General features: G+C 43.9%; 1 protein-coding gene across 1 annotated transcript; it reads left to right on the forward strand.

The window, feature by feature from the left end:
* Positions 1 to 38289: 38289 nt before the first annotated feature.
* LOC117347686 (peptide YY-like) lies at positions 38290 to 58362 on the forward strand. Its single transcript, XM_033918920.1, has 4 exons — positions 38290 to 38387; positions 45858 to 46046; positions 55582 to 55665; positions 57830 to 58362. Exons 2-4 carry the CDS (start codon positions 45859 to 45861, stop codon positions 57852 to 57854), a joined length of 297 nt encoding a protein of 98 aa, XP_033774811.1. The 5' UTR covers positions 38290 to 38387; position 45858; the 3' UTR covers positions 57855 to 58362.
* Positions 58363 to 72089: the final 13727 nt, after the last annotated feature.

A 72089-nucleotide genomic window follows, 5' to 3' on the forward strand; every position in this document is an offset into this window, starting at 1 on the left:
AGTAGTGTCATTTAGAGTGAGCGACCAAAAAAACCGTGTGAATGAACATATATATATATATATATATATATATATATTAGTGATAGGTGACCATATGGCAAATGTGGTATGTAGCATCTGAAATAGGGTACACCATCAATTGCGCCTCGACAATTCCGCTCCGTCATATGCGCGCACCAACAGGTGTGCGCATGAAGGGAGTGGGGTTTTTGGGGCACAATTGTAAGTGTAGTGGGGGGGGGTTAGCGGCAATCTTCAACGTCAGCATCCCCCTGAACGAGCCCCCATACCCCCTCAGAGTGAAAACGGGAAGGCTTCGGGAGGAGAGCAGCAGTTTTAAGTGTAGTGGGGGAGTTCCACCCCCTCCTCAACAGGAGTGCGAGTATGTTAGGGGGTTCCCCCCAGCCCCCCCCCCTCTCAGAGTGCTAACGGGAAGGCATGGGGGCGGCGAGTGGGCGGTGCGCATTTGTCCTGCGCACTGTGTGCAAATGTTAGGGTGGAAGTGTTGGCGCGCCAATGTCCTTTGTGCATTTGACGGGTCACCTGACATAGTGAACATGCCATTAGGAAGTGTAACAAAGGTGACACTGTGAAGGTAAAGTGTGTCAAATGTGGTGTGGTCTCAAACTCGCGACCCGGGGACCACATACGGCCCACCAGGTACTATTTTGAGGCCCTCGGTATGTTTATGATAATCACAAAAGTAAAATAAAACAGTGTCTCAATCATATGTCTCTTTAGCTATAAATTACAATATTATTATTACGACTTAACCAAAAGGAAAGATTTATAAACTATAAAGAGTTTTACCTCATGCAAAATTGTCATTTCTTTAATAAGACATTAACTATTTTTTTCTGAGGCCCTCCAAGTACTAACAAATCCAAAATGTGGCCCTGCAAAGGGTTTGAGTTTGAGACCACTGCCTTAACTGTATCCATGACATCCTGTTTGTCTTTGGGAAGCAGAGCCAAGATTGTGATGTCATAATGCCTCATTCCACCAATAAGAGCCAACCTCATCAGTGATGTCACAATGGCTTGATTGCCCTGTTCTCCCCTCTGCCCTCCAACCCAGCCAGCAGATTAACCGTTCCCCTTAACTCAGTTATCTCACACTCACAGCCCGCCAGGTACTATTTTGAGGCCCTCGGTATGTTTATCATAACCAAAAAAGTAAAATAAAACAGTTTCTTGATCATATGTCGCTTTAGCTATAAATGACAATATTATTATTAAGACTTAGCCAAATGGAAAGATTTATAAACTATAAAGAGTTTTACCTCATGCAAAACTGTCATTTCTTTAATAAGATTATTTTTTTCTGAGGCCTCCAAGTACCTACAAATCCCAAATATGGCCCTGCAAAGGGTTGGAGTTTGAGACCACTGGCATAGGTGAATGTATGAAAAATGAAAATGCCATTAGGGAAGTGTAACTAGGTGAGGAATGTGAAGGAAAATTGCATAGTACTGAATGACAATGATGATAATGATAATCAAGGTGAACGTACCTATCTGATGAAACCCCAAAACTCAGTATGCTGTGAAGCAATCCGAGTACCGTGTATTAAAACAGAGAAAATATAATAATGATGAAGTGTGATAATGGTGAAGATGCTAAAAATCCAAAAAACAGGGGGAGGGGTCGAGAGGACAAAAAATGTGACGTGCCTGAAAGAAGAAGAAGAAGAAGAAAAAAAATGAAACCAATCACAATACTATATGGTGCAGTCAGTGTCCCAGAGCAGACTAAAAACCAACAAGTAAGTGAGGTGAGTTGTTCCGAGGAAGGTCAGTCAGGAGATCGGGAAGTCCCGAAAGGAACAAATGGGACCAAGAGTATAAGGAGCCACCAGAAAATTCAAGAAACAGTGTGCATAAAGAAAGAACAATAATTTAATTTTAATTTATTTTTTTAATTTATATTACGCATAGTCCACAAAAATAAAATACTAGCAAGATGGGTTTGGCTGTCTGCAAAAAAAAGTGCTGACTTATCATGGGGATACTAGAACGGGGCAAGCCGTGTATGTGACGAGAAAGATGTGAAAAGTGTTGCGAAAATCCGGTGGAGAAACAGTATATTAAGCAAGGAAGAAACACTATCCCCTCTCTTTTACAAAGGTGCGCTAATTGATTTAGCACGCACTAAACGCTAACGCGCCCATTATAGTCTGTGGACACGTTAGCGCAGGGGTCTCCAAAGTCCCTCCTCGAGGGCCTAATCCAGTCGGGATTTCCTCAATGAATATGCATGAGATCTAGGTGCATGTACTGCTTTCAATGCATATTCATTGGGGAAATCCCGAAAACCCAACTGGATTCGGCCCTCGAGGAGAGACTTTAGAAACCCCTGTGTTAGCGTCTAGCATGCGCTAAATCAATTAGTGCGCACTAAATCAGTTAGCGTGTGCCAAATCGGCTACCGCACCGGTTAGAGAATCGCATTTCCGCTGAGCTGATCGCGTCCAGGGAATCTTCCTGGCGTGATCAGTTTAGCGGCCGCAGCAGGGGACCCCCCCTCCCCCGCTAAGACGACCAGCAGGAAGGATGCCCACTCCCACCTGCCGGAACCCCCGGAGGAGTGCCGAATTCCTCTTGCCACCCCACCCCCCCCGAAATATATCCCCTGGTAGGAGGGATGCCCACTCCCACCTGCCGGAACCCCCGGAGGAGTGCCGAATTCCTCTTGCCACCCCCCCCCGAAATATATCCCCTGGTAGGAGGGATGCCCACTCCCTCCTGCCGGAACCCCCAGAGGAGTGCCGAATTCCTCTTGCCACCCCCCCCCCCCCCCGAAATATATCCCTTGGTAGGAGGGATGCCCACTCCCACCTGCCGGAACCCCCGGAGGAGTGCCGAATTCCTCTTGCCACCCCCCCCGAAATATATCCCCTGGTAGGAGGGATGCCCACTCCCACCTGCCGGAACCCCCGGAGGAGTGCCGAATTCCTCTTGCCACCCCACCCCCCCGAAATATATCCCCTGGTAGGAGGGATGCCCACTCCCTCCTGCCGGAACCCCCGGAGGAGTGCCGAATTCCTCTTGCCACCCCCCCCCCGAAATATATCCCCTGGTAGGAGGGATGCCCATTCCCACCTGCCGGAACCCCCGGAGGAGTGCCGAATTCCTCTTGCCACCCCACCCCCCCGAAATATATCCCCTGGTAGGAGGGATGCCCACTCCCACCTGCCGGAACCCCCGGAGGAGTGCCGAATTCCTCTTGCCACCCCACCCCCCCGAAATATATCCCCTGGTAGGAGGGATGCCCACTCCCACCTGCTGGAACCCCCGGAGGAGTGCCAAATTCCTCTTGCCACCCCACCCCCCGAAATATATCCCCTGGTAGGAGGGATGCCCACTCCCACCTGCCGGAACCCCCGGAGGAGTGCCGAATTCCTCTTGCCACCCCACCCCCCCGAAATATATCCCCTGGTAGGAGGGATGCCCACTCCCACCTGCCGGAACCCCCGGAGGAGTGCCAAATTCCTCTTGCCACCCCACCCCCCCCAAAATATATCCCCTGGTAGGAGGGATGCCCACTCCCACCTGCCGGAACCCCCGGAGGAGTGCCGAATTCCTCTTGCCACCCCACCCCCCCCGAAATATATCCCCTGGTAGGAGGGATGCCCACTCCCTCCTGCCGGAACCCCCGGAGGAGTGCCGAATTCCTCTTGCCACCCCACCCACCCCCCCGAAATATATCCCCTGGTAGGAGGGATGCCCACTCCCACCTGCCGGAACCCCCGGAGGAGTGCCGAATTCCTCTTGCCACCCCACCCCCCCGAAATATATCCCCTGGTAGGAGGGATGCCCACTCCCACCTGCCGGAACTTCCCCCCCCTCCCCAAAGACATGCCCTGGCTATCAATTTTGGTGTCTCTCACAGAAGACGTCCAGCCATAAAACCTGTATTAACAGACTCACTAGCGTTATTGGTCATTATTGCACTGGTTTACTATCCCGCTACTATTGGGTCTAGGTCTAAATTTTTAAATTTAAAAAAATATTCTCATTCAATACAGTTCTTTAAACACAGAGTCTGATGATAGATAATCCCAGACACTAACGAAAATGTATTGCTAAACCAGTATAACAAATTTATTGGACTGGAGCTCAGACCCAATGAGTTTGCCAGCTTGGATTGATGGTGTGTCATGTTTATGGCATGAGAAGAAAGACACGGGGGCGTTTATGGCATGGAACTTACTGTGTGAATTATTTTTAAAGCCGGTCTTATGGTATAAGTAGCTTGTGAAGTCAGACTGTGCTGTGACATTGGAATGGATGTTATAATGACGTGAATCAATAACGGCTCTGCCTGGAGTATTCATGGGATCCAGCAGAACAGCATCTGGATAAGGCTGTGATCGAGCAGTTGGGAGACTGCAGGACCCTTTATCCTGACAATTAATTGCATTGCGTTCTGTAATAAATCAGTGTACTGTATTTGTTTCTGGGGATGGTCAATCCATTGCGTGAATTCTCTTGCTGGACCCTGTAGATGCTTTTTCGTTTTATTCTGTCTGGTGCTGTGTCAGACTATTCACCTCAGGGTGTGTTTATGGGAGGAGGGGGTACCTTTTGATATTTTAATTCTTACTTGGGCACCAGAGGCCCAAAATTAGCACTCCGGGCTAGAGAGTTGCGTGGGGACAGAAATCCAACCCATCCCCGCCCGTCCCCGCCAGGATCCTCTCCGTTCCCACCTGTAACCGCCAGGATCCTCTCCATCCCCAACCGTCCTTGCCAGGATCCTCTCCGTCCCCACCCGTCCCCGCCAGGAATTACCTCCATCCCCGCCCGTCCCCATAAAAAGCAGCAATTACTTCTGACAGGATCATCAATTCCACAGTTTCTTTTGCTGTTTTCCTTGTGGAATCTCTTTGGTGGAACCCTTTTTTTGTTTTCTGTTCAGGTAATTAAATTATAAACCCCCTCTTTTACTAAGGCTGACGTGTCCATTATATTCTATGGACGAACCCTGCTTCCAAAGCCTTCCATCCCCGTGGGAGTCCCATTGGCTAGAGGGGGGACCCCGTGGGAGTCCCGTGGGTCAGAGGGGGGTCCCCGTGGGAGTCCCGTGGGTTAGGGGGGATTCCCACGGGACCCCCGCAGGACCCGCGTGATCCCCGTTCCCGTGCAGACGTCTACTCCAGGCTATCACTTTTTCTTTGGTAGGAAGGATAAATTAAGGATCATGGATGAAGAAGTAACTAGGGCAGTGCTTTAGTGGAAAGGCGTCGAGAGCCCTCAGTTCAGTCTATGCAAAAAAAAAACTTGTGCCAGAACCATCCTGCAATCGATTTGGGATGGAAGAGTGTTTGATCAAGATAAGCCCCGCCAAGAGGTGAATTAGCCTGAATCTGCCTCCTGTACACACAGTGTTCTATTCCATTTAATCAGATGTCACTTACAAGCTTCTGCCCAGGTCCATTAGCCCCTGTCACTCTCTGTATGCTTTGCCTATCACAGAATTGTTTGCCTAAGGGTTGGTTTTTCTTTTTTTTTTTGTCAAAAAGCATTTTCTTGGCTTGAGTTGCCATGTCCAAGTTTTGGGAGAGGGTGGTATTTATATCGCCACATAACAGGAAAGAATGGGGGGTGGCAAGGTGGGGGGAAAGCATTTTGATGAAGTGCATAGGGCACTTTTGACAGTCCCTGATTCAGCTCCATATGGTAATATAATTTCAGCTTCACTAAGATAAAGGAATCCAACCCTATTTCCCTAATATTAGAACAAAAATGAAAGGACTTTTAGATAATACTTTTTGTTTGGTTTTCTCTATATATTTTCATATGCTGAAATCATCTCTTGGCTGGGTCAGAACCACGTGAGCTGCATTTTGGGGAGGAAGGCTTCCATTAGTAGCAATTTTTTTTAATTCATTGTAAGTTTATTCTTGCAAAGCGGGGTAAATGCAGCAGAGTGGAGGAGGAACCTACTGGTTACAACAATGGGCTGCAAATCAGAGGAGCGTGGCTCAAATCCCACCACAGCGCTTTGTGATTTGGGGCAAGCCACTTACACCATAATCCTATATTGCGTGTAACTTGGCTCCTAACTTTTGGCACTCAAATAGAAGTTATGCCCCGAGACGGGGATGAAATGGCAGTTAGGTGGCTAAGAGGGGAATTCATCAAGGGGCGCTAACCAATTTAGCATGTGCTAATCGTATTACCACTCACTAACAATTAGAGCGCAGTAGAGAATGACATGGGGACAAATTTTTCTCCGTCCCAGTGACTTTTTCCCCTGTCCCTGCAAGTTCTGTCCTCATCTGCACAAGCCTCAAACCCTTTAAAATCCTAAGTAGCAACATTCTAGAGCAAAGATTGTGATGTCATAATGCCTCATTCCACCAATGCCTAAGCTCCGTCCTCATCTGCACAAGCCTCAAACCCTTTAAAATCCTAAGTAGCAACATTCTAGGGCTCAGATTGTGATGTCATAATGCCTCATTCCACCAATGCCTAAGCTCCGTCCTCATCTGCACAAACCTCAAACATTTAAAATCCTAAGTAGCAACATTCTAGAGCTCAGATTGTGATATCATAATGCCTCATTCCACCAATGCCTAAGCTCCGTCCTCATCTGCACAAGCCTCAAACGCTTTGAAATCGTAAGTGTTCGAGGCTTGTGCGGTTAAGGCAGGGACAGTGACAGAACTCAGGGGGACATTGAGTTCCCACGGGGGTGTCGTTCTCTACTATATATAGAATCAGGCCCTTAACACAGAACACTGTAAGTTACGCACTAAAATGCCACATTTGGGTTTGCACATTTACATGGGCCATTGAGATGGCGTGAGCAGCATTTCTTCTAGTGTTCTATAAAAACACTTCAGTGCGTACATATTTTAATAAAATACGCTCGGTGCACTTAATTGCTAGCAGTCAGTCCATTGATTCCTTTTGACCTCACTGCTTTGAGCTTCCAGAGACCACATGAGCATTGATGCGCAGACAAACTCCCCCCAGACATTAGATTTTTGATTTTTTCTTTTCCTTTCAGTTTGTTGGTGGTGGTTTTAATGAGATATTGGAAGGTGATAAAACACAAGTCAGGCGCAGTCGTTCGAGCAGGCTCCCTTATGAAAGTGACAGTGTGTGCACGGCCCTGTATCTTTTTGCTTATCATTATGATCTTAGGCCACCCTGGACAGAGCAAACTTGGGCTAAATTTTAAGCTTTTCAGCCAAAGCTGGGCCAAATTAGGAGTAGTACAGGTGCATCCTTTGTCCAGGAATTTTAATTCCTATTATCTTGGGGAAGGGAAAAGGTTCACCCCAAAAGAAAGAAAAAAGGGTACAGACAAACCCCCTCTTTTACTAAGATGTGCTAGCCGATTTAACGCAAGCTAAATGCCAACGTGTCCATAGAATACACGCTAAATTGGGTAGTGCGCCTTAGTAAGAGACCCGCAAATTTTTTTTCATGTTTTATTTAAAATTTGATTCCGTCGCCTATCAAAACTTCTAAGCGAGCTACAAGCAAAAAACTATGGGGATAAAATGAACACCCCCCCAAAATACCAGCGATTGCGACAAAATCATTTTCGCACAAAGTAAAACAGGGGAAACAAAACCACAAACTCAAAAGCGCAAAAACCAAAGTGGAATTGTCCCGATCAGAATGGTGAGCACCAAAAAAGTGTCCTTCAACTCATCTGGTAAATGCAAATGCCTTTATTCATCCAACGTCTCGTATATGCATCCAATGGCTCAACGACCCGACCTGCACATGCTTTGGCCTAACCGGCCTGCCTCAGGAGTCTTACGAGTCTTCAACGGGTGTATTAGTAAACTGTAGAGTGTATAGAGGTGTGCACCCTCGAAACGCGGCTACTAAAATTCAAAGACGTAACACAGTGATGATCACAGCAGACGTTTTGCAACTGGGTCTGCCTCTCAGTTAGGCCGAAGCATGTGCAGGTCGGGTCGTTGAGTCATTGGATGCATATATGAGACTTTGGATGAATAAAGGCATTTGCATTTACCAGATGAGTTAAAGGACACTTTTTTGGTGCTCACCATTCTGGTCGGGACAATTCCACTCTTGTTTTTAGTGCAGGGAGCTGCGCTGAATGGACCCCACTGCTCCCGACGCTCATAGAGTTCCTATGAGCGTCGGGAGTAGCGTGGGCCATTCGGCGCGGCTCCCCGCACTAAAAACTGCTAGCATAGTTTAATAAAAGGAGGCCATCATGAGTAAAACTTAACTAACATTAAACTGAAGGTGAATGGGAGGAAATACAATTGATATAGTAAAGGAGAATAATAAATGAAAATACAAAAGGTGTGTGGGGGGGAGGGGAGTGGGGGAGGGGGACACATTGCAGAGCTTTAGACTGATGTTCACAGTTGCATTCTGTTGGGGGACAGGGGGAAAAAGGTCCCTGCACTTTGCACAGGGTTTACCGTGAATATTTTTTTTCCCTTTCCTGTAATCGTTTCTCGGTAGAATGCAGCCACGACTACCCGATGCCAACAATGATATGCTGCTCTACTGGGACTCAGATCTCTCCCTGCAAGATTTATCCCTCTCCGGTGAGCATTTAATTTTATTTTCCCTTTAATGGTCTCTTCAAGCTGTTTTTCATTCTTTTTCTGTCTGCTCAGGCTTCAGGTTAGAGTACTCAGTCCTATAAATCAGGCTGGCTATTTCTATGAGAGCCATTCATGAAAAGTCATGGCCCATGGGATGGTTTGGAACTGCTCTGCTGCCACCTTTTAAGAGGTTATCGGAAGGGTGAAAAGAAGGTAACATAGTAAATGACGGCAGATAAAGACCTGAACGGTCCATCCAGTCTGCCCATTATTTATACCCATGAAAAATATATTTTTTAACTTGTCTCTTCTTTGATATTTCTGAGTCATAGACTGTAAAGTCCTCCAGGTATTGTCTTAGGTTCCAAATGCTGAAGCTGCCTTCCAAGCTCCCTCCAGCCTATCCAACCATCCTGTTTGCAGGATATCTACCATAAAGTCCGGCCAGTAACATCCTCATGTTCCAAGTTACTGAAGGTTCCCATTGATGCCCTCCACAGCCCATCCTATACCAAATCACCACATATGGGACACAGACCGTGCAAGTCTGTCCAGTACCAGCCTTAGTTCTTTAATTCACATCCTTCATTTTCTAATTAGAGATCCTCTATGTTTATTCCACGCTTTTTTGAATTCTAGCACCGTTTTCCTCTTCACCACTTCCCTCGGGAAGGCATTCCAGGCATCTACCACCGAGTCTTCCTCCCTGCAACCTCAAATTATGCCCTCTAGACCAGTGGTTCCCAACCCTGTCCTGGAGGACCACCAGGCCAATCGGGTTTTCAGGATAGCCCTAATGAATATGCATGGAGCAGATTTGCATGCCTGTCACTTCTATTATATGCAAATCTCATAGAAACATAGAAACATAGAAAGTGACGGCAGAAAAAGGCCGAGGCCCATCGAGTCTGCCCACACCGCTGACCCACCCCCCCTCATGCATATTCATTAGGGCTAGCCCAAAAACCCGATTGGCCTGGTGGTCCTCCAGGACAGGGTTGGGAACCACTGGCCTAAACAACAGGCACTAAAATTGTGGTTTTGCTCTTAGCACGTACAGTATATGGAAATGCAAGTTTTGTTTTTTCTTAGAGAACTTATCGTAGGGGGCTAAACCAGGATTGGATCAGTCAATTTAGGACAGTGGAGCTGGATGATTTGGCAACCATAAGAGAGCCTTAATCTGCTATATCCCAGTGATTCCCAACCCTGTCCTGGAGGAACACCAGGCCAATCGGGTTTTCAGGCTAGCCCTAATGAATATGCATGAGATCTATTAGCATACAATGAAAGCAGTGCATGCAAATAGACCTCATGTATATTCATTGGGGAAATCCTGAAAATCCAACTGGACTGCGGCCCTCGAGGACCGACATTGGACACCCCTGGCCTATGCAGTTATAAGCATGTTTTAAAAAGATATCCAAGTGAGCATAGCATAGCAACATATGTTTGTAAAAAGATGTGCGTCAGGGTGTAAAAGGTCTTTTCTGGCATTTATACATTTGTGCAAAAGGTGAAGAGACCAGCTTCTGTAGGAAGAAAGCGGAACCTTAAAGCTGTGCTATGTGCTACAGCCCTGAAGGATTTTATTTTTGCACAGCCCCTTAGCCGTTTCCACCTCTAGCTTCTTCTAAAACAATCTGTGGCCTTTATTCTTTAAGGAGCATCTCCCATTCTCATCTTCTGCTTGATGCATCTAATACAGTGGTTCCCAACCCTGTCCTGGAGGAACACCAGGCCAATTGGGTTTTCAGGCTAACCCTAATGAATATGCATGAAGCAAATTTGCATGCCTATCACTTCCATCATATGCAAATCTCTCTCATGCATATTCATTAGGGCTAGCCTGAAAACCCGATTGGCCTGGTGTTCCTCCAGGACAGGGTTGGGAATCACTGATCTAATAGACGTGGTGATGGACCAAAATATCGACAGTTTTTTGAATTGTAGAGCAGGGGTAGGGAACTCCGGTCCTCGAGAGCCGTATTCCAGTCGGGTTTTCAGGATTTTCCCCAATGAATATGCAGGAGATCTGTGTGCATGCACTGCTTTCAATGCATATTCATTGGGGAAATCCTGAAAACCCGACTGGAATACGGCTCTCGAGGACCAGAGTTCCCTACCCCTGTTGTAGAGCATCAGTCAGATGCCACTTATCGTTAGGGTTACCAGATATCCGGAAAAACCCGGACATGTCCTTGACTAGTCCTTGACCGGTACTGGGTCCTCAGTTCTAAAATATGAAGTACCAGCATGGGGAAGGGGGGGGGGGGTCCTTCCTATTATATAATCCAGTGATTCCCAAACCTGTCCTGGGGGACCCCCAGCCAGACAGGTTTTCAAGATATCCCTAATGAATATGCATGAGAGAGATTTGCATACCTGTCACTTCCATTATATGCAAATCTCTCTCATGCATATTCATTAGGGATATCTTGAAAACCTGACTGGCTGGGGGTCCCCCAGGACAGGTTTGGGAACCACTGATATAATCCATAAGCAATCAGAGTTATGGAGAGTTATTGCCAAGAATGCTGACTTTCGACAAAGTATTCAAAGGCAAGGAGGTAACACTCCAGTCCAAATGGAGATCAGACTTATCCATGCACACGTTTTCTCAGTGGTCAGTTACGGATGCGAAAGCTGAACACTACATAAACAAGATAGAAAGAGATTGACTTATTTGAGCTTTGGCGCTGGAGAAGGATTTTAGGCATGCTGTGGACTGTCAGAAGAACTAACAAATCGATTGTAGAAGAGATCAATCCAGCTACGACACTCAAAGCCCAAATGATGAAGTTACGACTGTCTTATTTTGGGTCACACCATCAGTAGAGAGAGAGATCCCTGGAGAAGGACATCATGTTTGGGAAGATCGAAGGAACCAGGTGAAGAGAGCGACCTGCAGTCAGATGGCTGGACATGTTGAAAACAACCACGGGGATGACGCTGGAGGACCTTTCCGGAATAGCACAAAACTGATTTCTTGTCGCTAGGGCTCGAGCACGAGTCGATGACACCTAACAACAAAATTACCAAGACACTTTCATTTTGTCATGTTGTCACCAGGGCAGGATTAATTCGTCGAGGGCCCCTAGGCACACAAGTACACTGGGCCCCCCTGCCCCGCCCCACCCCGCCATGCGCTCAGGCAGAAACAGGAAGCTGCGTCAGAGGGAAGCTTTGGGCAAGCAGCACCGCTTGCACAATTACAGTTCCCGTTACCTTTCTTACCCGCGTTGCTTGCTTGTCTTACTTTCCATCGATTGGGGGGGGGGCATTGCCGATCGGGGTGGGGCCCACATTGACGATCGATGCTGGGGGGGCCCATCGCCGTTTGGAAAAAACAATGTTGATGCCCTCCTTCATCGGGCCCCCCTGACCATTTCGGGCCCTAGGCACGTGCCTACTTGGCCTATTGGTTAATTCTGCCCTGGTTATCACACTGTCCATTACTTTACAAAAATTCTGTGACAAGAGGTGTTTGTTTACAACGAGCCTTTGTCACTTCACTGGACAAAGCAACCATGCTTTGAAGGGCACAGCATGGAGAAGGCCAGTACATAATGTTACTCCGCGGTTTCAAGCATAGCAAAAGGGTTGCCAGCATGACTGGGTGACCCCAGTGCCACAAAGGAGAGCTAAGTTTGGTTCAGCTTTCCAAAGAAGCTAGAGAGGGACAGATGAATGAAACCAAAGAGGGGATTGTGCATTGAGTGAGTGGCGTGGGTTAGTAGTGATATACCGTAAATGCAGCAAAAACAATCACTGGTAGCTTTAGAGAAGAATCAAAACACTCCGCTTCCAGTTCTCTGCCACTAGGGGGAGCCGTGAATGTTTATTATTCTAACTATGACCCATATTAGAAATCCTACAAAGGAGGACAGTTGTGCTGTTCTCTGTTCCCTTCCCTATCTCACAGCGGGGAAGGGGGAGGTGGTATGTTTCCTCTTCAATCCCTCCTACATACACGGTGTAGTCAAGTGACTCATCATTTTTTCCGTCTTCCAACTAGGAAGGTTAGTAGGATACAGTGTTTACTGAGTATAGTGCACCTCCCCACCCTGCTATCCGGTGTAAGTGTTCTGCACTCCCAGTTCCCTCAGTCTGGGATCTGAATGTGTTTGAGGAGCAGCAAAGGGCGCCCAGATGTAAACAAAGAGCAGGGCAATTAGAGATGGCTGTAAAGGACATACGGATGGTTTCCAGTGAAGGCCTGAACAAGGTGACTCATCCACTGAAGCTCACTTCCTAGAGAGCTTATCTAGCTTAACCTTCATTAAAGTAAAAAAAGGAAAAAGATTTGTCTTGAAAGAACACCCGTAAAAGCTGCCATTGTCATGGAGCAGAATCAACATATCATGTGCAACGCAACAATTGTAGGGCTGTATATTTTAGAGTATTAGGATTTGTTAACTGTTCTACAGGCATTCATGGTTATAGCTATTAAAAAAGGCCTCGTTGATCAAAGGTTGTGTCCTTTGATCAACTCATTTTGGTCTGCCATCCTATTATTTTTGGGTTCTTTATGGGGTAATTCGATAGTGGGTTGTCCTAGGGGAATAATTTTTGGTAAAGCATCAGCTTGTGGGGTTTTTGGCCAACTAAAATGTCTTTTATTTCAGAAAGCCTGTATGATTGGGCCTAAATGTATTATGCAATTTTGGCTGCAGAAAGAATCTCCAAGTTTTTGGCATTGGAGGAATCAATTACATTGCTTATTTTTATTTGAGAGTTGGGAGGTTCGAGGTTCGCCTAAAAAAACTCGTCTTTTTTATGGACGTTTGGGATCGTTATATTCAGAATCTTTCACCAAAAATACGAAGTTTGGTTATCAATGATTTATTATGAAAATTAGGTTTAATAATTACATTCCAGTTATTTATTTTAATTCTTTATTTTTGTCAACTTTCATCCAGGGTGAGGGATTTCATTTAGGGGAAGATAGTGGGTAGGGGATGGAATTAAGGGGGGTGTAGATAAGATTGAATTAATTCATATGGAAATTAAATTTGTATGAAATATTATTGTGATTCTTATTGTATTGAATGTATTTTTGTATTATCCTATTGTACTGATTATTTGATTCTTTCAATAAAAATTGTTATACATAAAAAAGGCCTCGTGGCATAGTTTAGAATACAAAGGGCAAGACTCAAAGACTGAATAAAATTACCCCCTGACACTGCAAACAAATGTTACACGTGTGCCAGGTTCAATGTAGAGTTTATTTATTCAATTTTCTATATCGTTCTCCTCAGAATTGTTTACATGAATTTATTCAGGTATTCAAGCATTTTTCCCTGTCTGTCCTGGGGGGCTCACAATCTATCTGATGTACCTGGGGCAATGGGGGGATTAAGTAACTTGCCCAGGGTTTACTTGGACTTGTTCTCTTTTTAGAGGACATATACGGGCATCCAGACGGCTTTTCAAAACCTGGCACTTTGTCCGCATGCACGGATGCCCTCCTGCTGCAGTCGTGAGGGTGAGAACAGGTTGAGGGGACGGGGCTGGGGTGGAATGGGATGGGGCGGGGCCATGGATCCAAATTTTACAGGAGTAAAATCTGGTAACCCTAGGTTTAAATCCACAACCTCAGGGTGTTGAGGCTGTAGCTTTAACCAAATTGTTGCCAAAGTTTGGCCAGTGCATTTTTTTCTGGCACAAGGCTCAAATACCCGGCCATTCTTCAGGACTGGGGTGATCACTGAGGGACCCACCCCAAAGTAACCAGGCCCTCGGCAACCAACCACAGAATCCATGAAAAGGCAGCACTGAGAGTGCAAAATCTGAGCTCTTTTATTAATACTTGGGGACCAAGGGTTTCAAGTTTAATAATGATTTGATATGCCGCTTTCATACTTCTAAGCAGTTTTACATAATAAAATCATTAAACGGGATGACAAACATGAGAGCAACAGGACATAAGAAGAGGAGACTGCGAGGGGATATGATTGAGACTTTCCAAAATACTGAAAGGAATCGACCAAATAGAGCAGGATCAAAAACTATTTACAATGTCCAATGTGACAAGGACAAGAGGACATGGACTAAAGCTAAGGGGGGGGGGGGACAGGTTCAGGACATATATCAGGAAGTTCTGCTTCATGCAACAAGTGGTGGAAACCTGGAATGCTCTCCCAGAATCCACCGTTCTAGGGTTTAAGGGTAAGTTAGATGTCCTTATGAGAAGCTTAGAGTGATAAGGGGACTAAAACTATGCCAGGGTACACCTGGCGGGGCCTCCGCGTGTGCAGATCGCCGGACTTGATGGACCTAGGGTCTGTTCCGGAGATGGCACTTCTTATATTCTTAGAATAGCCTTACTGGGTCAGACCAATGGTCCATCAGGCCCAGTATTATTATTATCAAGAAATGGAAAAGATGCCAGTACTCACTGCCCCTGAATACTCTCTAAAAAAGCCCCCAGTTTGGCAGTGTTGCATCAGCTAAAAGATGGGCAGTTCAGTGGTAGGAAGGATACCTTGTTTACTGGGTGGCCCAAGGTTGTTGTGATATATAAAACTCTGAATTCCAGACACACTATTTTTATACATTGCTTATAGCCTAAGCCAGTGGTTCCCAACCCTGTCCTGGAGGAACATCAGGCCAATTGGGTTTTCAGGCTAGCCCTAATGAATATGCATGAAGCAAATTTGCATGCCTATCACTTCCATCATATGCAAATCTCTCTCATGCATATTCATTAGGGCAGTGGTTCCCAACCCTGTCCTGGAGGAACACCAGGCCAATTGGGTTTTCAGGCTAGCCCTAATGAATATGCATGAAGCAAATTTGCATGCCTATCACTTCCATCATGCATATTCATTAGGGCTAGCCTGAAAACCCGATTGGCCTGGTGTTCCTCCAGGACAGGGTTGGGAATCACTGGCCTAAGCTATAACTTAACATTTAGGTGCTCAAGTATTTCTCCCTATCTGCCTCAGTGGACTCACAATCTGCCTAATGTACCTGGCACTAAGTGACTTGACCAGGGTCACAAGGAACAGCGCTGGGATTGAACCTTCAGCCTCAGGGTGCTTAGGTCAGGAGCCCTAACCACTCGGCCACTCTTTCACTCTGCTATGTGGTCTGCTCAGCTCTGTGCTTTTTTGCTGTGGACTTATTCTATACTTGCCCTTTGCCCTTCCAAACCCAGTTCCATCTTTGCCACCAGCCTGTCTTGCCTTTAGGGCAGGGGTGTCAAAGTCCTTCCTCGAGGGCCGCAATCCAGTCGGGTTTTCAGGATTTCCTCAATGAATATGCAGGAGATCTATTAGCATACAATGAAAGCAGTGCATGCAAATAGATCTCATGCATATTCATTGGGGAAATCCTGAAAACCCGACTGGATTGCAGACCTCGAGGAGGGACTTTGACACCCCTGCTTTAGGGAAAGGATTCATTCCTCATTCTTAACCTAGTCTGCAGCCATCTTTGTTACCGATTAAAGGTGCACGTGCTGCTTTGTGGCGCCAGGTTACCCTGCTGCGATGATTGGGTAATGCTAAGGAACTGTAGCTTCATGTTTTCTGCATTCAACTGAACGGCTAGACTGGGACCCTGTAGCACAGGGGTAGGAAACTCCGGTCCTCGAGAGCCGTATTCCAGTCGGGTTTTCAGGATTTCCCCAATGACTATGCATGAGATCTATTTGCATGCACTGCTTTCAATGCATAGTCATTGGGGAAATCTTGAAAACCCGACTGGAATACGGCTCTCGAGGACCGGAGTTCCCCACCCCTGCTGTAGCATAAAACAGCAAAGAGAAACCATCTGGACCAAGAAATAGTCTCAGTTCTCCCTACACGTGCTTCCTATATCCCTTGGGGGTTCCCCTAAACCCCTTCACCAAAACGTGCGCCCCCCCCTGGTCTATCTTTTTACTTCATTTGAATACATGCATTTATGCTGTTTATATATATATTTTTGGCTATTCATGCTTTACTGTTTTTTAATTTCTTTTGAACACATGCATTTTTTGATGATTTCAAATGCTCTTTTATACATTACAGTTTTTTCATATATGTCCCCTGATATATATATTGTTTTAAATATGTTATTTGATATTTGATATTTTTTATTATTTGATATATATTTTATTTGAGATTTTTTTTTATTACATTGTTATTTTACATTCGTGTATTGTTGTATGATTTTAAATGCTTATATACATATGTTACAACTCTTTTTATAGTGTTCCCTGTAGAAGGCGTCTTTTACACACCGAAATTGGGATCCTAGTTGGGACCTATTGTCTCTAATAAAGACTTATTTTTGATTGAATAGACCTCCCCTTGCCTTTCTTGGTGTTTTCTCTATACATCTCAAGGCGTGGAGCTCTTCTGTTTGCCTGCTATCTTTCTAACCACCAGATCCAGAAACCCTCCTCAACTCTTTCCCTGCTGCAGGGGACCTTTGTAATCCTTAGAACCACTGAATTCCTAGGTCTCCCTCCAGGGTTAGCCTGTTAAAAGAGCCTGGTGCTGTTTGCATTAGGAGCTTCACCATCCTGGACAGACTCCATTAAACATGCAGGCAATTGATATAAACCATTTTCAAGTAAATCAATTACTCTTTTGTGGCTCTGACAAATATATTTTAAAAAAGTCATATGAAATAAAGCAAGGCCTCTTGCAGTTTCAGATAAGCAGGCTGACTTATCCTCCTGGCTCCGCTAATGAGCACTGGCCAGGGAGGTTCCTTTCTAATGTCTTTTTTATTTGCCCTGCCTGGCAGCAATGAGCTCTCACTCCAGAAGGAGGAGGATTGATGTCCTTGTAGTGGTGATTCTGCACTCTCTCCTTCACTCATAGCGCTCCGTGTTAGGAAAAGCTGTTTATGCCAAGCACTGTTGTTGACTGGGTGTGGATGGGTGTGTTTGCTTCTGGACTCCTCAGTTCAAATTTGGTTCATGGCTAGTTTTAGTTAAATTAGGCGGGTTGGCACTTTTTTGTGTGTGTTTCGGTAGTGTTGGTTACTGTTCCCTCTAAGCAGGAATCCTCCAACTTTATTGCTGCCAGTAGGGGGCAGTGCTTCAAAGTTGTGTTTTCAATTTCTAGGGAGAGGCAGGTTCCCTGGAGTCCAATTCCTCACTATTGAAAATGTGATAGTGAAACTGCACCACCCACTGGCAGGACTGAAGTTGGTGAACTTCCACTCAGCTGGAACAGTGGTGGTGGTAAGGTATTCCTCAGTAGCAGAGGATGATGTAGGGCAGAGCTGAAGTTTATTGGCAGAGCTCAGTATTGGAAGAGTAAAGGGTGTTACAGAGAAAGATGGAGGTATATTGGCAGAACTATGTAAGGGGTAAGGTTACCATATTTCAAGCTGCAAAACCCCAGACACTTGGCCAGGCCCTGTCATGCCTCCAGCCCCGCTACATTTCACCCTGCCCCCCCCCTTCTGCTTTCAGCACCGCCCTGTTCTGCCCCAGCCCCTCCCAGTTCAGCCTCCAGCCATGCCCCCCCAAACCTCTTCTCTTCTTTCCTGACAAGCTCTGGCTGCGTCTGGAGGGCCTGGAGCATGCAAGGATGTGTGTGAAATCATCCGCGCATGCTCAGAGGCCTTCCAGATGCGTCCGGAACTCATCAGGGCTTTCCAAAACCCGGTCAAACTGCCGGGTTTTGGAAAGTCCATCTGGGCATGTCCGGATTTTTCCAGATATCTGGTAATCCTAGTAAGGGGGGGGGGGGGGGTTGTTATCTTAAAATTGGAATAGGGAAGGGGAAGAGAATGGGGGACTTGTATACTGGGTAAGCAACTTTAGCATTCACAGCTGATGGCACTGGAGGATTAACTGACTTGCCCTGGGTCACAAGGAGCAGTTCTGGGATTTGATCTCACAACCTCTGGGTGCAGAAGCAGCAACTCTACCAGTGAGCCACACAGGGCAAAAGGTGTGTATAGGGGGTCTAACTAGTAGCAAGGCAGGGAGTGATGCTGGCTGAGGTTGAGATGCATTACAGAGTTTGGGGTTTTATTTTTTAATAAGAGTTTAGTACTAAGTAATAGCAAATTGTAGCCCAGATGTGCCTCAGTCCTCTGTAACAACCAGCCCTCTGTCATGTACATTAGTCAGATTGTAAGCCCAAGGAGCAGACAGGGAGAAAATACTCAAGTACCTGAATGTAAACCGCTTAGGATATAAGTGGTGTATAATATAAATAAGCTAAAGCTTAACCGAGTCATCATTCTGAGAAAGCTTGACTTGGTTTACAGCAGTGGTCTCAAACTCGCGGCCCGGGGGCCACATGCGGCCCGCCAGGTACTATTTTGAGGCCCTCGGTATCATAATCACAAAAGTAAAATAAAACAGTTTCTTGAACATGTGTCTCTTTAGCTATAAATGACAATATTATTATTAAGACTTGGCCAAAAGGAAAGATTTATAAACTATAAAGAGTTTTACCTCATGTAAAATTGTCATTTCTTTAATAAGACATTAACTATTTTTTTCTGCGGCCCTCCAAGTACCTACAAATCCAAAATGTGGCCCTGCAAAGGGTTTGAGTTGGAGACCACTGGTTTACAGCAATTAAATAAACAGGGAATGATTTACAGATGATAAATAGAAGACAATAGCAAAATTTCAAAAGAATTAATTTTCAAAATGTTTGGCCAATAGAGTAGTTTTTAAAGATTTACAGAAAAATTGAAATGAACTGGAACTCCTTAAAAAAAAAAAAAAAGAGATCATTCCAGAGTTGAGAGAGTTTAAAGACCAAAGATTGACTGAAGATCTTGACTCCTTTAATCCATTTTTTAGAAGGGGGAGTTTAAATTGTTGGATACCTCTTGCAAAGGCGAATCGGTAAACGTTCCAAAATCAAGGAATAAGAGGATTAAAGATACCATGTAGAATGTTAAAATATCTAAATCAAAAAATATTCACTTCATGTTAAGTGGATTCTCCAGTTGGGGCTTGGTGATGAATGTTGTTGCTTCGTTGTGAGTTGACTTGTCATGGATTTTTCTAAATGGTAGTCACTTAATTATCCTGAAAGTTTCTTCAATGTCAAACAGAGGTAACAGTGTAAAGATGAAAAGAAATGAAATATTTGTGTGTCACTAGGAGTCTATAGTTTTCACACGAGTTGCTCACCCTGTTTTTTCTCAGTAGCCGTTCACAAAGATTCTGAGCCTTATTTTGTCACTGTAGCTGAAAAGAGGGTTGTCTTATTTCATTAAGTGCCAATCTGAAGAAACGAAGTTCTATGTTTGACATTGTTTCAGATCATTGATCGAGCATATGCACGTCATTCTCTTCTGAGTTGGGCTGAGATCTTTTCAGTACCCCCTCATAGTGCAGTGCTATGATTTTTCCTAAACCCAGATTGTGAAAAACGTAGAATGTCAACATGCCATCCAACTGTTCAGTAACATACCAAGTTTCCAAGTTTATTTACAGTTTGATATACCGGCCATCGACAAGTATCTGGTCGGTTTACAATACTAAAATTTAAGTTTAAAAATAAAATAGGGCAATAAATGGACAGGACGAAGAAAAGAACATAGAAAAAAATGATACGAGAGGTGCTGGGGAGGGGGAAGATTCAAAATTACATCAAAGTTAAAATAAAAATGAAAGGAAGGGAAGAAGGGAGAGGGAAAAAACAGGTAGGGAAGGGAAGTCGCTTCTTAAAAGCGGTTCTCATTAGTCGTTGGAGAAGGGATCTTATCTAGTATTTTGGTAAGCGTCTTGAAATAGAAAGGTTTTAAGTCTGATTTTGAATTTGTCGAGACAGTTTTCAAGGCGGACAATGGGATTGATGCAACCACTCAACAGAAACATCCCTAATTGACCTTACTGCTACCATTTTATACCACATGATCTCCCTCAACCTCACTGCTGCTGTTGACACTATAGATCAAGGGTGTCCAACCTGCGGCCCCATGAAGTATTTTGTGCGGCCCCGGTCGAGGGCGATGCTGTGTTTTCCTCTGCTACCCCCAGGTGTTTACCGTCTTGCCGGCTCCCTCCTCTGTCTTGCTGCAGCATTTGCGTGGCCCCAGAAATTTTTTTCGGCCAGTGCGGCCCAGGGAAGTCAAAAGGTTAGACACCCCTGCTATAGATCATACAATTCTTCTGACACGTCTTTGCCACATTGGCATAATGGATACCGCCCTTCCATGGTTCGTTTTATATCTTCATGACCATTAATATATTGTTCATTTCCATGACCAATCTTCTGAACCCTTCACCCTACTTTGAGGAATATCGATGGGCTCTATTCTTTCACCTTCATTATTTAACATCCTTATGGCTCCCCTGCTTACCCTGGCATAATCAATAGGCTTCACAGCATAGGTTTATACTGATGACATACAGCTCCTCCACCCCCTTGATCCCTCTGATACCCAGCAAATTCATCAAATAAATCAAAATTTAAACAAGATCACAAATTGGCTTCAAGGATCTCCTTTTCTCTAATAGTGGTTCCCAGGATCTTCCTTCCCCAATTCTCCTTTCCAATACAGCAGTCTCTTTAACCACACTAAAGCTTCTGGGTGTCATACTTGACTCCAAACCGACCTTTCGATTGCAAATCTCCTCTGTGATGCAGCCATGCTTTTACAAATTGTGCATGGTCCACTCAATCTCATACCTTCTCTACTCATCTGCATTTAACATCTTAATCCATTCCCTCGCGATCAGCCATATCGACAACTATAATTCACTTTATCAAGATATCAGGTCCAACAATCTCCAACGTTTAGAGTTGATCCACAACACGTCCATTAAATTGATCACTGGAAAGAATAAATTTGATCATGTGGCACCCTTATTAAAATCAATTCACTGACTCTTCTTGGCTCACAGGCTGACTTGTAATATTCTGCTGCTTATTTATAAAGCACATCAACCCTGATCCCTCCCTTACCTTGACTATCTTCTAACTCCTTATTTGCCATTTCACACCCTCTGTTCACTTCAGCAAAACCTGCTTATCATCTCATCCCCCAGACAAATCACTTATGAGTCCACCCATAGCAGTATTTTCTTCTACCATTCACTGCAGATATAAGAACATAAGAACATAAGCAGTGCCTCTGCTGGGCCAGACCAGAGGTCCATCATGCCCAGCAGTCTGCTCATGCGGCAGCCCATCAGATCCAGAACCTGTATAGTAATCCTCTATCTATACCCTTCTATCCCCTTTTTCTTCAGGAAATCATCCAATCCCTTCTTGAACCCCAATACCGTACTCTGTCCTATCACACCCTCTGGAAGCGAATTCCAGGTGTCCACCACCCTTTGGGTGAAGAAGAACTTCCTAGTAGATCTGAATCTGTCCCCTCATAATTTTTCCGAATGCCCTCGCGTTCTTGTAGTTTTCAAAAGTTTAAAGAATCTATCCCTCTCTACTTTTCCATGCCCTTCATGATCTTGTAAGTCTCTATCATGTCCCCTCTAAGTCTCCGCTTCTCCAGGGAAAAGAGCCCCAGTTTCTCCAGTCTTACAGCGTATGAAAGGTTTTCCATACCTTTTATCAGTCGCGCCGCTCTTTTCTGAGCGACACGATTTGATAAAAGGTATGGAAAACCTTTCAGATGCTGAAAGATATTTTTCATATGCTGAAAGATATGTTAATACCCATTCATGACTCTATGATTTATATTTTCTTAGATTCTGCAAAGCATATGTTCTTAGTCACATTCTCTATAAGTTGTAAGTTATTGATTCTATTGCTTTGTGTTTTGATCCTGTAGCATGTTATTGACTCTGTAATATATGTATCTCTGTTTCTGAAAACTTTGTGTATGTATCCTTGTAATCTGTTTTGGGTTCCTGAGGAGGACAGGCTATAAAAATGAATAAATAAGTAAATATTTTCTCAGTAATTGGCCCTATCATGGAATTCCCTTCCAACAGCTAAGACTCAAACTCTCGTTAGACTGTTTTAAGTTATTACTTACAACTTTTCTATTTAAAGATGCCTTTGATTGAACCTGCCTTCACTAAAAGACTCTTTACCAGATCCATTCTGGGGGCTACTCTGCACAGCTATTCAGCCTACTTACGAACTTCTCTCCTCTTTCTGTCCTATCAAATATTGTAGTTCTGCTCTCTATCTAACTTCTCTCTTTTCTTTCTCTGCTATTGCTATCTTCATAAACAATGTTATGGAAACTGCATAGATACAATAAAACAGGGGAACCAATTCCACAAAACTCGAACAAGCAAGAGCAAAGTGGAAATGTCCAATCAGAATGGTGCACAAAAAAGTGTCTTTCAACTCATCTGATAAATCCAATGATCTTTATTCATCCAAACCAATTCAAACATCCAAAGCAACTCAATGACTCGACATGATCATGTTTCGGCCATCCGGCCTGCATCAGGAGTCTTAGGAGTCTTTGGGTATCAAATGGTCTTTAAAATAACAAGTGGACTAAAGTAAAATGTTCATGCTGTTGCTCCGAATCTATAGCACTGCAAAACAACTCGGCCATGCTACTTTAGTCCACTTGTTATTTTAAAGACCATTTGATACCCAAAGACTCCTGATGCAGGCCGGATGGCCGAAACATGATCATGTCGAGTCGTTGAGTTGCTTTGGATGTTTGAATTGGTAATAGTAGATCTGTACAATAGACTGTAGCCAAACCAGGGGATCAGGAAAGACAACATATGTTATACCCAGGTGATAAACAGTTACCGGTATATATATATATATAGGATTTCTCCCCCTTCCCCCCCTTTTTTATCCATGTTTCTATGAGACATAGAATTTTATACCTGATATGCAGATGAGGATTCATATTGAAAAAGATTTATTTCGTAGAGATTGACAGTTCAGTAGGGTCACAGGAATCGTTGACTTAGTTGGACTAGACACCCTAGAGAAAAGGGCAAGAAACAAATGATGATGTTTGTAGTGAAATGGAGAAACTGAGCAGCGTCCTCAGAAAACAGGAATAGGGAATTGTAATGGATGTGCCAGTATGCAAACTAATTGGGAAAACCCTCCCAAAACAATAAAAGAGGAGAATAGTTACCAACAGACATCGATTGAAACCAGGCACCTGCGTTGAATTTCTAAGTAGCAGTTTTCTGATGATTCCATCCCGGCCTGCGCCTACACCATATAGACACCACACAAGCAGTTCCAGGTAGTCACGTGATCAAGGAGATTCAAGTTAATTTAATCAAGTATTTTTAATGGGTTTAACTAATGGGCAGACTGGATGGGCCTTCTGTAACATAGTAAATCTGCCGTCATTTACTATGTTACACGGGGGCACATGGAATGTTGTAGAAGAGTGAAGGGGTGCATAAGAGAGAGTTCCTTTTCTGGAGATCTCACAGTCTAGCTTATGACAAATGCGCCAATAGACAAGAAAGTTGCTGAAGAAACCATCTCAGAGTGACTTTTATCTCTTCCTGGCTGATCAATGACGAGGCTCAGGTAAGACGGAAATGATTAAGCACATCCTATTTCCAGTTTTCTGCCCTGAGGAACAGAGGCTGCTGGGAGACATAACGGTGACTTCCTGAGCTGGCACATCAAAGCTGTGAGTGATGGGGCTTGAGTAACGACATTTACCAAAACAAAAATAAATCCCTTGTGCGTTGTCGCTCCGCTCCCCCGGTGTCTGGAAGATGAATAAGTGATACGAAAGAACAGTGTGAGTGAGTGAAGAGAGATACCCTGCATCTACAATGACACATTTCAAAGACAGTTCCACATGTAAATGGTAGTCTGACATGACCTAGAGCTGTGGTTCTCCAACCTATCCTGGGGGACCACCAGCCAGTTGGGTTTTCAGGATATCTCTAATGAATAAGAATTGCTTGATAGCCAAATCACACAAGAAGTGGGACAAAATTAGTATAAATATACTAAAACTTCAGTTAAATTGATACATCAAATATACATAAGCTATCAGCTGATAGAAGAACTCTTATCAAATTATTTATTTCTCATAACATTTTATACAAACAATGCATAACAAGATGTGCAAAACACTTTAAATATAATTTGACTTTGAGAGCCCTTCCCTTCCCAACAACTTTAAAACACCTTATAAATGTTCATTATAACAACCTTCAACCCTTGCCAGTTAAAACCTAGTTTGATATCAAGGTTCTTATCTTGAAGTTCTTATCTCTCTGGTATTGTAAGCTACAGTATTTCCATGCATCATAGACAATCAAGCCCATCGTCAACAGTCAAGCCCGACACAGAACTGTGTTTCACTAACTAGCGTCTTCAGGAGCTGACTGGTCAAGGCTCCCATTACCTTTCATTTTAATCTTATGCAGCCTCAAGAGTGTTAGAGCCAGATCGGGAACTCCATACAAGATCACAACATCTGTTTGCTGATCCTGTTCTAATCTTGTTTGGAGTTCCCGATTTGGCTGTAACACTCTTGGGGCTGCATAAGATTAAAATGAAAGGTAATGGAGGTCTTGACCAGTCACAGCTCCTGAAGATGCTAGTTAGCGAAACACAGTTCTGTGTCGGGCTTGACTGTTGATGATGGGCTTGATTGTCTATGATTCATGGAAATAGGAGGAGGGAGTTGCTGTAGCCTAGTAGCTATTAATTCAAAAAATAAATCTCCCAAAGACTGCTAAAGATACTTCAAAAGATACAAAATAAGCAGTAATAGTCAATGGGTTCCCACAACGGGCTTGGCTATGTCTATGGTCATCACCTCACCCCAGGCAGTTCAAAGACGTTGCTCCATGCTTGCTTCTGCTTAGAGAATGACAGGGGGACAAATTTTTCCCCATCCCCACAGGAACTCATTTTGCTATCCCATCCTGGCGAGTTCTTTTCCTGTCACTGCCCCATTTCTGCAAGCTCCGCCCACCCTCATCTGCACAAGCCTGAAACACTTTAAAATCCTAAGTAGCAACATTCTAGAGCTCAGATTGTGATGTCATAACGCCTCATTCCACCAATGCCTAAGCTCCGTCCTCATCTGCACAAGCCTCAAACCCTTTAAAATCCTAAGTAGCAACATTCTAGAGCTCAGATTGTGATGTCATAATGCTTCATTCCACCAATGCCTAAGCTCCGTCCTCATCTGCACAAGCCTCAAACACTTTAAAATCATAAGTGTTCGAGGCTTGTGCGGTTAAGGCAGAGCTTACAAGAATGGGGCAGGGACAGGACGGGGACAAATTTGTCCTCGTGTCATTCTCTACTTCTGCTCCATTGCATTTAGGGAGAGGAAGTCCTGATTTCCTCAAGACCTATGTTTCCCTGCATGCATTGTGGCAAAACCAGCTCTGGACCACCTTCTTTACAGTGACCTGCAAAGCCTTTTCTCCGTTACAGACCACAAGGCAGTAACAGAATTGATCCGATCCATTAGAAGGGGTAAAGGTGGCTCTTGTGAAGAGAGATGAACTCCCCAATGTGCTAGAGCTTGCAAGAATTCAGACTGGGGAATAAGAGTAACACTTCACAGAGGGAATAACGAACAGAGCTGTGCAGTAATGATGCCTTCCTGGGATTTCTTGACACTTTGTTTTCTATTTTTTTATGTAGTCTTCATTGCTCATTTCTTTTCATCTTTGTTATTGATTCTCCTTTTTGTTCTCCAATGAAAGTGATATGAAGTTCTTTGGCATTCGGGTCTTCTTTTAAGGAAAAGGTCTGGACTGTCGTGAAGAGGGAGTATGTAGTATCATGAAAGCAGCCATAGCCACCCTCCTCACTTAAAATATTACATGAAATCTCTTGTCCAGATGCTTTGCTTTATGTGGGACAGTCCTGTTTAACAGGGAAATTGCTCTATGTCCTACTAAAGCAAGAACCTTCCTAGTTCGAGATGCTTTCAATATGGGTTAACACTTTTCTACTTCATGAAGAAATACAAAAGCGATTTCCTCCCCTCGTGTCTCTTTCTCCCTTAATTTTATTGTAACTTTTTTTCCTGTCCCCAGCTTCCCTATGTCTCCTGTTAGTCAAGTTTATTTATCTCCCCTGCCCCCCCGTGTAAAATTTTAGACTATGTATTCTTTTTAAACTTTTACTGTATTTACCTATTGTAAATCGTCTAGATCAGTGTTTTTCAACCTTTTTACACCTATGGACCGGCAGAAATTAAATAATTATTCTGTGGACCGGCATCGGTCCATGGACCGGTGGTTGAAGAACACTGGGCTAATTCGTGGGCCAGACCCCGCCCATCTCTACCCAATCTCCACCCCAGACACCGCCCCCATAATAGTTGCACCTTGCACGTCCCGTGCCTCATCTGGAAGCCTACCTTCTGACGTTGCAACGTCAGAGAGAAGGCTTCCGGTTCAGGCGCAGGATGCCCGTAGGAGCCACTGCCCGTGGCTTTGTGCACTGGCTCGAAGATAACGCTGCATCGATCGCACCGTGGACCAGTGGTTGAAGAACACTGTTTTGGGCCTGATGCATGTGCTGGCCCTGTGGACCGGCAGGAAATTTCTGTGGACCGGCACTGGTCCATGGACCGGTGGTTGAAGAACACTGGTCTAGATCCTATTTATTATTTATTTATTTAGATTTTTATCCCGTCCTCCCAGTAGCTCAGAACGGTTTACAAGTAAACATTCACAATGGAGTGAATTGGACATACAAGATTATACAGTAGATTTAAATACTTGGACATATGAGACTGTGCAGCAGTTTAGATATAGGGACTATACAGCAAATTAAGAACAGTAGTTTAAATATAAGTAGTTTAGTTTAGATACAAGTTATTTGAGTATAGGCTGAGAGTGGACTATACAGAAATTTAGGCAGAAGATTAGAATGGAGAAAGAAGGGTAGAGGTAGGGTTTAAGGGGTTGGGTGTAGACTGAGGGCGACCTTTAGTTGAAGAGGAGGGTTTTTACCATTTTCCGGAATGTCATTAGTCAGTTCTGTCGTCTGAGTTGAGGGGGGAGTTGGTTCCAGAGTTGGGGAATGAAGTGGCTGTAGGAGCGTTTGCGGGCGGTTTCTGAGAGGAGGGACCTTCTGGGGGGAATGCATAGGCGTATCTCCGTTTCTGAGCGGAGGGTGCGGGTGGGGATGTAGATGGGTAGCTTGGATTTTATGTAGGAGGGGGTGGTGGCATAAATTCTTTTGTGTGCTATTGCCAGGGCCTTGAATGCACAGTGCTGGCTAATTGGGAGCCAGTGTTCAGCGGATAGATGGTAACTTGGAAACTACTGTTTTTCAGTCTGACTGAACTTCATCCATGATGCACCTGGGAGATCTAGGATTGTACAGATGGAGTGGGACGTCCTCCCCCTCCTCCCACCTTTCTTATGCTCTGTCCAGGTTCATCTCTACACAGCTCCTCTCCACCTACCCCTCACATTTCTTTCTTTCTTCTCTATTCAAAAATATTTGTCTTTCCTCCTATTTCCCATCCTCTTAAGTTCATCCATCTTTCCCTTGATTCCTCACTATCTCTTCACTCAGGTCACTAGGGTCCTCTTCTTCTTCCCATGCCCTTGGATTCCTCTCTCCCTCATCTCCTCATGTTCCTCTCCATCTCCTCCTCACTTTCAGGTTTTCCCCGCATTTCAAGTTTCAAGCTTATTTAAAATTTGATAAAAACGCTTATAAAATTTCTAAGCGCTGTACATAATAATAATAAAAAGGGAGGGGGGTATGAAACAATTAGAAAATACAATAACCCCTCCAAATCTGCAGTTTCAATAACCGAGGATTCGTTTTTTTGTGATTTTTTTTTTTTTAAACAAAACTCTGCATCGGACCTTCCCCAGATCTTACCTGGTGATCTAGTGGTGACGTGAGGCAGGATCAATCATCCTATGTTCCTGCCCCATGTAGAGCTGTCTGCAAAATGGCTGGTGTGAGCTCCCATTGTAGACTACAACGGGAACTCATGGCAGCCATTTTGATGACGGATCTGTACAGGGCAGGAGCGTAGGACGATTTATCCTGCCCCGCGTTACCGCTAAACCACCAGATAAGGTCTGGGGAAGGCCTGGGGCACAGAAGGGAGGATGGGGTGGGTCACAGCTGATGCTAAAAATTATCCGTGATTTTTCAATATTCGTGGGCCAGCTCTGTCCCTAACCCCTGCGAATATTGAGGGTCTGCTGTACAAACAAGACAATCTTTGGACAACAACTAACAGGAACAAGGGGAAAGAAGGGAAGAACTACACAATAAAGGAATAAAGTTCACAATAAAGGAAAAAAAAAAAAAGAAGGGATGGGGAAATGACTGGAAAAATTTCTTATGAGGATAGAGGAAATTGTAGGATTAACTGATCAATTGTTTAGATATGACAAGACTAATCGATTTACCGTAAGTTCCAAATGCATCCTTAAAGAGAAAAGGTTTCAAGGAACTCTTGAATCTTTCTAGTATGGATTCCTCTCTATGATGAGTTGGGAGTGAGTTCCATAGCTGGGGTGCCATGATTGAAAAGATCTCACTATGCCTAGTGCTGATGATTTAGTGAGGGAACTGAGAGAAGATTATGGGAATAGTAGTGGAATGGATAGAACATAAGAACATAAGAATTGCCGCTGCTGGGTCAGACTAGAAGTCCATCATGTCCAGCAGTCCGCTCACGCGGCGGCCCTTAGGTCAAAGACCAGCGACCTAACTGAGACTAGCCCTACCAGCGTACGCTCTTGTTCACCAGGAACTTGTCTAACTTTGTCTTGAGTCCCTGGAGGGTGTTTTCCCCTATAACAGCCTCTGGAAGAGTGTTCCAATTTTCTACCACTCTCTGGGTGAAAAAGAACTTCCTTATGTTTGTACGGAATCTCTCCCCTTTCAACTTTAGAGAGTGCCCTCTCGTTTTTCTTACCTAGGAGAGGGTAAACAACCTGTCTTTATCTACTATGTCTATCCCCTTCAGTACCTTGAATATTTCGATTATGTCCCCTCTCAGGCTCCTCTTTTCAAGGGAGAAGAGGCCCAGTTTCTCTAATCTCTCACTGTACGGCAACTCCTCCAGCCTCTTAACCATCTTAGTCGCTCTTCTCTGGACCCTTTCGAGTAGTACCGTGTCCTTCATGTACGGCGACCAGTGCTGTACACAGTACTCCAGGTGAGGGTGCACCATGGCCCGGTACAGCAGCATGATGACCTTTTCCGATCTGTTCGTGATCCCCTTCTTTATCATTCCTAGCATTCTGTTCGCCCTTTTCGCCACCACTGCACATTGTGTGGACAGCTTTATCGACTTGTCGATCAGAACTCCCAAGTCCCTTTCCTGGGAGGTCTCTTCAAGTACCGCCACGGACATCCCGTATTCGTGCTTGAGATTTTTGTTACCAACATGCATCACTTTGCATTTATCCATGTTGAACCTCATCTGCCATGTTGATGCCCATTCCTCGAGCCTGATTATGTCACGTTGCAGATCTTCGCAGGAAGGTGAGTTTAATGAATCTTAAACGATAGAAGGGCAAAGATGTGGTAGGAACACAATGTGTGTTTGCTTCCCATCCCCTCATCTGCTGCTTCCCCAATCAGAACACATGGGTGAAGCAGTAAATGCATGTTTACTGTCTTCCTTCTGACATCATTGCCATTGATCTGACCGCTGGGGGTGGGGTGGGGGGGAGGGAGAGATGAAGGAAGAACAAACAGCCTTTAAAGGATAATAGCTTTTATCAAGAGACACAAACCAAAGATGTGTCAGTGGCCGTCCTCTTCAGGCAATTTGGAAAGTGTCGCAAATTCCTCCGTGTGGCTCACTGCTTTGTAAGATGTCCTCGTATCTCAAGACTCTTGCTCGGAGGGATCTTCCATCATATGTTTTTTATGCTTTACATACAGGAAATGTCTTTCTTTTTGGTGTTCAAAGCAATTCAGCGCTGTGAAGCCACAGTTGGGTTGGGTAAAGACATTGGCTCTTCTGAGTCAGGCCTCTTTTAAACAGCTCCCATTCAGGATGAGTGATGCACAAGAATGGGGAATTCAATCCGTAAATCCATTACTCTGTGGTATGTAGGTCCTCACGCAAGATAGTTAAGAGCAGTGGTCTCAAACTCGGGGCCCTGCAAAGGGTTGGAGTTTGAGACCACTGCCTTATCTGTATCAATGACATTCTGTTTGTCTTTGGGAAGCAGAGCCAAGATTGTGATGTCATAATGCCTCATTCCACCAATAAGAGCCAACCTCATCAGTGATGTCACAATGGCTTGATTGCCCTGTTCTCCCCTCTGCCCTCCAACCCAGCCAGCAGATTAAACGTTCGCCTTAACTCAGTGGTCTCAAACTTGCAGCCCGCCAGGTACTATTTTGAGGCCCTCGATATGTTTATCATAACCACAAAAGTAAAATAAAACAGTTTCTTGATCATATGTCTCTAGCTATAAATTACAATATTATTATTAAGACTTAACCAAACGGAAAGATTTATAAACTATAAAGAGTTTCACCTCATGTAAAATTGTAATTTCTTTAATAAGACATTAACTATTTTTTTTCTGAGGCCCTCCAAGTACCTACAAATCCCAAATGTGGCCCTGCAAAGAGTTTGAGTTTGAGACCACTGATGTAGAGGGTCACTGGATCCAGATGTGACTGTACTGACATCAGTGCCACTTTTAATTTATAGAAGCACAGAGTAGGACCATAGAGAAGGACCATTTGTCCAATTTCCTTCTTTTCCTTCCTCCTTCCTTTTTTTACAGGAAAAATGTGCTTGGGGGTCAGTGGCTCCTCAAGTAGCAATTCTTCTCTTCATTGCTTGTTCGCTCTCCTGTTCTATCCCTTCTCCATTTCCATTTTTCCCTTTATGTTTGCTCCTTTTCATTTCAATATGTATCCATACCCCATTTTCCCCTGTGTCATGTTTCATTTATTTATTTATTTATTTTATTTATTTATTTATTTATTTAGATTTTTTTTTATTTATTTATTTAGATTTATTTATTTATTTAGATTTTTATCCCGTCCTCCCAGTAGCTCAGAACGGTCTACAAGTGAACATACACAATGGAGAGTAATTAGACATATAAGAAGTACAATAGGTTTAAGTGTTTGGACATACGAGATTTACATACATAATTTAAATACAGGGAGTATACAGCAAATTAAGAGCAGAGTTTAAGAATAAGTAGTTTAGTTTAGTTTGTCATGTCATGTCATGTGTCATGTCAGTCTGTTCTTCGTAGTTGTTCCAAAATACAGGGCTCCTTTTACAAAGGTGCGCTAGCGTTTTTAATGCACGCACCGGATTAAAATCCACCCCCTGCTCAAAAGGAGGCGGTAGTGACTAGCGCACGTGGCAATTTGGCGTGCGCTATTCCGTGCATTTGTAAAAGGAGCCTACAATGTATGTTCCCCTTAAGTTATTCTTTTTTTCTCCATTTATATGTACGGAAGCTATGGGCCCCTTTTACTAAGCTGCGCTACCGGTTTTACGCGAGCAGCATTGCCGCACGCGCTAGACGCTAATGCCACCATTGAGCTGGTGTTAGTTCTTGGCACGTAGCGCGGGGGTTAGCGTGCGCGGCAATGCAGCGGGCACTAAAAACGCTAGCGCACCTTAGTAAAAGGAGCCCTATGTCTTTTTCTGATTGGGAGGTGAAACAGGGAGGACTATGGGCTCCTTTTATCAAGCCGCGCTAGCGGGGTTAACGCCCGCGAAGTTTCATCACGCGTTAACCCCCGCGCTGGCCTAAAAACTAACGCCTGCTCAAGGGAGGCATTAGCGGCTAGCGCGGCCAGCGGTTTAGCATGCGGTATTACGTGCGTTAAACCGCTAGCGCGGCTTGATAAAAGGAGCCCTATTTCTCATGATTTGGCCACCCTTTTTAAATACATTGATACCTACTGCACCAAGTCGTGTTTTATTGAGTAGATCATAAATAATTTATATAAATAAATATATAAATATATATATATATCTAATATAATAAAACGGTAAGCCGCGCATGCGCACTTCCTATGCGTGCGCCGGTTTTCCTTGAGCTGTAGCGACCCATAGGAAGTGCGCATGCGCGGCTTACGGTTCTGTTTTTCGGTCTGGCCTGCCCCCTGCCGTATTGCATTTTTTAGTTGAAAAACGCAGCGGTGCTCCTCTCACGATCCCCACCTGCGTCAGACTTCCGACGCAGGTGGGGATCATGAGAGGAGCCACCGCTGCGTCTTTCAACTAAAAAAAAAATACGTCAAGGCGAGCAGGCCAGACCAGACCGAAGCTCAAGACCGCGGGAAGGGAAGGGAAGGGAAGGGGGGGCTCGATAAAGAAGAGGACTCCAGCTGCGAGGAGCCGAACGGAGCAGCCAGATCACAGCAGGCCAGAACGTGGTGGGGGAAATGCTGCAACTGCTGCACAGGGATCTGGAGGGGAAGACAAATATCGCTGCTGCTGCACAGGGAACTCGTGGGGGGGGGGGAGGGAAATGCTAATGCAGGGAAGTGGGGTGGAAATACTACTGCACAGGGAAATGGAGGGAAAGAATGACAGACAGACACCAGGAGGGAGGGAGACAGACAGAAAGGAAGAAAGACATAGGGGCAGAGAGAGGGACAGAAATGAACCTGGCAACTATCGCCCAGTCTCCAACCTCCCAATTGTCTCCAAACTCCTTGAACGAATTGTGCTCCACCGCCTACACCCTTTCATTGAAGAACAAGCTGCCCTATCCCCAGCCCAATCCGGCTTCCGTAAAGGCCACAGCACGGAATCAGTACTCCTCGATATCATCGACGACAGCTGGTCAATACTCGACAAAGGCAATGACGCCCTACTAGTCCTACTTGACCTTAGCGCTGCCTTCGACACAGTTGACCACCATCTACTCACATCTAGACTCCACAACCTCGGAATCAGAGACACAGCCCTCCAATGGATCACCTCCTTCCTTCACCAAAGGACCCAAACCGTCCTACTAGGGACACATAAATCTAACCCTAAGCCTATCAAATATGGTGTTCCTCAAGGCGCCCTTCTATCCCCCCTCCTATTCAACCTCTACATCAAACCCGTCATCGATATAGCGCAAAAATATAAAATCAAAATCCACTCTTATGCAGATGACATCCAACTGCTCCTCCCCTTAGGCGAAAACCGGCCATCCCAAATTGCTAACCTCAAACTCTGCCTCACTGACATGAAAACTTGGATGTCAAACAACAAGCTTCAACTTAACGCCTCCAAAACCGAACTCCTATGGATCAGAAACAAAAACACCAAATACCTACGACCTACACTAACATGGGATTCCACTCTACTAACGGCAGCAGATCAAGTTCGCAGCCTGGGAGTAACCCTAGACGGACACCTTTCCCTATCTGCCCACATATCCCAAGTAGTCTCCACCTCCTTCTACTACCTTCGCCAACTGAAAAGGATCAAACCCTACATCTCCACACCAGACCTCGCCCAACTCCTATACGCATATGTCCTCTCCAGAATGGATTATTGTAACTCCCTATTTAATGGACTAACCAAAAATAATATCAAACGCCTCCAACGGGTCCAAAATGCAGCCATCCGCCTCCTACACAACCTCAACTACCACGATTCCATCTCCCCGGCACTCCATGCTGAACACTGGCTCCCAATTAGCCAACGCTGTACTTTCAAAGCTCTGGCAATTGCCCACAAGAGAATTTATTCCACCACCCCCTCCTACATAAAATCCAAGCTACCCATCTACAACCCCACTCGCACCCTCCGCTCAAAGTCAGAGATACGCCTTTGCACCCCCCCCCCCCCGGAAGATCCCTGCTCACAGAAACAGCCCACAAACGATCCTACAGCCACTTCATTCTACACCTTTGGAACCAACTCCCCCCCCAACTTAGACAACAGAACTCATTATTAACTTTCAGGAAATCGGTAAAGACCCTCCTCTTCAACTAAAGATCTCCTCTGTCTTCTCCCCCCCTTACACCCCCCTCCACTCTCCTATCTCCCCCCCAAAACTCCAATATAACCCTCTCTTACTCTCTCCACCAACAAATTGTATCTAAACGCATATAACTTTCCTTAAATTAAACTACTGTATTTCCCCCTTCTCTCTTTCTGCTATACTCTCCCTGTATTTAATTCTCTCCAAAATCTATAAATCCAATTACTAAACCTGTTGTATTACTTATATGTCTATTTACTCTCCACTGTGTATGTTCATTTGTAGACCGTTCTGAGCTACTGGGAGGACGGGATAAAAATCCAAATAAATAAATAAATAAATAAAGACAGACAGAAAAAGGGAGAGAGACAGAAAGAAAGAAAGAAAGACAGACAGACATATATTCTAGCACCCGTTAATGTAACGGGCTTAAAGACTAGTATATATAAATAAATAAATATATATATATGCAGTCTTGAGAAGAGGAATGGGGGGGGGGAGGTTGGGAGAGGGTAATAGTTGAATCATCTTTTTTTATTTATTATAATTGTATTTGAAACAAAGGGCTCCTTTTACTAAGCTGCGATAGCGGTTTTAGCGGGTGCTTATCGCGCGCTGAATTGACGCAAACGCTAGACCTTAACACCGGCATTGAGCTGGCATGGGTTCTAGCCACGTAGCGTGGATTTAGCGTGCGCTAAAATCCTGCGTGTGCTAAAAACGCTATCGCAGCTTAGTAAAAGGAGCCCAAAGTTTATATCGTTAATTTATGAATTGTTTAATTTTGTATTTATACTTAGATGTTATACATGATTGTAGTTATCATTGATATATTTTACAATATTTATGATTTATCTAATAAAAATGATTTAAAGCTATATTTCTTAAATTGTATATGACTTTTATGGGAACTGCTTAGGCATTGTAAGTGGTATATCAAATAAAATAAATCTGAAACTTCAAAGCAATGGGGAGTGGTTAGGAATAGGGGGGGGGGGAGGGGAGAACCAAACTCCATAGTTTTTGAGGAACTAGGGAGTGGTTATCAGAGACAATGGATATAACATAACCATCTATTTATATACCGCAGTACCTTAGGAATTCTATGTGGTTTACAAAAGAAAATTGAAACAGTGACAATAAAAACAAATGACCTAGAAACTACAAAAAATTTTTAAATAAGTAGGTTTTCAATAATCTCCTGAGCTGCTGGTAAGAGACAGAGCTAACTAACAGATTTACAAACCCTTTATCACAAGAAGCTGCCTGAAAAGATAGGAGTCATTGAAAACAGCTCTTGTATAAACGACCCTTTACCGATGGAAAAGCAAACAAATTACAATTATGTCTTGGGCGTTGTGAATTAATGAATATAAAATGATCCACAAGATAACCATGTAAGACTTTATAGCATATACAACCATATTTACCTCCCCCTTCCTTTTTTTTACAAAAGCAGAGCGCGGTTTTTAGCTCCGGCCCCGGCGGTAACAGCTCCGATACTCATAGAATTCCTCCGAGTATCCGAGCTGTTACCGCTCCTGCTGGCACTAAAAACCGCACTATGCTTTTGTTAAGGAGGGGTTAAATCTGACTCTGGCCTCGACTGATAACCAATGTAATCTTTGTTAATAAGGTGTGACATGATCTGATATTTTTCAGATTGAAAATTAATCGGACTGCCATGTTTTGTATGATGCGCAGTCTATGAAGATTCTTCTGAGAAAGTCGCCAAGTGAACTATATTACAGTAATCCAAAATACTTAGAATGAATGACTGTACCAACAGTCTTAAAGAAGAAACATCAGAATGTGATAAAAGGTATGGAAAACCTTTCATACGCTGAAAGACTGGAGAAACTGGAGCTCTTTTCCCTGGAGAAGAGGAAACTTAAAGGGGATATGATAGAGACTTACAAGATCATGAAGGGCATAGAGAAAGTGGAGAGGGACAGAGAGAGAGAGAGAGAAGAAAGAGAGAGAGAAAGGGAGAGAGAGAGAAAGAGAGAGAGAGAGAGAGAGAGAGAGAGATAGAGAAAGATTGGAGAAACTGGGACTCTTTTCCCTGGAGAAGAGGAAACTTAAAGGGGATATGATAGAGACTTACAAGATCATGAAGGGCATAGAGAAAGTGGAGAGGGACAGATTCGTCAAACTTTCGAAAACTACAAGAACGAGAGGGCATCCGGAAAAATTAAAAGGGGACAGATTCATAACCACTGCTAGGAAGTCCTTCTTCACCCAAAGGGTGGTGGACACCTGGAATTCGCTTCCAGAGGGTGTGATAGGACAGAGTACGGTATTGGGGTTCAAGAAGGGATTAGATAATTTCCTGAAGGAAAAGGGGATATAAGGGTATATAGATAGAGGATCACCTGATGGGCCGCCACGTGAGCGGACTGCTGGGCAGGATGGACCATTGGTCTGACCCAGCAGCGGCAATTCTTATGTTCTAATAATCGGAGCTCTAGAATGTTGCTACTTATGATTCTAAAGTGGTTGAGGCTTGTGCAGATGAGGACGGAGCTTAGGCATTGGTGGAATGAGGCATTATGACATCACAATCGGAGCTCTAGAATGTTGCTACTTAGGATTTTAAAGGGTTTGAGGCTTATGCAGATGAGGACAGAGCTTAGGCATTGGTGGAATGAGGCATTATGACATCACGATCTGAGCTCTAGAATGTTGCTACTTAGGATTTTAAAGTGTTCGAGGCTTGTGCAGATGAGGGCGGAGCTTAGGCATTGGTGGAATGAGGCATTATGACATCACAATCAGAGCTCTAGAATGTTGCTACTTAGGATTTTAAAGTGTTTGAGGACGGAGCTTGCAGGAATGGAGCAGGAAAAGAACTCTCCAGGATGGGATGGGAAAATGAGTTCCCGCGGGGACGGGGAACAATTTGTCCCCTCGTCATTGTCTGGTCAGAAGTACTGAGGGCAAGAGTTCAAGATTAGCTTCTGCCACTGACTTTCTATGTAACTTCTAGCAACATCACTCCATCAGAGCAGCCATATGTCCCAGTTCTGGAAGGGAGATTTTTTTTTTTTTTCTTCATTACTCCTGGCTTATGAACTTAACATCCCACTTTATTTGCAGCCCCTGCTTCTAGCTTTTGAAATCAGTATTTTAGGTCCCATAATATATAAGATAAGAATGGGGGTGGGCTGATCAGAAGTCCAGAACTGGCCTACAACTTCCTTTCCGGAACTGGGTTTTATCATCCTGGGTGAAAAGGAAACTTCATTTTTGGAAACTGATTTTCCTGGATTACATATAAAACAGAATGAGATTTTGAAATCATGAGTGCTTAGCTCTGGTAAATCCAGGTATGGGCTGGGTGAAAGAAATTTCTGAATGGCAAGGCACAAAGTCCCTGATTTTCTAGAAGAGTGTGTCATGTACCTGTTGGACCGCATGATCAATGTTTTTCGTGGAAATGTGCAAACAGCACACACGACCTCAGTTCTAGCTTGCCAGGAAGCAGAGTTGAGACCTAGAACCTGTGAAAAGACTTCTTGGTCCATCTTGCCAGATCTGGAGTCAGTTCTGGGAGGAGGGTCAAGGTGGGGAGGACAGAAAGGCTTGTCAAAGGCCAATGTTACCCAGAAACCAAAGCCACCAATATGGGGAGCAAGACAAAGAAAACCTATTTTTCCTTCAGGATTTCTTAATACCCCCCATCTCTCTCCTTCCCTCCCCCAACAAAGAACACGGGAGAAATCTTTTAGCCCCTTTTGCTGATCCCTCTTGCATGGATCCCTCTCATCTTCCCTTTGATATCTGGGAAGGAATGTGTTTGGGGGGGGAGGTGAGGTTGGTAACATATACATTCATTGATCAGCAAGTAAGTCAGTTGTAATTGGGAAGAGGAAAACAAAACAAGGGGGAGGCGCTTCTTCCATCTCCCAGCCGCCCCCATCCCTCTTAATTCCCCGAGCCAGCAGAGATATAAACCCCAAGTGGGCAGAGAGCAGATACACCGGTGCGGGCAACCAGCACAAGAAGCAAGAAAGCAAGCAGAACAGTCGGAAGAGTAGCGATCCCGCTTGCAGTAAGTAGGAACTCAGCTCTCGGGGGTAGGCACAGCCGGCACATTCTCTCCGGGGGGACGGGTTAGGCGATGTCTCTTTTTCAGCCCTTGCCTTAGACGGTCTCTGGATGCTGAAGACGTGCAATTTCTTTCCTTAAGTTGTTGGGGTTTTTTGAGCCTGCTGTAGTAAAGGCTTCTTTCTTTCTGCGGAGCCCAGAGATGAGACAATAGTTTCTTGAACTTCGATCGCCGAAACTGTGACCCCCCCCCCCCCCTGCGTCCGTCTCCGAGACAGGGGTACGGGATGGAATCTGATATACCGCGTTTCTGTAATTACAATCAAAAGCTGGTTACATATGCGCAGATACGATTGTCTTCTCTCTGTAGCATCCATCACTGGACGTCTCCGTTTACCTTGTAGGGAAATCGCGTTGCGTCTTCGTTTTTGCGCTCTTCTTACCAAGTTAAAGCGCGTTGTCTGTACAGACGGCGCTTTAATCGTGATCCTAACCGGCTCCCTCTCAGCCCTTTACCAAGCAAAGGTGCAGTCAATCTCAAGACACCAAGGTGTCAAGGCTTTCCTAGATTTACAGACAAGTGGGGAAAATGGTGATTTAAAGCCTCAAGAAGTGTAAGGTTTATCAGGTTTCAGATTTATTTCAAATGTGAAACTGCAGAAAAATGTACAAGACGCAGGAATTTATTCAATAAAAGTCATAAAAACATATGTAACATAAATAGACCAATTGTATCCAGCGACAGGTCCTTGTTCTCGGGTGTACTGGAACCGACACGGCCTGTGTTTCGAAAAGCACTTTTTCCTCAGGGGTCACTGATGCTTGGTATGTAGAGTTTCAAAAAAACAAAACAAAACCCGGATTGGATGAAAACAAACAAAATCTCAACTGGAACAGTCGTGAAAAACTCCTGTCAAAAGTGCTGCACTGAGAAACATCCAGCACTTACGGCCTCTTTTACAAAGCCGCACAGCATCAGCCGAAGCCCTTTAAATCTCTATAAGCTTCGGGGCCATTAGCGCAGCGCATAGTCACTGGGGTGGCTTTGTAAAAGAGGCCGCTAGTGTTTCTCAGTGCAGCGCTTTTGACAGTTTTTCACGACTGTTCCAGTTGAGATTTTGTTTGTTTTCATCCAATCCGGTTTTTTTTGAAACTCTACGTACCAAGCATCAGTGACCCCTGAGGAAAAAGTGCTTTTCGAAACACGGGCCGTGTCGGTTCCAGTGCACCCAAGAACAAGGACCTGTCGTTGGATATAATTGGTCTATTTATGTTACATATGTTTTTATGACTTTTATTGAATAAATTCCTGCACCTTGTACATTTTTCTGCAGTTTTGGTTTGGTTTTTTGCTTTGCATCTTCACTGCGTAAGAATAACCTTACTGGGTCAGACCAATGGTCCATGAAGCCCAGTAGCCCGTTCTCATGGTGGCCAATCCAGGTCACCAGTACCTGGCCAAAACCCAAGGTGTAGCAATATTCCATGCTACCGATCCAGGGCAAGCAGTGGCTTCCCCCTTGTCTTTCTCAATAATAGACTATGGACTTTTCCTCCAGGAATTTGTCCAAACCTTTCTTAAAACCAGCTACTCTATCCGCTCTTACCACATCCTCTGCAGTTTTTGTTGGTTCTTTTTTGCCTTATTTAAAATGTGATACTGTCGCCTATCAAACTTCTAAGCGATGTACATAATAAGAACATAGTCATTATATTACAGCTTAAAATCTAGACAGAATCAGACAAGGAATGATACAAAAGGGACTGGGGTAGAACTACAATAATTATAGGAAAGTAGAATTGAGGAGGGCTTACCATCTCTGGGTGGTGGGAGGGGTAGGTTATCACTGGGGGAGTAAGTGTGTGTGTGTGTGGGGGGGGGGGGAGGGGGGTTATGCCTTAATCCCTCCAGTGGTTATCTGGTCAGTTTGGGCATCTTTTAAGCATTTAGATGCTTTTAAAACAGATCTAGCTCCAAATGTCTAAAAAATCATGTAGAAGGGGCAACTCCTGCCAACCTGCCCAGTCTAAAGGAGACAAGCACTTTCATTTTCCTGGGTGGCACGGGGCAGGCATTGCTGGGCAGAAACACACATATTTACATGTATCAGCCTCACTTCGACACAGTACAAAGACTAGGGCACACTCAATGAAGTTACACGGAAATGCCTTTAAAACGAAGAGGAGGAAACATTTGTTTCACTCAAAGAATAGAGAAGCTCTGGAACTCCTTGCCAGAGGATGTGGTAACAGCAGTTAGTGTGGCTGGGTATAAAAAAAAAAGGTTTGGACAAATTCCTGGAGGAAAAGTCCATAGTTTGCTATTGAGACAGACATGGGGGAGCCACTGCTTGCCCTGGGATTGGTAGCATGGAATGTTGTTATTTTGAGATTCCGGGATCTTGTGACTCTTTGGGATTCTAGAATGTTGCTACTATTTGGGATTCTGTCAGGCCCTTGTGACTGGATTGGCCTCTGTTGGAAACAGGAAACAGGGCAAGATGGATCATTGCTCTGACCCAGTATGGCTATTCTTGTGTTTCTTATATTGAGAGCATCAACACAGAGGCATGCTCAGAAACACACCACACTGCCACCCACACTCTCACTATAAAGAGAAAAGTACCAACACACAGAACCCAGGCATATACGGACACAGGTACGCACAGGCACCAACAAACACATTTAGACATGCACAAATACAATCCTATCCACTTGTCATGGATAGACAGACACTCCCTATTCAAAACCTCTCCTCAAATACACACCTAGCTCTAACAGAATGCATATGTAACATATGTATTCGTGTATGAGGCTTAAATGTGAAAGTGTTTTATAGAAGACCATATACTGCAACACCATTGTGGGTATGGTGTAGTATAAACCTCCCCTACGTATCCTCTATATCAAAAGTGCTTATAGGCTGGATTTTCCAGGCCCTCAGAGGTGCCACCAGAAGCTCAATATACTTTCATAGCAACTGGCTTTATGCCCCCAATCGTCATCGGGACATTGGTATATTTTATATAAGATGTACTATGCTTATCTTAATAAATTTTTATATTTTCAATAAATAATTTTAAATAGTTATAAATATAGTGCTTAACTTAACGTGGGTGGTTTAGCCAAGAGGGACAGAGTACGCCAACATGTTTCACCCTGTTCAGGTTTCACCCTCTTCACGACGTGGCCACCCATTTCGGGTTTTGGAATTCGGGTGGCCACGTCGTGAAGAGTATTACAGTCTGAGGGATTGTGCCCTGAGGAAACCTGAACAGGGTGAAACATGTTGGCGTACTCTGTCCCTCTTGGCTAAACCACCCACGTTAAGTTAAGCACTATATTTATAACTATTTAAAATTATTTATTGAAAATATAAAAATTTATTAAGATAAGCATAGTACATCTTATATAAAATATACCAGTGTCCCGATGACGATTGGGGGCATAAAGCCAGTTGCTATGAAAGTATATTGAGCTTCTGGTGGCACCTCTGAGGGCCTGGAAAATCCAGCATATAAGCACTTTTGATATAGAGGATACGTAGGGGAGGTTTATACTACACCATACCCACAACGGTGCTGTTGTATGTAACATATGTAAACATACCCTACTTAACATGTGTACTTATACTTAGGGTTATCAGATGTCCAAGAAATTCTGGACATGTCCTCTTTTGAGAGCACTGTCTGGGTGCCTGGCTGGATTTCCAAAACCCCTTCAGGATGTCTGGGTTTTGGAAAGCCTGAGCTCAGAGCCGCGTCTGGGGTGCCTCTGAGCATGTGCGGAGGTGACACGAGGACGTTGCATGCATGTGTGCCAAGTCATCGAGTTGCATCGGCGCAAGCCACCTGCCCTCTTTTTTTCACGTTAAAAATTTAGTAACATCTTAGTCTGAGTTGGGACGTTTTGGGAAAGACATCAGAAATCCAGTAGAGAAAATGTTCATCTTCAAAACTGTAAGACGTCTGTCTTTTTGGTTTGAAAATAAATGATCTAGATTTTTGGGCCCTTAGTAGGTCTATCGTTTTTTTTGCCCATTCTCAAATATACAGATATCCACCTGAAAAATGCACAAAAGCAAATTTTTCTGATGGCTAAGCAACCGGCGTTCTTAGCAAACTGTCACAGACAGTTGAGCATTCCTCAGTGCAGCAGAGAAGCACTCTAAGGGTTACTGCAGTGAATGTCATATTAAGAGTCCCAGGTATAGCCCTCCAAAACCTACTGTACTCACCTGTACACCACAACATAGCTCTTATGCCTGCAGGTGTCATCTTTATGTAGGTACAGTAGGTTTTAGAAAGCTCACCATACAATATAAGCAAGTTATAGTGACATCTCTGTACCTGGGACTTTTAATGTGACATTTATTGCATTAACCCTTAGAGTGCCCCTCTGTTCTGCCCATATATGTGATCCATACAGGCTGGAAAGTACTGGGGGGGTTTTACATCTTTGGGTGGTGGGAGGGGTAGGTTACCACTGGGGGAGTAAGGGGTTGGGATCATGCCTTAATCCCTCCAGTGGTCTTCTGGTCAGTTTGGACATCTTTTATTTTAGCATTTAAACGCTTCTAAAACAGGTCTAGCTTCAAACATCCAGAAGAAGCCCTGGCCTTTTGTGTTTTTTTAAGGTTTGATTTCCCACCCTAATCCCACCCAAAAAACACATCCGTAAGACTTTAAGGCACTGGAGACAAAACAACCAGAAAGACATCTAGAAAGTCTGTTTTGAGAACGCCCACATGGACGTTTTGACTAGTACGATGTCCAAGTGCTGGTTTATGCTGTCCTTTAGATGTCTATCTTTTTTGAAAATGAGTCCCATACTATATAAATATACCCTTTCTTACTAATACAGCTGCAGTGTAGGAAAAAGACATTCTCTTTGTCTTTCTCCCCATACTGGCGCTCAAAACTACCCAGCCCTGCCCACTGAGTGCCTGCAAAACTGACCTGGGCCTGCCAACACATTGCTCGCAGAACCACCCGGTCCCGCCCAGAAGAAACCACAGAACCACCCAGTCCTGTCCCAGAGAAACCGCAACCCATCCAGGCCGGCTACCAACCATGCCACATTCACCATCGCAGAACAACCCGCTGTTTTGTGACCTGTTGGCAAGGGTATGCTACTAAATCAGTGGCACCATGGCAGCAGCTACTCCATTCCCTCCAGACCCAGCACTGGAGGTAAAGTGGCGTCATCCGCAGCTACCACTGTCGCCACATCTCATTCCTGTCCATGTCACTGACACCAGCTGGCTCAAAACTCTCCTGCAGGAACATCTCCCGACCCCAGCAGGATACCTATCTCCGCAGGCTCCGACCTGAAAAGAGAAAGCAGAACAAATTGCAGCAACAAGCACAAATCTCCCTTCAGCAACCCCCAGTTGCTCCACACAGGCTGAAACCCCTCGAACCCCACCCTGAGCTGACTACCCTCAGCCCAGCCACCACCACAACTGAGCACTATCCATACCCAGCACACCACATGCCCTCCAGGCCTCAGACTGCCACCAGGGATCTCCCAACCAGGCGGAGGCCTAGAATAGACCCAACCAGGCCCTCTTGTCATGGCAGCTGGAAAATGGACACCACAAGAATGAGCCAAAAGGGCTTGGCAGCCCTGTGTAGCATCTGAATCACTCCTCTCATCTTTCTTAAGATACTCCCCTGCCTCCCTTAGAGAGATACAAATCACCCCCCCCCCCTTTTTTTTAAAATAAAAATTATTATTAGATTATTCAATGTGCTCCTTAGAAATCAAGACAGCACAAGCCTGCAGAGAGCTAATCCCTTTCCCGGAGCACCCAAACTCTACCACCATAGTGGCCCCATGCAGCAATCAATGCTCAAGACCCCCTGGGATACCACCAAGCCCACCATCCCTACACACCCCTTAAAAACCCGCAGCAGGACCAGCTGGGAAAAACCAAGACTGCTAGGAATCGTAAACAGCGGTAATCAGCTATGACCCACTGTTACCAAGGAGTCCTTGCTGAGATGCACAAAGCTTGGCTCTTCCCCAGACCAAACCCGCACCTGCCACAATGTCCCAGCCAGCAAAGCCCTATCTGTACCCTACAGACCAGGTGCCAAACCAAAGCCACAGACCTGCTTAGAGGCCAGTAGAGGCTCCAGTCAGACACCTACCTGACCCAACTGCCCCAACAGCCCAAAATGAAAGCAACATGCAGGAACCACATGGGCTAGGCACCCCTGAGGAGCAGCAGGAGCACTTCTCTGACTACCTCCATGGTCCTCCCTGTCTGAAGTCTGTCCTGATTTTCATTGGTGCACACAGTGTGGACCCTATACACAGTGGCCCTCCACTGGCAAAGCACCCCATACTGCGACACCGTTCACCTTCCCCCAGGACCACCCCCTCTGTCAGGCCCTCTTTGAGGATGGCCAGACCAAGGCAGCCGCCACCGGCACATACTCAACTGGACATCCTGACACCACCACCGACCCAAGAGACAGATGCCGCTCCATCCATCTCACTGACTCGCGCCCTAGGCATCCATGCAATGGGAAAGTATGCACTGGGCCTGAGAAGGACTGCTTCGCGGGTGGAGCACCCATCTGATGCAGTCCCCGTGGAACTGGCACGTGGTACCATGCTCCCCCACCTCTTCCCTGGGACAGCTCCCCGCCCATACCCAGCAGAGGGAGAGCCACTGCAATTGCAAACGCGAAGTGACTGCCACTCCACCCCCTCAAGCAACGACCGAGCCACCTCAATGCCCAGGATCTTCACCCACAAAGGTAAATCCATCCCTGACAAACCAACAATGATGCGGTACCGAACTCACCTCGCAGGCACAGAGCAGCCAAGCAGGGAAAGCTGCCTCTGAGGAACAGGGAAGAATCCTACCCATAATGCCTTGCTCCCTTCTCTTACCAATCATTTTAAGCTCATCAGCGAGAAGCCAAGTTTGAAACTGGCTTCCGACACCCCCCCTTAATATCACTACCCCTCCCAGCTGCCTACAGAGCTGACTCGGGCCACCTAGCCAATTGTTAAGGTCACCCATTGAGACCAGCTCTTGGGCTCTTTATTATTGACCCTTTGCCACACCCTGAGAGTCCTGCTTCATGTCTCTCCTCTTTTCCAATATTTCAGTAGTTGAAATGCCAGACTTGGTCATCCCTCCCCAGTTTAGGAAACTGAGGGGGGTGCCCCATCCTGCTCTTGGACCCCTCTTACTTTCTTGGTCATTTTAAATGTGCTTTGTAGCCCTTTTCTAGAAGTTTGAAGATTCTTGGTATAGAGGCTGGACAGTCAGGGTTGCTGTCATTCTTCTGGAAGGCTCTGCGTCCTGTTTGGAGATGATGGCTCTCTTTCTGTTTTGAATCCTCACCTCAGATCACAGCCAAGATATACAATGAGAAAAATGCACTATATTCTGTCACTGGTCTTAGAGACTACAAGAAACCTCTCTCTTCCAAGGATTCTCTTGTCTCTCCAGGATGGCTGCCTCTTTGAAACCCTGGCCTGCTATGATAGCTCTCCTCTTCTGCATCTTGGTGTGTTTGGGGATGTTTGTGGATGCCTACCCCCCTCAGCCAGAGAACCCTGGAAACAATGCATCCCCCGAAGAAATGGCCAAATATATGAGTGCCCTGCGACATTACCTTAACCTAGTGACAAGACAAAGGTAAGTGGTCACTTATCCTGCAGAGATAAGAAGCTGCCCAGTTTCCAGACTGCAGATTTTTTGCCAGGTCTGGTTTCGATCTTACATCCCAAAACAGTGTGGAATTTGTAGTGTCAAATCCTGCCTATTGAAATCAGTGCAGCTAGTCCCTTAATGCTCTAGGATAGAACTTTCCCCAAAATCTCCAGCCTGGAACTGGGTAACTTGGCATGTCTGATTAAGGATGGGGGGGGGGGGGAGAGGCTTGTATACCACCTTTTTGTGGATACACATTCAAAGTGGTGGGTAATGGAGGATTAAGCAACTTGCCCAGGGTCACAAGGAGCAGCATTGGGATTTGATCCCATTGGGTGCAGAGACAGCAGCTCTACCACTAGGCCACTCCTCACCCTGACACTCACCATAAAATGGGCAGTAGCAAGGGGATGCAGTGAGAAGTTACGGAGACACAATGTACAGACACATGGCTGTCAGCTCTGCTGGTCCCCTGTCCCCCTCTGATATCACTTCCTGTTGGTAGAGCCAACAGATGTGTGTCTGTACATTAAGAACAGCTTTACTGGATCAGACCAATGGTCCATCAAGTCTAATATCCCTTCTTTATGGAGGCCAATCCAAGTCACAAGTACCTGGCAAAACCCAAATAGTAGCAGAATTCCGTGCCACTGATCCAGGGCAAGCAGTGGCTTCTCCCATGTCTGTCTCAACAGCAGTTTATGGACTTTTCCTCCAGGAACTTGGTCAAACCTTTTTTTTAAACCAGCTACATTAACCACTCTCACCACATCCTGTGGCAATGCATTCAAACTGCTTGCTGCACCCCTGTACTGCTTGGGGTGGGGGTGATGTGCCTAGAGGGGGAGTGCTCCATGCTAGGTACGGCACTGAAGATGGGGAAACGTAGGGCAGGAAAGGCGCACCACCATCACTCACCATGTAAGTATAGGGCTGGATTGCATCTGTCTTGAATATGATGATGACTTGAGCAGAACAACTCATGATTTAGCCTAATTAGACATTCATGATTTTGAGAGGCAGCAGTCAGGGAACAGGTCTGTAGGTTGGGGCAACCACCCTAAGTCTCAGTGAAAATGTATGTCCCTACCTTACCACATTGTAAGTTGAATAGATAAGAGTTTGAGCCATGATGTACCCTGCCCTTCTGTACATTTAACTGTAAGAGTTAGATAAGTGTCCTGCTAGTGACCTGCTAGTGTGAGCTTAGAACCAATGAGTGTTAAGAAAAGTAACACGTGAAAAGCTTTTTCTAGAATTCAGTTGTATAGCCAGAAAAATGAATAAATATCTCTGTAACTTCCTGGTTTCGGCACTTCTGAGCCAGCTTGGAGCTCAGGGGTCCAGAATGCATGCTGTGAATAAAACTTGTACTTTCTTCACGCCTCTGACATTGTGTGTCCAAGTGACCTTTCATTTGGCGCCTGAACAGGGACAGGGAGACTACAGACAGCCTAGACCTCGGTGTAGGAAGGGACCTGGTACCCTTGGAGATTTGAAAGCCAAGGTAGGTGACACGAGGAAGGCATACTTGAAATCAATGTAAATATGGCCACAGGAAAATTTAAAAGGCAGACCCACTATCTGAAAGACTCAGATAAATAATAATAATAACAGTTTATATACCGCAATACCGTGAAGAGCTATGTGGTTTACAAAAGATTAGAGAAGGTACAAAATAATTGAACTTAAGATGTGTACTAACACATAAGAATTGTTCTCAATCCCTATTCTATATCAGGTTCCTACCCCAAAGAGCTGACTTATAAAATTAAGCTAAAAGCAGTTCTGGATCCACCCACTAAGCAGGGTAGTCTGACACAAGCGCTCTCTAAAGCAGCAGTCCCTTCACTATCAGCTGACTGGCAAAAATATTTACTTCAATACAAAAGCATTCCTAAAAATTACATTGTTATAAGTAAACTTACAATTTTTATATACAGAAATACAAAACAAAGATTGGAATATACAGTAAAACTTTGGATTGCAAATAACTTGGTTTGCAACTGTTCTATAAGACAAGCAATGATTAAATTTTAACTTGCTATACCAGCAACGTCTTGCAATACACGTACATACAGTATAGAAGCATCACATTTTTACAACTGAGCCAATGGTTCCTCTCTATATGTCGCTGCAGGAATGCAGTGACTGTTCCAAACGAGCAAGGGCTTGCAATACAAGTATGTATATTTTTGTACACTAGTGCCCTGGAATACAAGCATACTTCTGGAACAAATTATGCTCCCAAACCAAAGTTTTACTGTACTCACAAGTTTAAATATTGTTCATTTTTATTTTTTTTTACAATCAACATGGGTCTCAGTAGAGACTTACTCCCCCTTCCTACAGAATTTCACAAAGGAGAGAGAGAAGTGCATAAAGATCAAAGAGATCAAATTACAGATGTAGTCCTTTTCAGAATTTTTAAATTTAGACAAATAACTACTAAATTTGGACAAAGAACTTCTTTTTAGCATGGAATATAATTTCCAGAAATCATATTTTTCGTTTATATGCATTTCTGAATATGCATATACATTTTATAACATAGCCAAAAACTTCAAATGCAAAACCACTTATCTGTTTCAGGAGAAACCACATTGGAAGTGCTACACACTTCATGGCCCTTATCAGCACAAAAGGAAAAGTACTCTCCTCTCATGCTGTGAACAACTGACAGTTTAAACTTCACTGATACATTTGAACAGACAGAAGTCATAAAGAACCCGGGATACTGCAGGACTTGGGAATCAGATGAAGGGAAGAATTTGGCAAGGTCTGAAGCAAGGGCAGTGCTGAATAGAGAGGGGCTAATTTTAAAGCCCTGGGGTAGACGGGTCCAGGTTACTTAGGAGGTTTGTCCAGTGGAAGGGTTTTCCCATTGGAATGCAAAAATTGGCTGACTGGAAGAGGAACTGACAGCAAACGAATGCATAAAAACCTGACGAGTTATGTCCTCTTCCAGGGAGCCAGAGGGGGCCAGCCCACACCAAATATCAGCCATTCTAACTGGCACAGACAAATAAGGGTTGATTTGTTAAGTATAATCAAAGACAAATTCCTTTTTTAAAATTAGCTAACATATCAAGGGATCCCCACAGGTAGACAGACATCCCCCCATTGTGCAATGGAGGACAAAAACACTTCCCTGAATTCCTGGCCCCGCCCATCTCTGGACTAGGGAAACGCAGTACTAACAGGTCCACACTCGCTTCGTCCTCAAGGACGTCTCAGACACTCTCAAACACACAAAACACAACAGATTTCAGTTCAGTTACTCAACCAGAAAATAACAGTTCCTAGAATCCCTTTCCCACAACTTTTCAGCGACAGATCACGTGGCTTACTAGGCAGGAGACGAGAGACAGGATAGGGATGATCAATCCCCACTTACCAGATAGTGGCCACTCCAGGTACAGATACAGATACAGATACAGATTCTTGTACTTTAAACTGAGACTAGATAAGTCAGTTGAAGCGGTCCAACGTCCTGAGGTCTGCCAACCCCCCAAAAGGAAGGCAGCCGGCTAAGCAGACATATCAGCCGTAGGACCAGAAACAAGTGACCAATCGAGTAACCAGTGGTCAAGAGACCTTCAAGTCCCTGTTCGGGCGCCAAATGAAAGGTCACTTGGACACACAATGTCAGAGGCGTGAAGAAAGTACAAGTTTTATTCACAGCATGCATTCTGGACCCCTGAGCTCCAAGCTGGCTCAGAAGTGCCGAAACCAGGAAGTTACAGAGATATTTATTCATTTTTCTGGCTATACAACTGAATTCTAGAAAAAGCTTTTCACGTGTTACTTTTCTTAACACTCATTGGTTCTAAGCTCACACTAGCAGGTCACTAGCAGGACACTTATCTAACTCTTACAGTTAAATGTACAGAAGGGCAGGGTACATCATGGCTCAAACTCTTATCTATTCAACTTACAATGTGGTAAGGTAGGGACATACATTTTAGGCAGATGCAGTCAATAGATTATACACTGTTTTCAGCTAAGTAGGCCAGAGCAATATTTTAAACAACAGTTAACTATTTCATGACCCTACAGTCCTGATCGGTCTATCCCAAACCCATTCACTTCAGCCTCAGAGGCTGGGGAACGGGGCAGTCATGGCCTGACTACTGGGTCTCTGAAGCTCATTTGCAGAATGAAACAGAAAGTTCTAGCAATGTAATGCAACATTAAGTCCTGCCTCCATTACGAGGAATTGGCTGTAAAGAAGCATGAAGAGAAAACAAATTGAAAAATTCCTTCACTATTTCTGGGAGGGGCCATTCTGTTCTCCCTCATGAGTGCCATCTCGTTACTACAAACTGTTTAGTCATCCGATGCTTTTCTTGAAATGGAACAACTGTGTCTTCATGTTGATGTCCTGCTGAGTTATTCTAACAATCCTACGGAGTAATCTAAGGAAATACTTTTTTACAAAAAGGGTGGTAGATACATGGAACAGTCTCCCGGAAGAGGTGGTGGAGACAGAGACTGTGCCTGAATTCAAAAGGGCCTGGGATAGGCACCTGGGATCTCTCGGAGAGAGAACGAGATAACGGTTACTGCGGATGGGCAGAATGGATGGGCCATTTGGCCTCTTATCTGCCATCATGTTTCTATGTTTTACATCAAATGTGCAAAGTGCCCACATCTGTTGCAGTTCTAGCTTCTTGCCATCAAAGGGTGGATGACTGAACCATCAAGTAATAATTTCATTTAAGTAATAATTGCATGATCTTATTTGATTACCCCTCCCAATTTAACAGTGAAGTGGTTTTTCTGTTCCTTCTTTAAAGCCCTGCAAAATCTGAGCTCATTGTGGCACAAAATAAGGATTACTCTTTATATTAGTGTGTGTGTGCATGCACGCACACAGCCTTAGGAAGCAGATGCTGAGGGGCATGGCCAAAAATGTCCTGAAGGAGGGAGGGAGGGAGAGAAAGTGGACAAAAGGATCAGGTACCAGGGGCCAAGATTGATCCCAGTGGTCATCAACTTTTGTTATTTTTCTGAGCCACTGTTAACAAAACTGGGAAGAATTTTATGTACCCTGCAGTCTATCTTGATATAATCTCATAGGCCAGGGGGTAGCGGAATGCTGTCTTGTTTGGGGGGAGGCCAAGGTGCTCCGCCCTAGCCCTCAGCAAAATCATGCGGCAGCTTCAATTTTAAATGACCGGGCAGCCGCTGCGCAGCATTAAGAAGAAGGCCTGCCCCCGGAAGTCTTCATTTTACTTCTGAGGGCAGGCCTGCTCCTTGAAGCTGCGTGGAGGTGGCTGCCCAATCATTTTAAGTTAAATCCTGGGAAGGCGGGCATCAGTTTTTGGGGAGGCCATGGCCCCTGTGGCCTCCCCTGTTCCGACGCCTATGTCATAGGCTCTTCATCTGCTAACATTATCCTGCATTTAGGAATATCCCTTCCTCCGCATCCCTCCTGTCCATTAGTCAGGAGTAACCAGGTCTGGCTTAACCATTGCATCATGTGATCACTGGCTCCAGGCACTGGCGATAAAGGGAACTAAATCCCCATAACGTCATCACCAGTGCCTCACTTAATTCAATGGTTAAGCCTGCTCTCCCCCACTCACCTTTGCTCCCTTCCCCTCCCTTGGTCCTGTATCTCTTTCCTTCTCTCTCTACCCCATGATTTTGTCTCTCTCCGCCCAGCTGCCCCCCTCCCCCGAAGGTCCAGCATCATTGCTCTCCTTTCTCTCTCCCCCCTTCTGCAGTCCTGAAAAATTTACATGAATTGCTGGGAACATCAGCATGAAGACAGGGTACCTTCAACATGTCCCACCCACATGAAATTGAATTAGAGAACACAAGATGTGACAGATGAAAGATCCAGGGCTGGCCAAGGACACTGTGTCTTCATGCAACTGCTTCCAGCAACCCATGTAAAGTCTACAGGAAGAGGAGGAGCAAAGCTGGACATGAGGAGGGGAAGCATGGGGGGGGGGGAAGATAGCAAATGCGAAAAAGGGGGTTGGGGAGAGACGGTGAACTGAGGAAAAGAAGGAGAGATGCTTGATCCATTGGGGGTGTGGAGGTTGCATCAAAGAAGAAACTTCCGCCCACATACACGCGACTGCAGGGCGGCACAAGTATGCTTCGCCGGCTTCAGTTTCTTCTCTAAAGCACCGTGAAGGTAAGGGAGAGGGAGGGAGATAGATTTGACTAGAGGTAGGGAGGGAGGGAAGGGGCCGCACACACGATCGGTGACCACACGCCTTCCCTGCCTTAAGTTTATTTATGCCCGAAGGTAAGGGGGAGGGAGGGAGATTCTCGGGCCACTGAAGGGCAATGAGGTGGCGAGAGAGAAGAGTGGATGCTGTGGGGACGAGGCAGTGAAGGGGACAGCAGGGATGGAGAGGTGAAGGGGACGGCGGGTTTGGGGACAGGGTGGTGAAGGGGATGGCGGGTATGGAGCGGTGAAGGGGTCAGTGGTCCGGTGATGGGGCAGTGACGGGGATAGATTTTTTTCCCCGTGTCATTCTCTAATTTAGACTTTCTTAACTTTTCACATAATTTGGATACTTGGTATTCAGAAACGGGGTCAAAAGAACACCAGTAATGATCAACTGGTACCTCCAGTGTAGAATTATTTGAATGAGAGGAGAGATGTCCAATATTTCTTGCAGGAAAAGATTGCCTAATGAAAGAAATTTTGTATTGAAAAAAACAAGCTAAGACATCTGCAGAAGGAGATAAAGATTGCTCTGACTTTGAGTCAGAATTAGGCAGAGTACGCCAGAGTTTAAAAAGAGTACTACTCTGATTATTAGACTTAGCTATTTTGCCTCCATAATAGGTTTTTCTCGCTTTTCTAAGTTCAAAATCTAGGAATTATATTAAAATTGTAAAATCAATCCATTTAAAGTTTCACTCAACATTATGTAAGACCTATTTCTTAAATAGAAATGTCTTTAGTGCTTTTTTAAATTAAAAGAAAATAATTTCTTAGAAACCTAATGGAAATTGGTAATGCATTCCAAACCGAGGCTACCTGATTCTGCAAAGGTGATGGCAATATTTGAAAAGATTTGATCTTTTTTACAGTTGAGAAACTCAGTAATAATTACTTTTGAAGCGAGTGTAAATTATTTCCACGAAGAAGCTCAATAAACTCAGTCATTTACAAAGGCACATTACCATGCAATATTTCAAATACCAATGTGCATATTTTAAACTTTACGTTGGCCTCAGTTAGTAGCCAATGTTTAATCTGAGAAAAAGAGATTTAACAGTATCACTTTTATGGACAGAATATATTAGTCTGGCTGCTGTATTTTGGACCATTTGAAGTCTCCAATAAGGGAAATGGGTAAAACTGAGGGGGGAGAAGGACACTGAAAGCACTGGTGAAGACAAAGGGGTGGAGAAGGACGCTAAAAGGACATGGGGAAGACGTGGGGGGGGGGGGAAGAAGGAAGTTGAAAGCACATGGGTAAGATGGGGGAGAAGGACGCTGAAAGCACATGGGGAAGACAGAGGAGGGAGAAGGACGCTGAAAGCACATGTGGAAGACAGAGGGGGGAGAAGGACGCTGACAGGAAATGGGGAAGAGAGAGTGGGGAGAAGACGCTGAAGGGAAATGGGGAAGAGAGAGCGGGGCGAAGACGCTGGCAGGGAAGAAGACAGAGATGCCAGACTATAGGGGGACAAGAGGGAAGAAGATGGGTGCCAATTTGGAAGGAGGAGAAAGGGAGAGGCACAGTAACAGAGCAAATGGAAGACGCAGAGAGAAGAGAGATAGTGGATGGAAGGAATTGAATGAGAACATGAGGAAAGCAGAAACCAGGCAACAAAGGTAGGAAAAAAATTATATATTTTTTTTTTTTTTTGCTTCAGGATAAAGTAATATATTAGTTGTGTTGATAAAAATTTATAAACATTAGAGGCTCTGGTAGAAACCCGTTTACAAAGTATGCATTCTTCCCAATTAATATTTCAAAATTAATAAAGTCTCTTTGCTTATTTGTAAATGGGTTTCTACCAGAGCCTTTAATTCAGTAGCATAATTAAATGAAATAACTATTTCTGAAGTTTATAGGGATGGGCGGAGATGGAAGAGATTCCTCGTGGGGACGTGTGGGGATGGAGGGGTTTCTCGCGGGGACGGGTGGGGATGGAGGGATTCCTCACGGGGATGGGTGGGGACGGGTGGAACTTTGACGGGGACAGGTGGGATTTCTGTCCCCGCGCAACTCTCTAATTCTGATGTCGTAATGTCTCATTCCACCAAAAAGAGCCAATCTCATCAGTGATGTCACAATGGCTTGATTGTCCTATACTTGGCTCACTTTTATTACATATGAGGGAGTGCTGAAAAGTTCTCAGCCTAACCAATCAACTTCTTAATTTCTGAGCGTTATTTTGCCACTGTAGCAGAAAAGAGTGTTATCTTATTTCATTAAGTGTCAACTTGCGTACATTCCAGTTTAGCAGGAACTTGTCCAACTTTGTTTTGAAACCCTGAAGTGGGTTTTCCCCTATAACAAATTCCGGAAGAGTGTTCCAGTTTTCCACCACTCTCTGGGTGAAGAAGAATTTCCTTAGGTTTGTACAGAATCTATCCCCTTTCAACTTTAGAGAGTGCCCTCTCGTTCTCCCTACCTTGGAAAGGGTGAACAGTCTGTCTTTATCTACTAAGTCTATTCCCTTCAGTATTTTGAACGAATCGATCAAGTCCCCTCTCAGTCTCCTCTTTTCAAGGGAGAAGAGGCCCAGTTTCTTCAATCTCTCACTGTACGGCAACTCCTCCAGCCCCTTAACTATTTTAGTCGCTCTTCTCTGGACCCTTTCAAGTAGTACCGTGTCCTTCTTCATGTATGGCGACCAGTGCCTCTGTATCGCTCCATGGTGTGACCTCACCTTCAGTATTGCATTCAATTATGGTCGCCTTATCTCAAAAAAGCTATAGCAGAATTAGTAAAGGTTCAAAAATGAGCAACCAAGGGGGTAGAACTCTTCTCATATGAGGAAAGCATAAAGAGGATGGGGCTCTTTAGCGTGGAAAAAGAGATGGCTGGGGGGAGATATGAGTGAAATCTACAAAATTGTGAGTGGTGTAGAATGGGTAGAAGTGGATTGATTTTTCACTCCCTCAAAAATTACAAACACTAGGGGACACTCAATGAAGTTACAGGGACGTACTTTTAAAATCAATAGGAAGAAATATTTTTTCACTCAGAGAATAGTTAAACTGTGGACCATGTTGCCAGAGATTGTGCTAAGAGTGGTTAACATAGCTGGTTTTAAGAAACTTTTGGACAATTTCCTGGAGAAAAGTCCATAGTCTGTTATTGAGACAGATGTTGGGGGAAGCCACTGCTTTCCCTGGATCGGTAGCATGGAATGTTGCTACTATTTAGGGTTTTGCCAGGTACTTGTAGCCTGGATTGGCCACCGTGAAGATGTGCTACTGGGCTTGATGGACCATTGGTTTGGCCCAGTAAGGCTGTTCTTATGTTCTTCCATTCTTAATTTTCCTGTCCTGCTTTGTATTTTTCTGCAGGTACGGGAAGAGAGCCAGTCCTGCGGAGCATATTCTATCTGACCTGCTGTATGGAGAAAGCATGGACCACAACAGCAGACCACGGTGAGTGAAGAACTCTTTTCGAGCACTTGGTCTTCTTTCAAAGACAGATGACAGGGTTTAGAGAGCAGTTTCTAGGGTGAACTGAAGGAGAAACCTGCTCCAATGGCTGGCATGCATTGACACAAGAATTATGTATAATTTGAAAAAAAAAAAAAAAAAATGGGTGGGGACCGGATGAACCACACTCATTTATAAGAAGTACCAGGTTTTAAAAAAATATTCATATTAGATTTTTAAGATTTGTGAAACCACAGCAGTGTCTTCAGCTGACACTTAGCTGGCCATAATGGATGGGCCAATGGGTCTTTGTTTTTTTTAACCATCATCCAATAGGCTAGTCTAATGTTACTATGTCATGGTCTTGAATGAATGACTGTCTTCTTTTCTATTAAAAAAAAAATGGAGTTCTTTTTCTGTGTTTTCTGTTTATTTTTTTAAAATTAAATATTGTAAACCGTTTTGATCTTTGTTTAGTAATTGCGGTATAGTAAGTCTTTTAGGAGTCCTTTTATTAAGGTGCGCTAACCGATTTACTGCACGCTAAATGTATTGCTTCTAGCTTAGTAATCTTTGTGTATTATTCATGGTTTGTACAGCTGGATTGTATCATGTCTTAGTTGCCATTTGTGTATCTTTTGTTCACTTATTTCATAAAATTAATAAAACATTTGAACTAAAAAAAAATGCGCTAAATGCTAAGGCATCCATTATATTCTATGGGTGCCTTAAAAATCAATTAATGCGCCTTAATAAAAGGACTCCTTAATAATCATAAACATAAGTAACTTTGCTTCCACTTCAATATGACATCATGAAGGAGCTTCTTGCAGGAAGGTCTCAAGCTGAATCGTGCCCTGTTTAACACTCCCCCATGACACTTCTCTATGCACTGCACCATGGCCACCGCAGGGAAAACAAAAGGATGGAGTGCAATTATTGTGCCCCTAGCTCCCTAACCAGAGAAAACAGGGGGTCCAACCTTGTCTGCAGTAAAAAAACAACCAGAAGCAAACAAACCAAAACTGCAGGCGTGTACACGATGCAGGCAAAGATAACGTTGTATATTACACCAAAAGTCGCAAACTACTATGGATAATCGTAGTAGTTTGCGACTTTTGGTGTAATATACAACGTTATCTTTCCAGCTTTTTTTGTGACAATTTTTTCTTTTCTTTTTTACCATGGACCCCTGATGAAGGTTGTCCGAAACACGGACCGTGTTGGGTCCCTTGCTTGGTAAAAAGGTTTTTAGATATAATTTATTTGTCACAATAAAATTTGCCTGCATCGTGTACACGCCTGCAGTTTTGGTTTGTTTGCCCCTAGCTCCCTTGCATCTTGTGTGGATGATCCTCCAGGTTTTAGCCCTTCTCCACTGTAGAAAGCTGTGTGGTCTTAGTGTCATCCAAAGAAGGCAACAGTAGGGTCGAAAAGGTTACTCTTCTTCCTGGCTGCAGTGTGCAAAAGCAAGGTTTATTGTCTCCTATGACACTCAACATAGATATCGTATTTTGATGAAAAACACCTTCCTCGAGGGTTTAACAAACAAAATACAGTAGTATAAATGCAGTAGGGTAGACGGACATTCATTCAAAGGGAAAACAGGATTGAAGATGATTCCAGTAGGAAAGCTATTTTCTCCGTGACAGCACCTTCGCTCTGGGATGCTTTTCCGCTGCTCCTTCCTAACTCCTCCCCTGCCACATGCGCGCCTTCAGTTCCCTACCACCTTACCTCTAGCTCATCACTTGCGTGAGCAGCAGCTCCAACCTGCTGCTCTGGCTGGCCTCGGCGCTCCCCCTCTGACGTTACTTCTGGGTCCCGCGACTGGGAAGTGATGTCAGAGGGAGAGTCGACACTGGCGCGGGCAGCAAGTTAGATGCTGCTCGCGACGGGGAATCTAAACAGGTATGGGGGAAGGGGAGCACATACTTTGGGGGGGCAGGGATGGAGAAGAGGGTGAAAGGGGGCCCCTCACATCCTTGCTACGCCACTTACTGGACTCTTCGGTGCATAAAGCCCAGATTGTATCACACTTTAGTAAAAGGGCGTCTAAGTTAGTCCAATAAAAAGATACCACATAGTTATTTAATGACCTCTTGTTTCAATGCTATAGAAGGAAGATGTGGCAAGCACTGAAATAATTTTATATTTTTCCCCATAGATACGATGATTCCTACATGTGGTGACCAAGACTCCTCTACTCCTCCTCTTTTTAATACATCAATTATTTTTGTCTCATTTGTATCTTAATTGACACCTAATGAATTCTTTCTGTGGAAAGTGTCCTCCTTCTCCTTACGCTCCGCTCTATCCCTTCCCTCTCCATCCTGGACTCGGCTGGGCACTTCTCCATTCTCCTATGCACACATAAAAACAGGCTTACGCTGTTCTTTCCTGGGTGCCGTGCTGAGGCTATGTGCCATACTCTGCTTTTCTGCCTCCCACCCTCAAGTATGAACAGAAATGACCACTCACCGGATCAAGCATTCAAGCCAAGGCCAGCCGGACCACGTTGAGAACTGATTGAAGATAACATGCTCCACAGAGGGAGGGGAATTCCCTCACATTGTTATTGTGAAGCTATGCGTGTGTGGCACACTCCATGCCAAGAGCAAATGGGTGCAACCAAGGACCTCTTTAATTTTTATTTAATATTCCATAGCTATATTTTCGATGAATTTACTGACCTACCTTCACAATAAAGAGCAAGTATAATGGAAATGGTTCTCAAAAGTGTTTCTTTCATTCTATCATCCTACAGATGGAAACCCTCCCATTTTCCCCTTCCCAGGCATATCCCAGGGTATGAGCCAGGAAAGTTCCTGGAAAAAAACTGAAATCCTACCCCAAGCCCCTGTCATTGACTTTGTGAACACTATGGGACTCATAACTGAAACAGAAATACATCTAAAAACCATCCTAGATCGGCACTTGGACGATCAGTAAGACAAGTAGTCCAAGTGCCGATATTTGAACCGGATTTTAGATGTATCTAAAAACGACTTAGGCCTTTTCAGTGCCACTGTACGCCCAAAGCAGTGGCGTACCTAGGGTATGTGGCACCCGGGGCCCATCATCTTTTGACACCCCCCCACCCCCCCCACCCACCCCCCATGTAAATATTCTTTTATTGAACCTCATATATGTAACCATTATTCCAAACATAACATAACATAAATTATGTTTGAATTGTCATGACATGAGAAGTACATATGGAGTAGTTGCAGGTGATGCTTGGGACAGTTCTGATTGTGTTAGTTCGGTTTTATGTGTTTTTATTTCTTTTTGAAGGTTTTGTAGTCTGTGGTCGAGGTCAATAGGTTGTAGAGTTGGGGATCGAGTGTTGCAGCTCGAATGGCTAGGAATTATTGCGGCTTACAGCAAGATGGGTTACATTTGTGATGTAGAGATTTTGATAAGCAAGTTTAGTATTGCCAGGTTAGTTTAAGGATGGCAGTCTGTGGGATGAAGAGGGCTGGAAAGAGTTGAGTCTACTGGGGAAAGAGATATGGCTTTAATCTTTTCCTGAACAGGCATGTTCCAGATATGTGGTCCTAGGAACTCGAAGGTGGAGTTAAACATCTTCTTCTTTTTTTTTTTTTTCAATTTTTTCTTGTTTATTATTCTGTTTCAGATTCTAGACAACATCCATCTCCCCAAAAATGAAATACAAGGCTGCCTTCTAATCTTGGCCAACATGTTAAAAGGAAGAAGAACTCCCCAAAAATGTTATCAGTTCAGAGGAATGTGAGCTTACTCCTTAGGGAACTCGGTATTCTAAAGGAATAAATAAAATAATTCAAATTCCACATCTCCACTGAGAGTGAACGGGTGACATCTCCTGCAGGATCAGTCTTTAACAAATTTTCCATAGAGAATGTAATGTGCCCTCAAATTATTCTGGCAGTTGGATATTACCATGCCTACACCCAGTCCACAGCCAAATGTGATGGGCCACATCCTCCTTTTGAAGAACATGATTGAAAAAACTATTCCTAAGCCCAACCCAGCACCTAATTTCATGACCATGTCAGCCATGTTGGCCAAGATTAGAAGGCAGCCTTGTATTTCATTTTTGGGGAGATGGATGTTGTCTAGAATCTGAAACAGAATAATAAACAAGAAAAAATGGAAAAAAAAAAGAAGAGGATGTTTAACTCCACCTTCGAGTTCCTAGGACCACATATCTGGAACATGCCTGTTCAGGAAAAGATTAAAGCCATATCTCTTTCCCCAGTAGACTCAATCCTTCCCAGCCCTCTTCATCCCACAGACTGCCATCCTTAAACTAACCTGGCAATACTAAACTTGCTTATCAAAATCACTATATCACAAATGTAACTCATCTTGCTGTAAGACACAATAATTCCATTTTGAAAATTATGGGTTATAAGAAGTATTATTGTATTTAATAATGCTTTGATTCATTTCCAAAGCAAGACTTCACTTTAAATCATTCTAGATTTACACTGGATGTACGGTCTGAAAAATCTCACTGTATGGCCTTCAGTCTCACTCCTTTCAAGGTAAATCTCACTCTTTGGGTGAGTTCACCCTTGCAACTCTGTAGTGGATTCAAAAGAACATCTTACGTTAGGCGCCAGTAGATTCGTGTGAAAGCCTTGAAATTATGGCTTACATTTCCAGTGCCTACCTTTTCCGAAGCCATAATTCCATAAATGGCGTCGTCGTGTGGCCATTTTTAAGATGGCTGCTGACAAAGGCACAGTTTATAGAATCTGGCCTAAAAGACTTTCTTAGTGGGACCTTAAAAAGATCAACTCTTATAAATTAATAATAGAAAGATATGACTGTGAGGAGAGAGTTGATAAGATACCGAAGCCAGAAACAGAGAAAGAAGACAGCAGAAACGCAGAAGCAGAGCCCATAGCATCCAGGGCATCCCTTATTTCTCAAAAGAAAGTCCATGACCCCAAAGGGCAGTACTAGACAGAGGAGGCAGAATGTGTTTGAAACAAGACATAGAATAGGCCAAAGTAGTCTGGGTTTAGCCCACTGCATGCATAAAATTGCAGTTCTCAGCTCCTTGAGGAAAGAGAGGTGCAAGGCCCATTGCAGAACCCACCTAATCTCCAGCTCTACCTTCTTTCCTCCTCCCCCAAATTCTGCTTATTATAAATGGCATGTTGGAGGATGTGCAGGAGAAACACCAATGTCTTTTGTCCAGTCAACAACCAATAAATTTACCGTATGTTATTAAATGGTAAGTCTATCCAGTTCCAAGTTTCTTAGAGGACACTCACAAAAAATACCTACTATAAGCTATTTCACATAAACCAAAAGTTATTGAGAGTGAGATGAGAAAATAGAGGTTAAGTGACTTACTCAAGGTCATACAGGACGGTTGTAGTGATGAAGCTGCATTGGAGAGCACCACAGGCCTCTCCAGAAAAGTAAGTTCTGCTGGTAGTCATTTAGTAACTTTTAATCTTGTCACTACTTTGAGGATATAGGGGAAGGTTATTCTTTAAGTTATTGTTAAGCGACAACAATCTTTGACGATCGGTAGTAAAACTCTAATGGTGAGTCAATTAACTTGCTTCACGAGCTCGTAGTCACATTTTTTTGAGCTCGGATATTTATAAGCATCAGTCACTCGTAAGGATACTTAATCCATCAGATGGTGAATAGGATTGTGTTTTGATAAATGCCAAGAACCTTCCACAGCATCAGGAAGTTCTGCTTCACGCAGAGAGTGGTGGACACCTGGAATACTCTCCCCGACGAGGTTATTGCGGAATCGACAGTCCTAGGATTTAAAAGCAAACTAGATGCACATCTCCTTATGAGAGGCATAGAAGGATATGGGTGACTACAAGTTATGCCAGGTGTACACCTGGGAGGGCCTCCGCGTGTGCGGATTGCCGGACTTGATGGACCGAAGGTCTGATCCGGAGATTCACTTTCATATGTTCTTATTGGTAATTTCAATGTTTATATTGGCATTGCCGCCAGTATCAAGACACGACATCACTGTTTGTTTTATTATGGTCATTCATGCGTACGAATACATCAGAAATGTCACAGAATAGTCCTTGTCTTGGGTTTTTAGGTTTCTTCTTTCTTTTGACTTTATTCCATTCCTTTGTAGTCTTCTGCTGTCAAGCACCATATCTTTTCTTGAGTATCCCCGTCAATTAATATAAGTAGAGCATACACTCACTGTAATTTATCTTTTATACATTAAGGTCATTTTATGATTTATAGAAACTACCGGTTTTATACTTTGTGCATCGTATATGGACATTCCACCATAGAATTTTAGCATAAATATAAACTACACTTATTGCAGTCGGCCACTAAAAGTTTCATCATATTTAGTATAAATCATGTTTTATTGGCACATCAGCAGTAAATACACAATACAGCACGACAATACAACAAGGTCGCGAACACCAAACGTACCATCAAACACATTTTCACCCCAACCAAAGAATCCCCCCAATCCCCACCCCCTCCAAAGCCCAAACCCCCACCCCATCCCAAACCCACACCATGAGACCCAATCCATATCCCAAAACCCCCCCAGCAAGAAAAGAGTATGCTGAGCAAGCTGTTTGCTTATGCCGCTCAGCACATATCAAACAAAACAAAAGAACCAAATCCCATCCTCCCACCCTCAATGTGTAATCCCACCCTACCCACCGAACTCCACATACTTCCAACCACTCATACCCACCATTCACACTCGCCCAAACATCCACCCACCAACCCGGGGAAAACAGCTGAGAGCATAAGGTATCAGCAACAGAGTGAATTTAAGACCAGACTTCTGGCCCTAGAGGAAAGCGAGGAGATGTAGGGGTCCCAGGTCTGCAGGAAAATCTCCGACCGCTTGACAGATAATCGAGCATGGCGCTGCTCCAAGAGCATCAAATTATGAAAACGATTCCTCCAAGCCCAGGAAGCAGGCGCTATGTCTTGCGTCCAAACGCTAAGAATGATCTTCTTTCCTATAACAGCACCTTTCCGGATCAGCAACCGATGTCTCCGAGCAGGCACTCGCAAAGATTCATATCTATCCAAAAGCAAGCCTACCGGAGACATCGGAATAGCGTGACCAACCAGCCGCTCCAAGAAGCGGAGTACGGCTCTCCAAAAGACTTTCACTCGAGGGCATCCCCAAAATGCGTGAAAAAAGGAGCTGCACCCCAGCGTACACTTAGGGCAGATTGGAGAAGAAATGCCCCCAACCTTGTGGACCTGCTCTTGGGAAAAATACGCTCGATAAACCACTCGAAATTGGCATTCCCTCAGTTCTGCACTAATAGAAATAGAAGAGATACGACCAATAAGGGAAGGAAAGTTCAAGGACTCACCAGGTATGCCCAGATCTCTACCCCAGCGGTTCTCCAAAGCTTTCGTCATATTTAAAATAATGGTTTACAAGCAATTTGCTTTTGGCTCAGTTGACACATCATTTGACTACACACAGAATATATCTTATATGTAGACGACACTGCACTATGGTTTTATTAATTAGTTTTTTCCCTATCTTGCATTTCTGTCTTTTATCCATCTTACTTTATTCACTTCATTTTCTTTTTACTTTTGTTTCTTTTTTTTTTTTCTTATCTGGTTTTTCTTCCTTTTTCCCCTGTTTTTTCTATTTTTCTTTTCTCCTCTTCTCTCGTTTCCTTTCCCCCCCTTTTCCTTCTTTCATTTCCTTTTCCTGTTTCTCTTTCTTCCTCCTTTTTCTTTTCTTGTTTTGCAAATTACTTCTTCAAAGCTTACTCACATATCACATACATCGAAGGCTTATGATTTTTCTTCACCAAATATCAAAGTATGTCTTTCCATCATTTCAAACCACAAAAAAGAAACTCAGATTGTTCAACTGATAGATCTCGTACTTGCTATGAACAACCTATATATACAATTCTGATTGTCACAAGACCACAGGCTGTTTGTGGTGTGGGAAGAGCATATTGCAAATCTCATCCTTAAAGCTTAAAAAAAGGCAGAGGTGATATTATGAAGCTTATTAGCCCCTGAGGAAAGCAGTGACAAGGCTGGGTAGCCGTCGAGCTGAAAGATAAGTGCTCACCACATATAAATAATTAAAAAGCAATTGTGCCTGCTTTGAATAAATAAATATTCAGGAAAAGACCGATGATGAAAATTCAACCCCAGTAAGGGCACAAAAAATTAAACAAGTAGTGCCTTGGGTGTTTGAGGTCTTGTGACAATCTGAATTTTCCAACTTTTCATCCATCCATCCATCCATCCAGCTCGAATTCTCATGCAAGGTCCTTGGTATCACTATCGATTCCTCTCTCTCCCTCAATGACCACCTCAACTCCTTGGCAAAATCATGCTTTTTCAGCCTTCACATGCTGAGGAAAGCTAGATCCTACTTCAGCCAACAACACTTTGCCATCCTTGTCCAATCCATCATCCTTTCCAAACTAGATTACTGCAACGCCATCTACTTAAATCTATCAAAAAAAAGTCTTCTAAGACTCCAGCTAATCCAGAATACTGCAGCCAAACTGATCTTTTCAAAACGCAAATCTGACCATGCCTCCCCACTCCTTGCCAAACTTCACTGGCTCCCAATAATCTCCAGAATCCATTTCAAATGTTCCTGCCTGGCTTTCAAGATCATTCATGGAATCCTCCCTCCTCTTATCCCACTGTCTTTCAACTCCTCCAGTCCCGACTCCTCCAGAACTGCCCAAAGGCATAAACTAGCCTTCCCCTCTCCACGCGGCATCCACAGGCAAACTGGGAAACTGCAAAATGCAGGCAAACTGGGAAAATCCCTTCTCTTCAAAATCACAGGTACATAAGAACATAAGAAGTTGCCTCCACTGGGTCAGACCAGAGGTCCATCCTGCCCAGCGGTCCGCTCCCGCGGCGGCCCATCAGGTCCGCGACCTGTGAAGTGGTTACTGACCAATTCAATAACCTACCTCAAGTTCTATCTGTACCCCTCTATCCCCTTATCCTCTAGGAACCTATCCAAACTTTTCTTGAACCCCTGTACAGAGTTCTGGCTTATCACCTCCTCTGGAAGCTTGTTCCATGTGTCCACCACCCTCTGGGTAAAAAAGAACTTCCTAGCATTTGTTCTAAACCTGTCCCCTTTCAATTTCTCCGAGTGACCCCTAGTGCTTGTGGCTCCCCACAGTTTGAAGAATCTGTTCTTATTCACTTTCTCTATGCCCTTTAGGATTTTGAAGGTTTCTATCATGTCCCCTCTAAGTCTCCTCTTCTCCAGGGAGAACAGCCCCAGCTTTTTTAACCTGTCAGCGTATGAGAAATTTTCCATACCTTTTATCAGTTTAGTCGCCCTCCTCTGCACTCCCTCGAGTACCGCCATATCCTTTTTGAGGTACGGCGACCAGTATTGAACACAGTACTCCAGGTGCGGGCGCACCATTGCGCGATACAGCGGCATGATGACTTCCTTTGTCCTGGTTGTGATACCTTTTTTGATGATGCCCAGCATTCTGTTTGCTTTCTTTGAGGCTGTCGCACACTGTGCCGATGGTTTCAGTGATGTGTCAACCATCACTCCCAGATCCCTTTCAAGGTTACTCACCCCTAGCCGTGTTCCCCCCATTTTGTAGCTGAACATCGGGTTCTTTTTCCCTACATGCATGACTTTGCATTTCTCTACGTTAAAACTCATTTGCCACTTATTTGCCCAGTCTACCAGTCTCATTAGGTCCCTTTGCAGGTTTTCACAGTCTTCTGTGTTCCTAACCCTGCTGCAGAGTTTGGTGTCATCAGCAAATTTGATAACCTCACATTTTGTCCCGGTCTCCAGATCGTCAATAAATATATTAAACAATAGAGGTCCCAGCACCGACCCCTGTGGAACTCCGCTCGTGACCCATTGCCAGTCTGAATATTGGCCCTCTGTTTCCTGCCTGCCAACCAGTGTTTGATCCATCGGTAGATATCTCCTTGCACCCCGTGGTTCCACAGCTTTTTTAATAGCCGTTCGTGAGGTACCTTGTCGAAGGCTTTTTGGAAGTCAAGGTAAATGATGTCTATGGATTCCCCCTTATCTATCTGGTTGTTTATTCCCTCGAAGAAGTAAAGCAAGTTTGTGAGGCACGACCTTCCCTTGCAGAAGCCATGCTGGCTCGCCTTCAGTTGTCCATTTTTTTCTATGTGTTCTTATTTCTAATCTTAATGTATATTTTCTGTAAACCGCTTAGAACCTAACGGATGTAGCGGTATATAAGAAATAAATTACATTACATTAAAAAAAAAAAAATTACATTACATTACATTACATTACTTTATCATTGCTTCCATCATCTTTCCCGGAACCGAGGTCAAGCTCACAGGCCTGTAGTTTCCCGGGTCACCCCTTGATCCCTTCTTAAAGATGGGCGTGACATTTGCTATTTTCCAGTCCTCTGGGATCTCTCCAGTTTTTAGGGAGAGGTTACATATTTGGCGTAGTGTCTCTGCTATTTCGTTTCTCAGTTCTTTTAGTACCCTTGGGTGGATGCCGTCCGGGCCTGGTGATTTGTCGCTCTTCAGTCTATCTATCTGTCTGAGGACATCCTCTTTGCTTACCTCTAGTTGTACCAGTTTTTCGTCGTGTTCCCCGTTTATAATCACCTCGGGTTCTGGGATATTGGATGTGTCCTCTCTGGTGAAGACTGACGAGAAGAATTTGTTTAACCTGTCAGCTATCTCTTTTTCCTCCTTTATCACTCCTTTCCTGTCTCCGTCGTCCAGTGGTCCCACTTCCTCTCTGGCTGGTTGTTTCCCTTTGACATACTTGAAGAAGGGTTTGAAGTTTCTTGCTTCTCCTGCCAGTCTTTCCTCATATTCTCTCTTTGCTTTCCTGACCTCTCGATGACATTCTTTCTGGTGCCTTTTGTGCTCTTCCTGGTTCTCCTTTGTTGGTTCTTTTTTCCATTTCTTGAAGGATGATTTCTTGTTGCTTATCGCCTTATTAACTGCAGTTGTTATCCATGCTGGGTTTCTAGTTCGATTTTTTTTTGCACCCTTTCCTGAACCTTGGGACGCACAGGTCCTGCGCCTCGAGCACTGTGCCTTTAAGCAGTGTCCAGGCTTCCTTTACGGTTTTCATCTTCCCTGAGCTGTAGCTGAGCTTTTTTCCTACCATTTTCCTCATGTCATTGTAGTTTCCTTTTCTGAAGTTGAGTGCTGTCGTTGTGGTTCTTTTCACCTTTGATGTTCCCATGTTTAATTTGTACTGGATCATGTTGTGATCGCTGTTCCCTAACGGGAATGACCTCACCGTTGCGGAACCTGAGCTCCCTTCAGTTATTCCGCAAACAACTGAAAACTTGGCTTTTCAGCAAATTGTAACTCTATCCTTCTCCCCTTTCTCTCCCCCCTTCTACACATAAGTTCATGTAATCCTTTTTCTTCTTCTCTACCCACTATTTTAAGTTCTTGTAAACCGTGTCGAGCTCCATACTCATGGAGATGATGCGGTATATAAACTTAAGGTTTAGATTAGATTAGATTAGATTTATTAATTAATAAGAATGAACCTTTTTCATGGGGATATGAAACGTATTTTGATGAACCATCTGTTAATTTTTATTATCTTGCAAAATGTTCACACAAATATTTACACATGTTGATGCTGTTTTTATTTAATCACGTTTTTCGTTTTTGTTTTAAATTTGATGTTCAATAAAGTTTTAAATTTTTTTTTTTTTTTAAATTAATTTTTTTCCAAAAATTGTTTTAACATTTAGGGCTCCTTTTACACAGGTGCGCTAGCGTTTTTAGCACACGCACTGGATTAGTGCATGCTATAGTGCGCGCTACCCGAAAAACTACCGCCTGCTCAAGAGGCGGTATTCCGTGCTATTCCGTGCGTTAAGGCCCTAACGCACCTTTGTAAAAGGAACCCCTAATGATAATCTTTTTCAGGTACAGTATTTTTGTCCTTTTAAGTGTATATTTGTATTAACAGTTGTTAATGTTTATTGCTTCTATGTCTATTCATTTATTTCAATTGTTGTCAGGGGAATTATTTCACATTTTGTGTCACCTATTGATGTATTTTCTCTCAGGCAACCCCTCTCACTTCTCCTCCCTTTACAACCCCTCTTACTTTCCTCCCTTTACAACCCCTCTTACTTCTCCTCCCTTTACAACCCCTCTCACTTCCCTCCCTTTACAACCCCTCTCACTTCCCTCCCTTTACAACCCCTCTCACTTCCCTCCCTTTACAACCCCTCTTACTTCTCCTCCCTTTACAACCCCTCTCACTTCCCTCCCTTTATAACCCCTCTTACTTCTCCTCCCTTTACAACCCCTCTCACTTCCCTCCCTTTACAACCCCTCTTACTTCTCCTCCCTTTACAACCCCTCTCACTTCCCTCCCTTTACAACCCCTCTTACTTCTCCTCCCTTTACAACCCCTCTCACTTCCCTCCCTTTACAACCCCTCTTACTTCTCCTCCCCTTACTACCCTTTTCTTCTGTAACATTCCCCCTCATGCATTTGTAATTCGCTGAATGTCCAGCCTTCTTTTGATGTGAACCGCCTAGAAGTCGTCTGACTATGGCGGTATAGAAAAATAAAGTTATTATTATTATTTACACTTGTAATTATGAGGTTATATACATATTTATGATATTTTAACATATGTTTATTTTAGACTCATGAGGAAGGCCGTGTTTTGGGCCGAAACACGATCATGTCGAATCATATTGTACAATAAAAGCAACCGATTACCAATTAGCCACCATCATTGTTGGTTTCTTACTTTATGCTGCCAGCAGAGGCTCATTCTGAGCATGAGATGTTTTCCTTCGCCTCTGAAAGCACTGTTCAGCTCTTTAGGGTCCAGCTTCTTGCAGCCCCCCTCTTTAAATGGACCTGTTTGTGTACCTCAGTGCTTGTTCTTTATATGCTTGCAGGTTATGTGGCTGAGAGGAGGGGAGGAGAAGACGATGGAGAGGGGTGGGAAGGAAGGCATGTGGGATCTCTAGCTACAAAGATTTCTGATCAAATATTAACTTCTGCACTGCTGCCGAACAATGAACTTCTGTGTCGAGCCAGAAATAGGACAGAAGTTACAGTCATCAACAAATTTAAAGCAAAATGGAGCTTACTGCCTAAATTTCTACAATGCAACCTCGGGAAAAGCTTGGTGGCCCCACAAAATGATAGGAGACCACAAAGTATCCCCAAACCACTCCTTTAGCTTTAGAAAAATCATATTTCTGCCCTCATCTCCTGCCCAGTAATAAAGCTGACCACAAACCAGGAGGCTGCAAGCTTGCAGGTGAATTTTAACACCTCTCCTGTGGGAGAACAGAGAGCAAGAACTGTGGCCCGAATCACCTCATCTCAGAGCTTCAGAAGGGGATAAATATATGCAGTTTTTATGTACGATTGAGAGAATAGCAAGTATGGAGTGGAGGGTGGGCCTGGGGTGAGATCCTCAAATGGTGAAGTCATCGTAGGCATGAAACTGATGAGTGCTGCATGATATTCATCTGTGGTCGACAGGGTAGGGAGGAGATAGAGAAGTGGGGAGGTGGGCCCATGGTAGGGGGAGGATGGAGCCGTGGGGATATATTCTACCTTGGCTTGCCATTTAGACAGCAGAAGGAGAGCTGGGTACCGTCCTCAACCTGCAGCTACGTAAATCACCGTGAGTACCTTTTACTGAGAGTTTTAGAGTGTGCTCTGGCACCTTTTCCTTTGAAACCTGAAAAAAAAGAGAAAATTTAGGGCACAATTTTCAGAAAATGCTGCGCTTCTAAATCTATGCTCCTAAGTTAGTCTCCAAAATCTGGACTCGGTTTTCAGCCAGACTTAGGAGAGTAGCTTTTCAGCTAGAAATGCATCCTATTAGGAGCTTAAAATCTATGCTCATAAATCAAGTTTCAAGCTTATTTGGATTTTCTATCTCGCCCATTGGACAGACCAAGGCAGCATAAAATTTAAAATAGGGAGAGGAAAAGGGAGATCGTTGAAAAATTAGGTCAGTAGAGGGCCAGAGGGTAGGACTGCAATGTACGATAGGATGGTGAATGGGGAAAAACCAAAAGAGAAGCCGTAGTGTCCATCGTAACCTCTGAATCCTGAATAGATGAGAAGAATAATTGAGAGGAGCTACCAATAAGCCATTTTAAGGGCCATTTAAAATCTTTCTAGAGATGGGCGATTTAGATCGATTTTTCACTCCGTCAAAAATTACAAAATCATCATGCCCAGCAGTCCGCTCACGCAGTGGCCCTCCGGTCTATGACCAGCACCCTAACTGAGACTAGCCCCACCAGCGCACGTTCTTGTTCAGCAGAAACTTGTCTAACTTTGTCTTGAATCCTTGGAGGGTGTTTTCCCCTATAACAGCCTCTGGAAGGGCGTTCCAGCTTTCCACCACTCTCTGGGTGAAGAAGAACTTCCTTACGTTTGTACGGAATCTATTTAGGGAGATTACGAACAATTAGACCTTACTTTGAAGTTTCTGCCTTCAAACTACTGGTCGAATCATTATTATTGAGTCTTCTTGATTATTGTAACATTGCCTATTTGACAATTACTAAGAAAGAATCGTCGAGATTGTTACCGATACAAAATACAGCAGTTAGACTGATCTACGGATTGAAGAAATATGATCACGTTACGTTATTTTACTGTGAACCGCATCGGCTGCCTGTGGAGGTATTGGTTAAGTTGGGATGTTTTTGTTATAAGGCTCTCTATGGCGCAGCCCCAATCTACCTGGTTAACAGACTCTCCATAGCTACGTTCAAACATAGAAGAAAAACTCCATGCCCTGTTTAACTCTCCTTCCGTCCAGGGTTGCAAAAGCAAGACATTTTTTTTTTTTTTAAATTATAATTTTGAATACATTACAATATTCAATAATTCCAAAAGAAAAAAAGGAAAAAATCACACAAAACAATACATAATCAAATCATGCATACATAATTCCTTTTAAGCCCGTATTAATGGGGAGAATATGTTACTATTTCTAATCAAATAAATTCAAGAAAACTAAAGGACAATAATTCTCGGTTCATGCTAAACAACCTTGAATCATTCCTTACTAAATGGGATATTAATTTAATTTAATTTCTCCTCTTGTTCTCAGCTAGATGAAACAAACTCATTTCTGTTCTCTCGCAACTAAAAATTGTTGTAGTTGTATAGGATCCCAAAAGGCATCTTGTAACTTAACCAAACATTTACAAGGAAATTTCAGGTAAAAAGATGCCTCTAGGGCCAAAACTCTATCCTTCAATTTCAGAAATTCTTTCCTTCCCAATTGAGTGGTTCTAGAGACATCCGGAAAAATCCTGACTAAATCCCCACAAAATTTCATTAACCTGTTTTTAAAGTAAAGTTTCATTAATAACATCTTATCCATCTTGGAAGACATTTATTAATCACACTTTAGCATTTCAGGCAGCTTCCCATGAAAAAGAATTTCGATCATTGTCGCTCACAGCACATTCATATAAACACTTTAGAAAACAGATGGAAACTTTTCTCTAAATACTTGACTACTTAATTCATTTTATTCCGTTGGAATTTACCTTTTATCTTTGGCAGTGGGTTATCTGAGTCCAAGCCTACTGCACTAGGGTTCTTCTACTTTTCAGCTCAGGGGGTTTGGGGTGGGGTGGGGTGGGTGGGGTGTTGAATCCGATCTCATGTATCTGATTATTTTCTTTGTAACTGTGATTCTTGTTTGTTGGTTTGTGTTTTTGTGTTATTTGATAATAAAAAATTGATTCAACATAATTCATTTTATTCCAGGGATCATGTTTACTGTTAATAATCTTTTGTAAACCACGTAGAACTTGTGGTAACGCGGTTAATATGTTAGGAAAATGGTCTCGGAAACCTACTTGCATACGGATATTCCAGTCTGAGGATATTTTAATCCAGTGCCAAGTTGTTAAGGTTTATAACGTCCGTCACTGACCAAATTACCTCCACCTCCCTATTTGTGTAAACCAAATGGTGCTGTATCATACATTAATTTTTTGGGTTTTTTTTTTTCTTTTTCTTACAAACAGTAAAACATCACTTATCTTTAAAGTGTGCAACGGGCTTATTTTGCCGCTAAATGTGGCTTTTTCAAGGGTTCTCAGGACACTTTATTTTAGTCTCCCACTTCACTTAGGGCTGTGTTTTTACTTTACTCTGCACACTTTAAAGATAAGTGATGTTTTGCTGTTTGTAAGAAAAGAAAAAAACACAAAAATGAATGTACGATACAGTACAATTTGGTTTACACAAATAGGAAGGTGGAGGTAATTTGGTCAGTGATGGAAGTTATAAGCTTTAACAACTTGGCATTGGATTAAAATATCCTCGGATTGGACTATCTATATCCAAGTAGGTTTCTGAGACCATTTTCCTCCACGATCTCTTTTGAATCCCCTTTGGTGGGATTTACTGTACATTTCTGGGTGTCTGT

This window comes from Geotrypetes seraphini, chromosome 13 (assembly GCF_902459505.1).
Source record: "Geotrypetes seraphini chromosome 13, aGeoSer1.1, whole genome shotgun sequence".
NCBI lineage: Eukaryota > Metazoa > Chordata > Amphibia > Gymnophiona > Dermophiidae > Geotrypetes > Geotrypetes seraphini.

What these genes read in the sequence shown, in the direction of transcription:
- LOC117347686 (XM_033918920.1), top strand. Translation starts at nt 45,859, where the DNA reads ATGGCTGCCTCTTTGAAACCCTGGCCTGCTATGATAGCTCTCCTCTTC. An exon ending in AACCTAGTGACAAGACAAAG is followed by an intron (nt 46,047 to 55,581) that starts GTAAGTGGTCAC and finishes ATTTTTCTGCAG; the next exon opens with GTACGGGAAGAGAGCCAGTC. An exon ending in GACCACAACAGCAGACCACG is followed by an intron (nt 55,666 to 57,829) that starts GTGAGTGAAGAA and finishes TTTTCCCCATAG; the next exon opens with ATACGATGATTCCTACATGT.